Genomic DNA, 72,089 nt, shown 5'->3' with positions numbered 1-72,089 from the left:
AGCTGGCTCAACTCTCTTAGAAGTGGCCTCTTCCTCTGCCACATAGTCCTCATCTTTGGAATCTGAAGTCCTCTTCTTCCTCTGTCTCGTGGCAGCCTTTGGCAAATTGCTAGGAGTGCTCCTGCTGCCTTCATCAGAAGAGCTGGAGGGACTAGTGCCCTCACTCATCACCACTTGCTGTTCTGACACATTTTGGCTATCACTTTGATTAGACATGCTGCAAACTCTGACTGCTGACCCTGTGAACAGATTATAGATGAGGTAGAAAGGATGAGCATCACAAAATGCAGAGATTTTTGCAAAAGAATGATCCAAAAACTTAGTTTTAGTTTCCCACTGAAATCATCTCGGATCTAACGATTTTCAAACTCGGTGATACCGAAGCAGTTTTGGAACCTAAACTAGTGAACTCGGTAGGACCAAGTCACAGTTCGGTGGCACCGAGACTGCTAGGGTTTCACAAAGTTCCAAAATCGGTCACACCGATAAGTAATTCTCGGTCAGACCGAGTCTCACTTGTGCAATGGCATAAGCCAAATCGGTGGGACCGAGTTTTTCAACTCGGTGGGTCCGAGATGGTTTCGGCGGAAACCTAAACCTAGAATTTTCGAATCAAAGCTAATCTACGGGCGTTTTGACTGGATAGGAGTGTTTCAATTGTGGCAAGAATCATGAAGAACACAATGTGCTAGGAATTCGACGGGGAATAGCACTGTGATCAAGTCCATACCCTAGTTCGGCGGAGACTTGCTACGGCGGCAACGGTGGGGCAGAATTCCCGTTGACAGCGATGGAGACCAGCGACTGGAGGCGGCTGGCGGCGAGAAGACGATCCGGAGACCACGAGGGCAGAGCAGGCTATCGCGCGGGCGAGGGGTTCGGAGAAATTTCCAAAATTTTGCCCGTGACTATATATAGCCCGACCCTGTCGGTGTGACCGAGTGGAACAACTCGGTGGCACCGAGATTCATAACTGCAAGCAGTTACTGAAACTCGGTGTGACCGAAAGGTTCAAATCGGTTGCACCGAGATCGAAAACCTAGATCAACTTAATGATCTCGGTAGGACTGAAAGTGGAGTATCGGTCAGACCGAGAATCATAACGAGGTTTTGGAAGTTTAAGTCTATGACGAATCTGGGACTCCGAGCGCTCCTCACACAGAGTGGTTCGAATCTGACTTGATCAAATTTTGTGATGCAGCATGAATAGAGTTTGAGACGAGAACAACATAGATAGCTAGAGGAGGTTCTTAGGCATTCTTGTCCATCCACTTGGCAAAAGAAGATAAAACCGAAGAATCAAAACAACAAGTGGATGTCCTCGAATGAGTAAAATATGCAACCAGCATGCTCACACAATAAGATGGCAAATGAAATATGTGACAAGGCATGCACAACCAATTCTAGCATCTATCAAGCAATTTGCGATGACTAGGTCATCTATATATGAGTATATTGACTTAGGAGTCAAGTGAGAACACTTGATCATAGGTCATACTCATCGTTTAAGCTCAATTGGGGTTACCACTTTTACATAAAGCATTGTTTTGTTCACATCTTTAGAGTTGCTTTAGCTCAAGTCTTAGAGTAAAGCTCCCCCTAGATGTGATATCCCCCCTAATAGGGATGAACTAACCTTGGGTTTTGTCAATGATGACTTCATGTAGATATTGAAGATGTGGATGCTCAATGTTGATGTAGATCTCTTGGAGCTATCCATTTGAGTGAATTGCACTTTCAATACCTACATGGGTTAGTTCCACAAGGAACAAACAAGGATATCCATAGACATAGAGTGATGCACACAAAGATGATGTCCATGAAAACTTTTAGGTTACCTTGTCCCTTGTCTTACCAACAAGAGGGTTTGTGACTCCTTGAACTAGTGCAAGATGTGGAAGTTGATTGCACTTGTTCTGGCCAAAATGATAAGAGTGAAGTATGTTGGCGGAGTCACCCTCAAGAACTTTCTAGTTCTTCTTCTTTTGGATCCACATCATCTTGATGGGAATCCTTGGAGTTGTAGTCGTACTTGATGAAGTGGAACTTGAAGTAGTCTTGGGAATCCACTTGACTAAGGTCTTTGGAGCTTCTTCAAATGCATCAATTTCCTCTTGAAGCGTGTCCTTGCCTTTTTGCTTGTAGTCTTGTGGTGGAAGATCATCTTGAGCTTGTGTCCCCTTGAACTTCTCTTGTTGAGGGACAAACTTTTTCTTGGGGTATTGATCTTCTTCCCACTCAACTCCATTGGCATTGAACTTTCGTTCGAAACCAACACCTTGATTCTTCCGGTGCATTCCTTGCTTGCGCACAATTTCCTCGAATTGCTTACTCCCGGCAAGGCTTTTGTACACTCCTTTCTCTATAATTCCCTTCAATAAGCTATTTTCTTGCTCAAGTGTAACTTGGCTAAGAGAATCATTAGTGGAATCAAGAGAACTACTAGAAGCAACAATGTTGGATTTAGCATGATCATTGTTACTACTAGAGGAAGAATCTTTCTTGTTAGACTTGACTTGAGGCATGTAAGTGGATAAGAGTAAACGCTTGGCAATGTAAGAAGAACTTTTCTTGCGGAGATCATCATTGATTGCCTTTAAGAACTCATGCTCTTGCTCAAGGTTGAGCTTTTCAAAGCGTAATTTCTCATGAGCTCTTAAAAGTTCTCGATGATCTTCGAAGATGGTTTCATGAGCTAACTTAAGAGTGTTTAGTTCTTTAGTTAGGGCCTCGATCTTCTCCTTATCATTGTCATTCGTTTTATCTTGATTAGCATGTTTAATTGACATTTCATCATAGTATTCATCACTAGAGTTGTCAACAAGCAAATCATCACCTAACAAGTCATCTTCATCACTATTGAAATCAACATACTCGGGGTGTGTTACCTTAGGACCTTTGGCCATGAAGCATCTTCCAATTCCTTCATTTGGTGAGTCAAATATGTCGTAGGAGTTGGTTGACACAAGTGCTAGACCGGCAACACCTTCATCTTGAGTATCTTCGGAGTCGGAGTGATAACTTCTCTCGGAGTGGCTGCCGGAGTCGGAGCCGGATACCCATTCACCAACATGAGCTTGATGTCTTCGTCTTGTGTAGCTCCTTGATGATTTTTCCTTTCTTTCCGAATCCTTGCTTCTCCGTGGGTATCTTCGTTCATAACGATCATCTCTACTCCTTCTCTCTCTTGGTGGTGATCCTTTGCTTCTTCTTTTTGGAGAATCTTCTCTTCTCTTGTAGGGAGCCGTACACTCATTGGAATAGTGTCCGGGTCTTCCACAATTGTAGCAGTTTCGCTCTCGACTAGAAGATCTTTTGTCATTGTAGGACCTTGACTTGGAGCTTCTATCTTTGCTTCTACTCTTGTAGAACTTGTTGAAGCTCTTCACCATTAAACTCAATTCTTCATTGAAGTCTTGTTTCTCACTTGGTGATGTAGGGGCTTCACATGAGGCTTTATAGGCACCACTTGATTTGTTGTGAAGTTCCTCTTTATCCTTAAGTGACATCTCATGAGCAACAATTCTTCCAATCACCTCCGTTGGCTTGAGATCTTTGTAATTGGGCATCATTTGGATCAATGTGCACACGGTATCATATTTTCCATCCAAGGCTCTTAGAATCTTCTTGATGATGAATTTATCGGTCATCTCTTCACTTCCTAAGCCGGCAATCTCATTTGTGATGGGAGCAAGCCTAGAGTACATTTCAGCGACACCTTCACCATCCTTCATCTTGAACTTGTCAAGTTGGCTTTGAAGCACATCCAACTTGGATTCCTTGACGGAGTCGGTACCTTCGTGCATATCAATCAAAGTGTCCCAAATTTCCTTCGCATTCTCAAGGCGGCTGATTTTGTTGAATTCTTCGGGGCACAATCCTTTGAAGAGAATATCACAAGCTTGAGCATTGTATTGCAACATCTTCAACTCATCCGTGGTAGCTTCACGGTTTGGTTCTCTCCCATCAAAGAAGTCACCTTGCAAGCCAACACACACAATAGCCCAAACAGCGGGGTTATGTCCAAGAATATGCATTTTCATTTTATGCTTCCAACTAGCAAAATTAGTACCATCAAAGTAAGGACCTCTACGGTGATAATTTCCCTCGCTAGACGCCATACTCTCCTAGGTTGTGAAACCAAGGCTATGACCACCAAAAGCTATGGGGATCAAAGCAAATGGAGACCAAAGCTCTGATACCACTTGTAGGATCGAAAGTATGTCTAGAGGGGGTGATTAGACTACTTGACCAAATAAAAACTTAACCTTTTCCCAATTTTAGTTCTTGGCAGATTTTAGCTAATTTAGGACAAGTCAAGCAATCATCACATAATTCAAGCAAGCATGCAAAGAGTATATAGGCAGTGGAAAGTGAAGCATGCAACTTGCAAGAATGTAAAGGGAAGGGTTTGGAGAATTCAAACGCAATTGGAGACACGGATGTTTTTCCCGTGGTTCGGATAGGTGGTGCTATCCTACATCCACGTTGATGGAGACTTCAACCCATGAAGGGTAACGGTTGCGCGAGTCCACACAGGGCTAAGTGTGAATACATTAATGTGGAATTTGACTTCGGAGTGCCACGATAATTGTGCGCCGTGTCTGGGTCTAATACTTCCTATACGGCGGGTAACGCCACCACCAAACGTTCTATTTTGAAGTGTTTCACTCATGGCGTTACCTTGCAATGTCTTCACATTTGGTTTGGCTTCGATCTCAACATATTTTCATGATTATCTTCACTATGTTGATTATAGATATATATATATATATATACTAGTGTTCTGTCCTCTACAACATTCACTTATAGCTATGTCTTCGTGTTGAATCTTTTGAACTAAGTGAATGTGATCGGATCCTAACCTCTCTATGTTTTCTATCTCGAACTCTATCTCTCCATGTCATATGCATACTATTGAAACTGTCGAATGTCTTCTCTGCGTCCTTGTTAGCAGAAGATACAGAGGCAACCATTAAGTCCGTTTTCAATGCTCATTCCTCCACATGAAATCCGGAGAAGTAGGAACGACTACCCGACAATCCAGGCGTGCGTGGGATGTGGAACAAACCCCAAAATTCCGCATAATGGCCACGTGTTCCTCAGATGCGAATCTCCAGGGGCACCTGTGTAATAGCACAGTGCCGCCCCTGTACCTATAAATACACACTCACAGCGGTCATTATCTCTTCTTCCACCCTCGCACGAACCCTAGCGCCACCGCTAGCCCTCGACGACGCCGGCGACGAAGCACTTCGCTGCCGCAACCTCTCCGACGCCGTCTTCACGCCGACCGCGGACATCGTCCTCTCCGCCGTCGCCGTAGGTGTCCTCCGTCGCCAAGTTAGGGCACGGAAGATCGAACTGCTCGGCCTCATCTTACACTCCATCTAGTAGTTCTTAGTGTGGTAAATAAAACTTCCTCTTTTTATAGCACCATTGATCCTATGGACTTTTCACTTTCTACCACAAGCAATTTTTGTTCACACAAGCTAGATCTCTCTCATACTGCATCTCATAACATGCCTAGTATATTCACTTGTGCTTCACAAATTAGTTAGATTCCTCACTTGTACTGATCTGTGGATTCGTACAAATCTGGAACCAACTTCTTATCTATGAGTGAATGTCTTCGCACGATGAGGTCAATGTCTTCTAAACTGATTTATCTTCAAAATCTTCTGAGAATGCATATGACCTCTTCCCCTTCCCTCGCACCTTAATGCTGTCACAGGTACATGTCCGTGGGAGAATCCTTTGGTTCTCATAGTTTGCATTCATTTGCAGAATTCTTACAGCATCACATAAATTCTCCCGAAGCCAGTTCCTGTTGGTCCAGCAAGCGGAACCCTTTGAAGCCTTTGAACGTCTTGAAGCCTTTCAAGTTAAAGTTTATGGCTCCAGAGAAAGCAGCAAGGAAGGGTGACAGAAAGCGTCGTGGTGAGACCTCCAGAGATCTGCCAGATGAACTCTCAGAAATGTACAAGACAGATCCTGAAGAGGATTACAGTCAGCGCAAGACCCGAATCCAATGGATTTGAAGATATTGGGCAGAACAATGGTTCAAATATAGATTTGTGACCCAGGAGTATGCTGAGAAAAACGCCATCAAGAGACCGTGGGGAGACATCCTATTCAAGAATCTTCTACGCAGGTCCAGAGATGAAGCCATTGCTCAAGGCTTCTATCCATGCATGGTCCGTGGACCACAGCCTGCTGATGCACACTCGTCGTCACTACTATGGTGTCGTGATGACAATCTGTTCAAGCGCAACTTCCAGTTTGCTCAGAACTCAGCGAAGCAGAACAAGAAGACTTTTGGATTAGACTTCAACCCTGGTCCCTCAGCACCAAGGGCAGATGGCACACGAGATGCTGAACCCAATGTCATCGGTCCTTTCGCCAACCTTGAAGGCCTCATCACCTACATATTAGTTCAAGGGACTGCAGTGAATGAGCCTGCAGCTGACACTGAGTCTGATGACGCGCCTGCAGTGCCGAAGCCAAAGCAGTTGAAGAAGCCAAAAGCTTCAAAGCCGGCCCCTTCACCAAAAATCTCAAGGGCGAAGCCATTGGCAACTGCACCTCCTGAAGACAGTGTGCAGTCTGAAGACTTATCACGCGTCTCCAAGCCCCAGAAGACCAAGATGCCTCTGTCTCACACTGGCAAAGAGCTAACAGCTGCTGCCATTCTGTGCAATGACGACATTGATCTGTCAAGTGATGAAGATCTTGCAGATGACGCTCTTGAGCAACTCATCAAGAGCAAAGAAGAAGCAGAAATCTTCAATGATCTGCCTCTCTTTGATATCACCATCATCCACAACTTCATTGACGAGTGGTTTGACACGCCAAACATCAGCTTTGAAGATCTGCAGCTACCCATTGGCCTCAGTGTCACCTTCCAAGGCGCCATTGCTTCAGAACTTGCTATTGCCCAGCGCATTGTTGAACTGAAGCAGAAGATTGACTATGAAAAGGCTCAGTTCAAGAAGCATATGGCCAAGCTCAGCGTGCAAGAAGTGAAGAACTTCAAGACAATGATGCACGAGCTCAAGGAAGCCTTTGTGAAGAAGCGTGCAGAAGCTCAGGGTTCGTGTGAGCGCATGAAGACTCTGGCTGACAGATGTGTGCAAGCCTATAATGAGGCTGAGAAGCGCAAGGCACTTGGGCGTCCTGGCATCAACCCCAGGATGGCCGCGAAGAAGAAGAAGAAGCCTGCTACGGCTGAACCTGATGCACCAAGGCAAGAAGCAGTTCCGATTGTCTTCCCAACTAGACTGACTGGCTCGAAGCCAAAAAGCCGGTCAACAGCTTCAGAGCTCAAGAAGACAAGGACTGCTGAGGCTGAAGCCAGGAAGAGGAAACACTCTAAAGCCTCTCCTACTGCCCCCTCCAAGAAGAAGAGGAAGACCAAGAAAGCTCGGGCTGCTTCCACAGAGCCCTTGATAGTTGAACCCATTTCTATGGTCTATCCTGAAGCTGAACGACAACTGACAATTCATGAGCCTGCTTCCACAGAGGCTCATGAAGCTGAAGACATTCCAGCAGCTGATCCCATCGCTGCTGAAGACATTGGTCATCATGACAATGTAGTAGATGGTGCAGTCCTTCCTCAGTTTGAAAACAGCGAACTCATCAGCATTGGTCGTCCACTGACGCCAATTGCACATGATGCTTCATGGGCGGATCGCCCACAAGAGGAAGAAGACTATGAGGCCCAACCCACTCCAACTACACAGGCGTCGTCTGCATTCCACAGGCTTCGCAAAGGTCCAAGGCCTCAAGTCTCTGCTGAAGACATTCCGACTGCATCTGCCGCAGAAGAAGGAGTCCCACAAGATCCCACTCCCCTGTCCCACCAAGAAGCAGTTCTCCAGGAGAATGTGCTTGTGACCGACCCTCCAGCTAGTCAAGTGGAGGATGAAAATCGTGAGGCTGCCACAATCACCAATGAAGCTAATGTGGAGCCCTCCCCAACAAAGGCATCAGAAGACGGCGAAGCCACTGATCCCGCCACTTCTGTTCCTGAGTCTGCTGCCGGTCCTCAATTCGACTATCATGTTGAGCACAGGCCTCAGGTCCAGAAGCCAATCCCAAGACTGCCAAGGTTTCCAGGTCCTGCATCAGCACCTGGCTCCTTCAATATCAATGGCTTCAGGGCAGACAACACGTTCTTCAATAGCTCCAGGAACCCCTACTCAAGGGAAAGGATATCATCTGATCGGTTCTGGAGCTATCCTCAGCGAAGCTATTACTCTTGCATTCTTTACAACCAAGGTCGCATCTTCCCACACAAGCGCCTTGACGTTGAAGCTATAGCTGGTCTGCCCTGTCTGGAAGAAGCTTTAGATTGCTTCAAGGAAGTTGGACTGCTGCCGTTCATTACTGACGAAGAGCATTGGAATGAAGAGTTGCTGCTTCAATTCTATGCCACACTTCACATCAGAGGGTACAGCAGAGATCCGAAGACTTGGGTCCTGGAGTGGATGACTGGCAACGTTCATCACGAAGCCAATGCATTTGACATCATTGAGCTCACTAGCTTGCCCACTCCCGGCGATCTCTTCGAGCAAGGCTGTCAGCTGCATACTGAAGCTATTGAGAGCATCTTTCAGCGGCCAGAACCTGATATGAGTCAGATGCTCAGCATGATGAAGCCATTGCCCCAAGATGCTGCTTATCCCACAGAGTTCTTCGTTGAAGACCTTGAGTATCTGCCAAGAACCATCTATCACATCATCAGGCGAACTCTCTGGCCTATCAAAGGGCACTCTCCAAATGCCAAGCTTCAGGGTGCAATGAAGACTTTGGTCTTCTATATACTTCATGGAAAATGCTTCAATGCATAGGACTTCTTCATACGCCAACTTGCTGCATCAGGCATTGATCTGTTTGGTTTGAAGTTCTACGCCCCTTGGGTCATGCGGCTGATCAAGCTACACTCCGCCATCTCGTATCAGCCCTCAGCCCGCAACCATCGGATCTTCTTGACTGACGTGGACATGTGTTCTGAAGCTGATCTTCAAGAGGATGGCTTCACTGAGAGATTCAAGTTTGACTCCACACCTCCTCGAAGGGCTGTGCTGCTAGGAACTCCATCCCTTGAAGACTCTGAATTCTCTTCCTCTGCTGCCACAGTGACTGCCAGAATTATTGAGGAAGAAGACGATGCTACTTCACCGCCACCTCCTTCAGCACCTCCAAGATCTTCTGCACCGCCAAACAACACCAACAACCCTGCTACTTCACCTACTCCTCATGGGAACGAGTAGAGGCTCTATGTCTTCAAACCTTTTTGGTCATTACTGATAAAAGGGGGAGAAGCATATGAGATTGATAGTCTTCAAGCGGGTCCATATGGGCGGGTGCTTTATATTTTGCTTCGTGCTTACAACTCTCGTTTTTTCTACATTTGGTTCTTATGAGTTGTAACACTTAAACTAGATGGTCGTCTGCTACTTATTTGCCACCTTGTTTTGTGAAGATAAATTCCGCATGTGCGACGATAAATTCCGCACTTAGCTCATTCTGCAGACGTCCATTTTCCATTATGCATGTCATTATCTTCATATACTTTCACATGCATAGTGAATTGTCATCATAAGTTGAAGTGGATCTCCACAAGTACAACCTGCCATGTGCATTTGCATTCCAAAAAGCAAATTAACTTATATGCACATCTTCAGGGGAGCCCTTGCAACTTATGAAGACAATTCCTTATCCTTTACAATTTCACAGATTATATTCCCCGTTGAAAACTTCAACTAGTTTTTCATCAATCACCAAAAAGGGGGAGATTGTAAGTGCATCTAGTGCCACCCCTAGTTGGTTTTGGAGTATTGACTACAAACCTAGTTGAGGGACTAATGTGTTTGTGAGAATTGTAGGATAACACAGGTAGAAGTCCCTCATTGATTCGGTTTTACTACCAGAGATGACCCCTAACAATGTATGAAGACATTGAAGTCAAAGGTGGTATAAGAAGATATTCACATTGAAGACTATGACAAGATAAGACACTATATGAAGCTTATGGAGCTCGAAGACTTAGATCTTTCGTAGTTCTCTTTCTTTTGTGTTGAGTCATAGGAACCACCGTACTGTTAAGTGGGGTCCAAGAGAACCAGTCAGAATGACTGAAGTGATGCCTAAACCAAAAACCTATGTCTTCGAGTGAAGACTATGAGAGCGAATCTTGTCCAGAGTCGGACAAGTCAGCTTTGCTTGTAGCCCAAGTAAAGTTGCCGTGTGAGTTTGAAATCTGACCGTTGGAACACGTGTCAGTTCCTTAGTGACCCAGGGTCATTTCAGACAAATCAGGTCGGGTTGCCAAGTGGCTATAAATAGCCCACCCCCTACAACCATAAATGGTTGGCTGCTCAGATTGAAAGTATGGCTTTTGTCGTTTGAGAGCAACCCACCTCGAAGCCTTTGAGAGAGAATTCCTTGCGAGGATAAAGCCCTAACCACCAGAGCCAGAGAGAATCGGGCATCACTTAAGTCTTCTTGTTTGTGTGATCTGAAGACTTATTACACTTGAGGACTGTGCATCCTCCAGTCGGTTAGGCGTCGCGTTCTGAGCATCCAAGAGACATTGTGGATTGCCCGTGAACGAAGTCTGTGAAGGTTTGGGAGTCTACCTTGAAGACTTACCAGAGTGATTGGGCGAGGTCTATGTGACCTTAGCTCAAGGAGAATACGGTGAGGACTGGGTGTCCTGAGCTGCGTGTTCAGGACTGGGTGTCCGGGACTGTGTGTCCGGGACTGTGTGTCCTAAGGTTTAAATACCTAGCCGCTCCAACCAGACGTACAGTTGTCACAGCAAATGGAACTGGTCCAACAAATCATTGTCTTCAACGAGTCACTGGTTTCATCTTCACTTCCCTTTACTTACTGTTACTCCTTGTGAAGTAATTGTATGTTTGCACTATCATTTGTCTTCACTGAGTGACTGCGTGTTCTATTTGGCTTCACAATACCTTCCTACCTGATCCTTACTACCTAGCTGCTATTAGTCTTTGTGCTTTCACTTCATTGAATACTTGACTATGGTTTGCCTAGCGTAGTCTACCTTTCGCTGCATGGTAATAGGTTTAATTTTATCGTTTGTCTTTAAAACTTCTATGTTCTGAAGACTTTCATAAAAATCGCCTATTCACCCCCCCTCTAGTCGATATAACGCACTTTCAGATCCTACTACTATTGATGAGAAGAAATTTGCTTATGTGGAGAGTAATAAGTTTTCTATGCTTATGTATCATGAAAAGAATGCTTTATGTGATAGTTATATTGTTGAATTCATTCATGATGCCACTGAAAATTATTATGAGCGAGGAACATATGCTTGTAGGAATTACAATAATATCAAGTTTCCTCTCTTTATGTTGAAAGTTCTGAAGTTGCACTTGTTTTGCCTTCCTATGCCAGTTTATTCTTGCTCCCATAAATTATTTGCTCACAAAATCCTTATGCATAGGAAGTGGGTTAGACTTAAATGTGCTAGTCATATGCTTCATTATGCTCCCATTATGTTTCAATTCTTATCTTCTATATGAGCATAATTGAAATCATCATGCCTAGCTAAAAAGACATTAAAGAAAAGCGCTTGTTGGGAGACAACCTGTCGGGGAAACTGATCCACGAACACCTATGGGGACCGGGCCCCTTTCGATTCGGTGAGGGCGGAGGTCGAGCAAAGAGCAGATCGAGGCAGTACACGCGAGCAGTTTTACCCAGCTTCGGGCCGCACGGATGCGTAAAACCCTACTGCTGCTTGTTTGTGTGTATTGAATTCTTGCTCAGGAGCGATGGACGCTGCCAGACCGAGCGTGAGAGTGTTCCTGATGTTTCGAATGAGCCGAACCCCTTCTACGTTGCGCTTGGGCCTCCTTTTATACTTTCAAGGGGTCACCGACAGGTGGCAACGTAGACTAGAAGGGTAAAAATGGAAAAGGATGCGGTAGGTGCAGCTACCGCTACTGTGGACACAGTGCACCCTACCTAACTCTGACGGCAGGAGACAAGGTCATTGAATGCCCGTCTGAGTTGCCTAAACAGTGCAAAAAGTGACCGTTAGGAGCGCCACCGTTTGCCACGATGGCCTTCTCTTCATCTCCGCTTGCCACCACGTACCCCTGGCTGCACAGGCTCCCGCCACACGCCCCTGAGGAAGCCTCATGGCGACACGCGGGCGGGTGCGCTGTAGCGTGGGTATGGGGTGGCAGCTGGCCCCCGGCAAGTACCTTGCCGGGGTCGTCGTCTTGTCGCGTCCAGAAGCTTGTCGCTCGCCGGATCTCGCCGGGACGTGTGGTGCGTCGCGGTAAGTTTCTTGTGGCGCCTTGGTTGGCCTTCCCGGAAAGCTCCTCTTGTCGGGGTCTTGTCTCTTCATCTTAAATACTTTGTTCTTGAAGGGGCTCTAAGGGAACCCACGGAGGACCCTGGCGGTCGTTCGGCAAGCCTTGCCGCGGGGCGCTGCAACTGCCCGTGCACGAGTTCGGGATACTAGGGTACCCCTACTCTAGTACACCGACAGGAGCCCCCGGGCCTGGGCCATACACGGTGCCGAGCACTGTTGGGCTAGGCCCAAAACAGGGCACGGGCACGCGCGGGCCTGGGGTATGCCGAATCTAACTCCGTATCCACCGCACCCCCCGCAACGGCACGCGTCAATCACGGCGTCGTGGGGGAGATCATGGGTGGTTCTTTATTCGGAAAGAGCGCAACGTCCGCCCCCTCCTCCTTATAAGCAGGGGAAACAGGGGTATTTCTCCTATCTTCGTCATTCGCTGCTGCAATCTCAGAAACCTCCGCCGCCCTCCTCCGCTTCCAAAGTCGAAAGAGAGCAGCGCTCCGCTCCCGTCGCCGCCGCCACTACCAGCGTCGTCGATCTCCCCCACCGCCTCCGCCATGGCTCCGAAGCCCGGAAAGGGGAAGGCCGCGAAAGCTGTGAAGTCGACCGAAGCGCAGTGGCTTGAGGCGCTGCGGAAAGAGCAGGCCACCTTCCTCCCCGAGCTCTCTGCAAAGGATCTGAGGGAGTGGTACTATCTCTTCTGGTCGACGGAGACACGGGCGCATCCACGCACAAAGGTACTCTCCGCCATCACCTCGCAAGAAGCTCCAGTTGGCGGGTACCCTTTCTTTGCCGTGTTCTTCTACTGCGGGCTCTGCTCGCCATTCTCTGATTTCTTCTGTGATATCATGAACACCTACGGGCTCCACCTCCTTGATTTTACCCCCAACACCGTCTTGACCATGGCAGTTTTCGCCCATCTATGCGAAAACTTTGTCGGAGTCCACCCCAACGTAGCTCTCTTCCGCCATTTCTTTATGCCTCGTGTCGAGAGAGGGGAACCTCTTGCCGGCGGGATCGCCTGGATCTCGCGGGCCGGCAAGAAGGAGACCTATCTGGAGGGGGAGCTCCGCAGCAAGTGGGACGAGTGGAGAGCAGATTGGTGCTGGGTTGTAGAAGAGAGCCCGCAGCCGTTCACCGCCATGCGCCAAGCCCCAGCAGTGCGAGGCAATGATTGGAGCGCTCTGTCCACGGACGATGACAAGTTGAAGATCGCCACCACCCGGATCTTGCGCCTCAGGCTTGCCGGGTTGACTGTAGGAGCTGTCGGTGCAAATTTCCTCCGCCGCCGCATCGCCCCTCTGCAGGCGAAGGGGAGACCTGCCTAGGAATTTGGAGGCCCGGCAGACATCATGAGGTTGCGCCCAGGCCTCAACTTCAATTTCACCGTCATAGAATTGGACGGGATACTTAAGGAAATATTCAAGCACGACCCGCAGCATCCCGAGTGGTTCAGGTTGCCGGCAGGCGTCGTTCCTCTATGCAACAACTCCTCGCGCGACCGCATCTGCGCCATGATGCTGTTGTGTGACTCGCACAGGATCGCTCCAACTTGGCAAGAGCCTGCCGGCGACGTCGTGCAGCAGTTCTTCGACAGCCTAGTGGAGGTGGCGGTCAATGCTGACGAGAAGAAGCTCCTCACCCGCGACACCACTGATCAAGAGATGGAGCGCATCGCCACCAGGGCGGAAGAGGCGGCGGCAGCCGCAGCCGCGGGTGAATTTGGGTTCACGGTGGAGGAAGCGGACGCGGCATCGGTGATGAGTCTTGCTGAGCGGGAGTGGCCCGAAGACGAAGAAGAGCTTGCCGCGCCCGACGCAGAGTTGAGCGAGCCCGCCGAGGGTACGAGCGCCCGCCATCTTCGGGGAGCTTGCCGGGAACAGGGCCCGGAACGCAGCCCCTAGTGCAGCCAAGAAGGCGCCTCCGCAGGATCGGGGACGCAGCAGGGCGGCAAGCTGGCCAACAGCCGCAGCGCCGCGCGACGCGCTCCGCCGCGGCAAGTACGGTTGCCGCGGGTGCGCCTCCTGCCGCAGTGGCAACTGGGGCGGGGTCATCTCGGGCTGGCGCCGCAGTCCCCGCCAAGCGGCCAAGGGATCCCACCCCTCCACCTCATCGCGCCGGGGGTGGGCTGAACTTCGACCTCTCCGCGCTCAGCTCCGACGAGGAAGTGGAAGAAGAGTAAGATTCCCTTGTTGTTCTTGTAGTTCTTCAACTTGCCATTCCTGTCTTGCATCTGATCTAACCCACCCTGGACTCTCCCTTTTCAGGACTCTGGCCCAGAGGGCGGCGAAGAGGGCCAAGGCTCAGGTGGTGGTCATCGAGGACGATCCCACTGCGACGACAGGAGGCGCGCCCGAGACCACCTTGCCGGATCCGGCCATCACTTCGCAGAGCAGCCCCCAGCGTAAGCATATGGTTTACTTTCTGCTTCTGGGTGCGCGTGGTTGCTCTTTTCCTTTGTTGACATCTGACCACTGGTTTGTTTGTGCAGGAGCAGAACAGCTTCATCAGGAGGGCATGGTGATCTCCTCCGACTCGTCGTCTGCTTCGACTATGCCGCCAAGGGCGGACTCCCCGGCAAGGGAGCATTCTCCGGTAAGGGAGGAGCCTCCGGCAAGGGAGGAGTCTCCGGCAAGGGACAGCGCTAACGATCCGCCGGTGGTGGAGGTCATGATAGCAGATCCTAGCACAGGTAGTCCTTCTTGCCCGAAACTTTCCTTGTAGTCTTCTGCTGATTTCTCTTCTCGGATACTTGTTTGATTTCTCCTTCTTCTCCGGTCGTCAGACCCACCCTCCGCTGATCAGATGGAGACCGAAGCGGGCAGCGAGGAGGACGCGCGCGGCAATACTGATGATGCCACGGCCGCCGAAGACGGAGCTGGTGCCGATGAGCCTGCCGGTGAAGAGGCCGCCAAGGCTGCCGCCGAGGAAGCTGGCGGGGGATCTGGCGATCGCACTGACGGCCCTGAGGCCGCAGGAGCGTCAGGCGCTGCACTGATCGCCGATCCCTCCGCCGCTGCCGCAGCGTCAGGCTCCGAGGAGCCCCAGCCCGGCGCCTATCTGAAGGCTGGCGAGGGCATCTTCATCAAGCTCCCTTGGGCGTCAAGCTCCAGGGCGCCGGTGGAAGGAGAAGTTTTGGATGGGGAGGTGCTCGCCTCCGCCGGGTTATCGATCGTTGACACGCCGGGAAGCAACAGTGACGAGCCCGAGGAGGAGCGGCTGCTGCGGAGGCTGCTGGCGCTCTATCGCGCCCGCCAAGTCAAATTGGAGTCCCGGGAAGCGCTTGTCGCGAGGGCGAGCATGGACATAGAGAAGCGTGCGGAGGAGCTCCGGGGTCTTTGCCAAGAAACTCTCCGGGCCTTGGCGGAGGAGCGGGAGCAGCTTGCTGAGGAGCGGAAGGCCTTCCTCCTTGAGAAGGCTGAGGCTGAAGAGCAGCAGCGGCTCACCGGCGAGAAGCTGTACGCGCGAGAAGGCGAGCTGACTCAGCGGAAAGTGAACCTCGACAGCCACGAAGAGGAGCTTGCCGCGTGCGAACGGGCACTTGGCGGGACGCTCCAAGAGGCAAAGGATGCGGCTGCGGCTGCCGAGGCCGCCAAGAAAGAATTGGAGGCAAAGGTGGCGCAGCTAGAAGCTGATCTGAAGGTTGGTGGCGAAGAGCTTGCCGCGCTCAAGCTAGAGCGCGAGAAGGACGCCCTTGCCCACGGTGAGCTGCAGGGCCGACTCGCCGAGAGGGGCAAGGAACTGAGCGCCGCCAAGGATTCCAACGCAGATCTGACGCTGAAGCTGGCCACCTTGACGGAGACGTTGGACAGCGCCAGGAAACGGGAGGCAGACTTGAAGAAAGACATCAAGGCCAACGATGCGCTGCTGGCGAGGGCCGCCGAAACCCAGAATCTCCTCAGAGATACCGTGGCGCTCTGGACGGAGGGCCTCGTGAGCGTTGCTGCAGTCATTGAAGAGGAGCTGGTGCAGTTGGGGGTGGAAGGCTTCGGGTATTCCTCTGACGAGAATCTCCAACCCAGCGCCAAGCTCACTCTGTTCTTCAAGGGCGTGGCGACGGCTCTCCAGCAGCTCCGGGAACGGATCCCAAAGCAGCTGGCCGACGAGTCACGCACGATTTGCGCCGGAGTTCTGGAGAAGGTGCTGATGAAGGTGGCCTTCCACAATCCGGGCCTCCGCCTCACCAATATCCTCAGGACCTTGCCGCCAGAAGCTGATCTGGAGGAGCTCAAAGCCCTTGTCGCACCCATTGTGGACAAGGTGAGCGGAATCAAGAGGGTCGAAGGCGATCGCGTAGATTAGGCCACCCACTTCTTCTTTCCTTGTCGCTGCCAGCCATGTCACGGGAACACTTTATTAGAGGCACGACAAGTTATTTTTGTAATATAGCTTTGTTCTATGGAATGATTGCAATGTTATTCCCTTTACTTGATCCCTCCCTTTGTATGTCTTTTTACCCTACGCTTTTAGGGAACTTGCCGGTGCAGACACCTGGGCCGCGAGCGCTGAGTGCGGGACGTCAGCAGCCTGCTGGCGGTGCCGCTACCGGCAAGAAACCTTGTCGCAACTAGTTGCATCTTACTTAAGTTGCTGAGCAAACTCGAAACAAAGTAAGGGCGCTAGCGGCTCACTTAAGTTGCTGAGCGGACTCGAAGCAAAGTAAGGGCGCTAGCAGCTCACTTAAGTTGTTGAGCGGACTCGAAACAAAGTAAAGGCGCAACTAGCTACGAGTTGGTTCCTCCGCGCACAGGTTTTCCATACAAAGTGCGGTCGTTCAAGGGAGATAACTTAAAGAATTTAAAAAAAAATTGATTGCTTAAACTTTGGCAAGTTAGCTTTTTTGTCGTCTGCTTCCCGGCAAGGAGAAACTTTCTTGAACGGCCTGGTCCACACCATTATCTTCTCCTTCCCCCCCGGTAAACCTTGTGGGCGAGGGAACCTTCCTTCTTTTGAGAAAGAAACAGAGAAATAAAGTAATGATATGGAGCCTTGGGCTCGTTATCGCTTACCGGGATTTGGTGCTGCACAAAGTGTCAGATAACATATGCGAAAAAGGACTATAGCATAAAAAAAACTGACAAGATGTGCGGGGCACATGAACTTTACTGGTGCACGGGGTCTGCGCCCGGCTTTGTAGAAAGGATTACATGCAACAGCGGCAAGACTTGTACAAAAGGTGGTTGCCGGAAAAGCTTCCGGCAACCGCGCCCTACGGGTAAAACTTACGAAGATGTTCAATGTTCCAGGAGTTGCTCACCGGAATGCCATCTTCGGTCTCAAGGCGGACAGCGCCGGGCCTAGTGACTCGTTTCACCCGATAAGGGCCTTCCCACTTCGGCGTCAACTTGTTGGAATTCTTGGCGGACTAAACACACCGAAGAACAAGGTCGCCTTCCTTGAAGCTTCTGGCTTTAACTTTGCGGCTATGATAGCGGCGCAAAGCTTGCTGGTATCGAGCAGTTCGTACAGCAGCCTGAAGACGATCTTCCTCAAGGAGCAGCGCGTCGTCTTGCCGCAGCTGCTCTTGCTCAAGCTCATCATAAGCGAGCACTCGAGGTGACCCGTATACGAGTTCCATGGGGAGAACTGCCTCTGCTCCATAGACTAGAGCGAAAGGTGTTTGGCCAGTGGATCGATTTGGTTGTCGTTCTGATTGACCAAAGAACCACCGGCAGCTCCTCGATCCAGTTCTTTCCGCACTTGTGCAGCCTGTCGAAAGTTCTGGTCTTGAGCCCACGCAACACTTTAGCATTTGCCCTCTCTGCTTGACCGTTGCTTCTCGGATGAGCAACAGAAGCGAAGCAGACCTTGGCGCCAAGGTCTTGGACGTACTGCATGAAGGTGCGGCTCGTAAATTGCGTGCCGTTGTCAGTGATGATCCTGTTAGGAACCCCGAAACGGCAAACAATCGACCTGAAGAACTTGACTGCTGACTGTGCTGTCACCTTCCTCACTGGTTCCACTTCCGGCCACTTTGTGAACTTGTCGATTGCAACGTACAAGAACTCAAAGCCCCCGACAGCTCGGGGGAAGGGGCCGAGGACGTCGAGCCCCCAGACCGAAAATGGCCAGGATAAAGGAATCGTCTGGAGAGCTTGAGCTGGTTGGTGTATCTGCTTGGAATGGAACTGGCACGCTTCACACTTGGTTACTTGTGCAGTTGCATCCTGGAGGGCTGTCGGCCAGAAGAAGCCTTGTCGGAATGCTTTGCCGGCAAGTGCCCTTGCGCCTATGTGGTGGCCACATATGCCCCCATGTATCTCTGCCAACAGCTTTTGTCCCTCTTCCCGGCGAATACACTTCAATTTCACACCGTTGAGTCTTCTTCTGTACAGTATGCTATCGACAAACTGGTACATACTTGACTGCCGGGCTACTTTTTCCGCTTCTTCTTGCTCTTCGGGAAGCTCTCCTGTCTGAAGGAAACGGACAATCTGCTGCGCCCATGCTGGAGCTTGTGGCTCGACAACAAGGACTAAAGGCGTATCTGTTGCTGCGGGAACATCCGCTTCCACGGCAAGAACCTGCGGCTCTGCCGGAGCGTGATGCTCCCCGACAAGCTTGCCGGAGCAAGACTTGTCGGGAGCGTCTGCTACAACGAAACAAGCCATAAGGCTTGCCGGAGCAAACTGCTCCTCGGCACTCTTGGCGTCTATCTTGGGGACCTTCTTGGCGGCGGCTTCGGGAAGCTCTGCCGGAAAGTAGTCACCAGAAACCAACTTCCTCTTCTTATTCTGTCCAGTTGATGGTGTCACGGATGGTTGAGTCAGCTTGAGCACAAAGATCCCTGGTTCCACAGGCAACTTTAGTGCAACGCACTTTGATAGGCCGTCAGCAATATCGTTCTGAGCTCGTGGAACGTGTTCCATTTGCAGGCCGTCAAAGTGTTCTTCTAGCTTTCTCACTTCATCAACATAAGCTTCCATCAATGGACCCTGGTAGTTCTTGTTCACTTGGCGGACGACAAGCTGTGAGTCACCCCTTACAATGAGTTTCTTGATCCCAAGGTCGGCTGCGATTCTGAGGCTGGCAAGCAAACCTTCATACTCGGCAGTATTGTTCGTTGCTTGCTCCTTGGGAAAATGCATCTGAACTACGTACTTGAGGTGCTCTCCGGTGGGTGCGATAAGCAGCACGCCTGCACCAGCGCCTTGCAGCGAGAAGGCACCAGCAAAGTACATTAGCCACTCCTTGCTTGCCTCTTTGACGGGGATGCTTGTCTCTGGAATTTCTTCGTCTGGGGTTGGCGTCCACTCTGCTATGAACTCTGCCAATGCCCTGCTTTGGATCGTTGCAGTGCTCTCAAACTTGAGGCCAAAGCTTGACAGTTCCAATGCCCACTCGACAATCCTGCCTGTTGCTTCTGGATTCTGCAGTATCCTCTTCAACGGAAAGCGAGTGACAACTGTTATCTCATGTGCCTGGAAGTAATGGCGCAGCTTTCTCGAGGCCATGAGGAGGCCGAAAAGCAACTTCTGCACTCCAGAGTACCTTGATATGGCTCCCTGCAGAAGGGAACTGACAAAGTAAACTGGGCGCTGCACCATCTTCTTCTGCACCTCCTTGCACGTCTGCGCAGATTCATCTTTGTCGGGACCAGAGCTTGTCGGAGAAGCCCCCTGCTTGTCGCTGGATTCACTTGTCGCGGTCGCTGGCTCATCATCCGCCTCCCTCTCCACTACTAACGCAGCACTAACCACTTGATTGGTTGCTGCCAGATATAGCAGCAACTTCTCTTGTGGCTTAGGTGCGACAAGTATTGGAGTGGAGGAAAGGTACCTCTTCAAGTCCTGCAGCGCATCCTCCGCTTCCGGAGTCCATTTCATTGGACCTGCCTTTTTCAATATTTTGAAAAATGGCAGGGCGCGCTCAGCAGACTTAGAGATAAACCTGCTGAGAGCAGCCACGCAACCGGCAAGCCTTCGCACATCCTTGACGCGCTTCGGTGCTTCAATCTGCTCGATGGCCTTGATCTTGTCGGGATTGGCTTCAATTCCCCGCTGAGACACGAAGAACCTGAGAAGCTTGCCGGAAGGGACTCCAAACACGCACTTCGCGGGGTTAAGCTTGAGGTTGATCTTGCGCAGATTTGCAAATGTCTCGTATAAATCTTGAATCAGGGTCGCCCTGTTCTTGCTCTTGACCACTATGTCATCCATGTAGGCTTCCACATTTCTGTGCATTTGCGGCTCAAAAGCGTGGTGGACTACCCTTGCGAATGTTGAACCGGCATTCTTCAAACCGAAAGGCATCCGTACAAAGCAGTACGTGCCACACGGGGTGATGAATGCGGTTTTTTCTTCATCCTCTTCTGCCATGAAGATCTGATGGTATCCTGAGTATGCATCAAGAAATGAAAGCAAATCACATCCAGCTGTGGAGTCAACAATCTGGTCAATGCGCGGCAAGGGAAATGGATCTTTGGGACAAGCTTTATTAACATCAGTGAAGTCAATACAAAGCCTCCATTTCCCGTTAGCCTTGCGCACAACAACAGGATTGGCCAACCACGTGGGATGGAGCACTCCTCTGACAAGGCCTGCTGCTTCCAACTTCTTGATTTCTTCTGCTATGAATTCTTGGCGCTCCACTGCCTGCTTTCTGACTCTCTACTTGACGGGCCGAGCATGAGGACAAACGGATAGGTGGTGCTCAATTACTTTCCTGGGAACACCGGGGATATCAGACGGTTGCCATGCAAACACGTCGACATTCGCCCGCAGGAAAGCAATGAGCACGCTTTCCTATTTGGGGTCAAGAGTGGCGCTAATGGTGAAGGTACCACCAGTGCCATCCTCCTTGGCGGACACCTTCTTGGTCTCAGGTGGAGCTGCCATTGCCTTCTTACACTTGCCGGTGGAGCTCGATGGTGCGTCCTTGACGGTAGCGCAGCACTCCGAAGAGGTGCGCTTGCCAGAGTGGGCATTAGAGCTCTTGCCGGACTTTGTCTTCTTCTTCCCCCCGGGAGCTTCAGCGGCAAGTGTGTTGTGATCAGCTGCGGCTGCTGCTCCCTGGTAGATCTTGTCGGCGCAGATAAGGGCATCCTTCTTGTCTCCGGGGACAGAGATGACACTTATCGGGCCTGGCATCTTGAGCATGTTGTATGCATAGTGAGAGGCTGCCATAAACTTGGCGAGCGCTGGACGGCCAAGGATCCCATTGTAAGGCAATGGAAAATCGGCAACGTCAAATGTGACCCTCTCAGTTCTGAAATTCAGCTCGCTGCCAAATGTGACCGGCAGCGTGATCTTCCCCTTCGGCTTGCTCCTTCCCGGGTTGATTCCTTGGAATGTGCCGGTCTCTTCGAGCTCGCTGTCAGGGATCTGGAGTTTCTGAAGGACCACGGAGGAGATCAGATTCAAGCCGGCCCCACCGTCAACTAGCATCTTCGTGACCTTGAGGTTGCGGATAGTTGGTGAAACCAACATCGGCAAGCACCCGACCGCAGTTACGCGATCAGGATGATCCTCAATGTCGAAGATGATAGGTGTGCTGGACCATTTCAGAGGCTTGCGTGACTCTACGGATGGTTCCGCTGCATTAACCTCCCGCATCCACTGCTTGAGTTGGCGGTGCGAAGTATGCAGAGAAGCACCACCGTCAACGCACAGGACCTCTGTAGCTTTCTGAAATTCCTGCTCATCGGCCTCATCATCATCCACGTCTTCATCATCGTCGTCGTCTTCATCCTTGTCGCGGCCACGGGGAGGCCTATCTCCTTGCCGCTGCTTGGCCTTGCCGCGGCGTCCTCCCCGGCCGGGGCGTTTCTTGCCAGCTCCTCCAGCACTTTCCTGGGCCTTCTCCTTGTCGCGTCGCTCGTATTCAGCTTTCTGCAGCTCAACGAGCTGCTCAACCTTCTTGCAACTCTGGAGATCGTGGCCCTTGGTGCGGTGGATCTTGCAATACTGCTTGCCGGAGCCGTCCTGCTTGTCGGCGGCCGCCACAGGCTGGGCCTTCTTGCCGGAGCCACCATCCTTAGTTTCCTTGGCGCCACCTCCATTGCCGGTCTGCTCGACAGCTAGCACTTCCTTGCCCTTTTTCCTTCTGTTGTTCCGCCGCCGGCCTTTCCTTGTCGGGGCGGCATCCTCACTGTCGGATCCTCCTGCTCCTGTACTCTCTCCGGGGAGCCTCCTCCCCTCTTCAGCGCGTGCACACTTGTCGGCCAGGGCGTAAAGCTCACTGCCGTCTCTGATCTTACACATCGCCATCTCCTCCCTCATCCTTCGGTTTCGCACGTTCTAATGGAACGCGCTGATAATCGCGGCGGGGTGGACGTCTGGGATGTTGTGCTGTACACGGCTGAATCTCTGAATGTACTTGCGCAGTGGTTCTCCTTCCTTCTGGGCGAGCAGATGAAGATCGCTCTCTTGGCCATGTGGCTTGTGGCCGCCTGTAAAGGCGCCGACAAACTGATGGCATAAATCTACCCAAGAGGAGATGGAATTGTCCGGCAAGTGCATGAGCCAGGACCTGACGTTGGGCTTGAGTACCAGCGGGAAGTAGTTGGCAAGGATCTTGTCGTCCCGTCCCCCGGAAGCCTGCACCGCGATGGTGTAGATGCTAAGAAACTCCGACGGATGCGTCTTGCCGTCGTACTTCTCCGGTACGTCTGGCTTGAAGTTCTTTGTACTGGGCCACTGGACTTGCCGCAGCTCACGAGTGAACGCAGGGCAACCTATCGCGTACGGCAGATCGCCTGGTTCCCCTGGCGCATGCATGTCAACAGAGGAACCAGCGCGCTTGTCGGACTGACGTCGCGCTTCTCTTCGGCGCTCGATGCGAGTTCGAGCGTCCTCTTGTTGTCGATCATGAAGAACTTGGCATTGATCGCGACGAGCTCGTGGATCCGACGATGCGGTGGAGTCGCTGTCGAGGTAGATCCGGCGAGTCGGCGATCTTGGCCTTTGGGGCGGTGATTGCATGGTAGTTGAACCTCCGCCCGTTTCTTCGCCACCGGCTCGCGTCCGGTGGTCCTGCCGCGGCGGCGACGCGCTCGGCCGCCATGGAGTGTCGCTGTTGGCGTAGCCGATGAGACTCTGAATGGTGGCCCTCCATTCGTTGATCTTGTCCGACGTCGGAGGGTAATCTAGAAGAAGTTGAGCTCGCGCCAAAGCTTCTGCTAGAGTGGTGGGTGGCTGTGGCGGACGGCGCGAGGAGCGGGACGTGCTCGAACTTCTAACTATGTTAGAAGGAGCAGTATCCCGTCCAGGCGACCGTGCCTCGCTCGTGCCAGCACACTGGCGTGCATGCTGGTCTTGAGCGCCTCGAGATCCACCAGCTTGGCCTTGGGCTATCATGCGTATGGCACTGCTAGTGCCATGACGCTGTTGATCTTGCGCCTCCTGAGAGTGGCGCGGAACATCTACGATCGCCGAGGTTTGTGCAGCCTTGTTCTTGGACCTGGCACCATTATGAGCTTCCTCGTCGACGTCCATTCTTCCGCCGGCGTCCATTCCACCATCCGTTTGCTCCAACGGTGGCGGAAACGACGTGGACGGAGCGGCTGCCCGAAGTCTTCTTCTTCGGTGGCATGTTGATGAAGGGAATGAAGATCTAGCTCGTGTGAACACCGGATCAGGTTCACACAACCTCGACGCCCCCTACCTGGCGCGCCAAAGATGTCGGGGAAACTGATCCACGAACACCTATGGGGACCGGGCCCCTTTCGATTCGGTGAGGGCGGAGGTCGAGCAAAGAGCAGATCGAGGCAGTACACGCGAGCAGTTTTACCCAGCTTCGGGCCGCACGGATGCGTAAAACCCTACTGCTGCTTGTTTGTGTGTATTGAATTCTTGCTCAGGAGCGATGGACGCTGCCAGACCGAGCGTGAGAGTGTTCCTGATGTTTCGAATGAGCCGAACCCCTTCTACGTTGCGCTTGGGCCTCCTTTTATACTTTCAAGGGGTCACCGACAGGTGGCAACGTAGACTAGAAGGGTAAAAATGGAAAAGGATGCGGTAGGTGCAGCTACTGCTACTGTGGACGCAGTGCACCCTACCTAACTCTGACGGCAGGGGACAAGGTCATTGAATGCCCGTCTGAGTTGCCTAAACAGTGCAAAAAGTGACCGTTAGGAGCGCCACCGTTTGCCACGATGGCCTTCTCTTCATCTCCGCTTGCCACCGCGTACCCCTGGCTGCACAGGCTCCCGCCACGCACCCCTGAGGAAGCCTCATGGCGACACGCGGGCGGGTGCGCTGGAGCGCGGGTATGGGGTGGCAGCTGGCCCCCGGCAAGTACCTTGCCGGGGTCGTCGTCTTGTCGCGTCCAGAAGCTTGTCGCTCGCCGGATCTCGCCGGGACATGTGGTGCGTCGCGGTAAGTTTCTTGTGGCGCCTTGGTTGGCCTTCCCGGCAAGCTCCTCTTGCCGGGGTCTTGTCTCTTCATCTTAAATACTTTGTTCTTGAAGGGGCTCTAAGGGAACCCACGGAGGACCCTGGCGGTCATTCGGCAAGCCTTGCCGCGGGGCGCTGCAACTGCCCGTGCACGAGTTCGGGATACTAGGGTACCCCTACTCTAGTACACCGACACAACCCAACACTTTTACCTACTGTTTTTGTGTGCTCACATGATTAAGCTACTGTAGCAATCATGTTTTATTGCTTTCGTTTCAATAAAGTGCCAAGTAAGACCTTTGGGATGGCTTACGGTGATACTTGATTTGATCTTGTTGAAAAAAATAAACTTTTGCACTCAGGAAAACAATTCTCATTTTTAACAGAAGCGTGATAAAATGCGGATTCTTTTTGCAGAAGATTAATAGACAAATAACCCAGGTTTTCCTAATTTTTCAGAATTGTGGAGTAGCAGAAAGATGGTTGGAGTACAGATTACTATAAACTATTCTGTTTTCGACAAATTCTGTTTTCAATGCATAGTTTGCTTGTTTTCTAGTTCTATGGCTTATATTGTTCAATATAAATTGTAGAAATGATATGCTACAGTAGGCATTGTGTGGAAACAATTATGAATCTTTACTTTGACAGTACCAAAGTTAAATGGTTTGCTCTTTATCATACTAACCTATCTCACGAAGTTCCGTTAAGTTTTGTGTGATTGAAGTTTTAAAGTTTTGGGTGAGATGTCAATATGAGGAAAGAAGGAGTGACAAGACCGTAAGCTTGGGGATTCCCATGTCACCCCAAGGTAATATTCAAGGAAGATCCAAGCAACTAAGCTTGGGGATGCACCGGAAGGCATACCCTCTTTCGTCTCCAACATTATCGGTAACCTCAGTTGGTGCTATGTCTTCATTCGTTACATGATATGAGTTTTACTTGGAGCGTCATTTTATTTTGTTAGGATTTTCTTTCTGTTGGGGATATTACTGCTGGGCGTAAACCGGCCTATCTGGGCCGGGTCAACTTCATCAGTAGTTCCAGAAGTGATAAAGCCCAAGAAGGCAGATGAGGGCCTAAGGCCCGTAGCCGGTTCAAGACTGGTAGCTGTAAACCAGAATTTGTATATAAACTTGTATTGTAAGTTAGGAATAAGGAGAGACCAACCCGGATACGAATATCGACCGGTGTTGGGACTCTGTGAACCAACGGGTGTCACCCGTGTATATAAGGGGACGACCCAGCGGCGGTTCAAGGACAACAGACAACAACTCGAGACATAGGCGAAGCTTGTTTGCTCCCTAGTCATCGAAACCCCATCAATTGCATCACAACTAGACGTAGGCTTTTACCTTCATTGAAGGGGCCGAACTAGTATGAACTCTCTTGCGTCCCTGTGTCCACTTTAACCCCTTCAAGCTAACCCGTCGCGATGGCTCCACGACTAAGTCCTTTCTCTAGGACATCTGCCGTGACAAAACCACGACAGTTGGCGCCCATCGTGGGGCTATCGAACGATGGTTTCTGGTTCTTGGAGGGCCGCTTTGAAGGACTCGAGGGCTACGCTGTAGGCCGGATGACTAAGAGTCGTCGCGGCAAGCTCTACATCGACGACGCAGGCTGGGGCCCCGAGGCCGGCTCAATTGAGTACGGGTACCGGATCCCCTTTGGTAGCATTCACGTTTTCATTGGCAAGATCGGTGAACCGGGCCCTGAGTCGGACATCTGCACCGACCTCGTCGAGATGGCTCAGCGTGCGTGATCCGCTCGGGTTAAACCGGCCATGAAGCATGCCTTCGTGTGAGTCATCCATGGAGGAAGTTATGAGGATGGATCGGAATCTCACGGCGATGCCGTCGTTTGTTTCGATGACGAGTCATCGAACGGAGAAACCAAATCTCTTTATCAGCTACAAGACGGCCGAATTGGGGGCTGTTCCGATGGCGACAGTATTCCGGACCCCTCTGATCTGCCCAACCGGGTTGGAATATTCATGACTGGCACACAAGCAACGCTTCATTCTTCGACCGCTGCGGCAATGACCTCCGGTTCAGCAGCGGCAACGGCTGCCGGGGCAGGGGAACCTGTGTGCCCGCCGGCTTAGGTTCTATCAGAACTATTTGATGCGTTGGCTGTGCTTATGGCGGAGGTTAATCCGCCGGATCAGGACGTTCACAACACGGAGATTGCAAAGGTAAAGGAACAGATCACCCAGGCCAAGGCGGATCTGGCGGCTGAGGACACCAGGATGGCTGCAGAGCGGGCCGCTTTAGACACACAGGCCTACAGGCTTATGTTGGACCAGAGCGCGTCGCATGAAGTCATGAGGAGGAAGCACCAATCCCGCTTACCTCCGGTTTTCGAGGCCAGAGACCTTTTCAACACTCTAGGACCAAGAGCCGGCAATCTGCTGGAGGGAAACCGGGCAGAAGCCCCTGGGACCGGTGCACCGGTTCAGCCTTGTCAGATGGACCTGCCTCGTCAAAACACCGTTATACCTCAGGATGCTTTAACACCTCCGGGTCACTACTCCAACCCAATGGACAATCTTGTTGCCGCTGCTACACAGCTGGAGGCCATTCCAATTGAAGGTGACTCGCCGCAGGCAGTAGAGACGCGACGGGTCAAGGAACTTCTGAGGACAGCTTTGGCCCAACAAGAAGCGTACTCGTACAGCCGCGACCGGATCCACTCGACCCCCCGTCCAAGCCGGAGCTATAGCAGACATATGGATGAACCAGCAGTGTCGAGTAATGAACGACGTGGAGCACCCCGTGGAAACAACCCGACGGGTGGTGCTGATGACACTCAGGAAGTGGTGAACCGGGCCCGAGCGCGCAGGGAGGCCGAGTTAGCCGCACAGCATCAGGCTCGGCAGCTCACACCGGTTCGTCCAACCACCTTGACTGAACCTGGTGTTACTTCTAGTTCTTTGGGGGTGCCTTGCCTTATCCCCGCTTTACGCAACATGCGCCTGCCCAAGGATTTCAAAGGCCCGCGCAAGGTACCAAATTACACGGCGGATAAACTTCCAGAGACATGGGTGGAGAGCTATGAGATGGCCATGGAGATGCTTGATGTGGATGACGCAGCGTGTGCGAAATACTTCACCATGATGCTTGAAGGAACGGCCCGTACTTGGTTAAAAAGCTTGCCGGCTAATTCTATCAGTTCATGGGCCCAGTTACGAGCCCGGTTTATCAGCAATTTCAAGGATACATGTAAACAGCCTATGTCGATAGTGGACTTAGCTGCATGCGTCCAGGAGGAAGGAGAGTCAACAACTCATTGGGTGCGCTGGGTTTCACAAGTGTTGCACTCCTCAGACCGCATCAACGCTGACACCGCAGTATTAACCCTAGAAGGCAACTGCCGGTTTGGGCCCCTGAAGCTGAAGTTGGGACGGATGAAGCGTCATTGCACTGACATGGGGACCCTCATGGCCGCTTTGGTGAAATATGCTGATTCTGATAGTACCAAGGATCCCGAATCTGATGATGACAAGATAGGGAAGGGAAAGAAGAACAGCAGCTCCAAAGGTCAGCAGCATCACTGGGCAGGAAATGGTGGTGGAGGCAAGCGTAAAGCGGATGGTAACATGGACTTTGTGGCTAATACCAACGCACAGGACAATGACCAGCGACGCAAGGGTAGACCAAAAAATCGTAATGGAGCACCCAACCCTAACCCAAACCGCCTAAACTATCTACTAAGCCAGCCCTGTCCAAGACATGGGACGAAGGAGGCGCCAGCAAACCACCTTTGGAAGGATTGCTTTATTATGCAGGAGTTCAAGAATTCTAATAATTTCTGGTATGATCACGAATCTGGTGGTGGCTCAGGATCCGGGCTGGGTTACGGTGGAGGAAGTTCCGGTTCAGGATTCAATGGTAATCCGGGCGGACATAATGGTCAAAATAGTCAGAACAACCAGGGTGGTTACAACCAACAATAGCAACAGTCAGGTTACCAGAGCAACCCAAAGCAGTTGAGTAGTGGGCAGTACCATGTCTTCACCACTAGCTTGGACAAGCGAGACCGGAAGGTTCAGAGCTGGGCGGTCAACTCTGTTGAACCGGCCATACCCCGTTATCTATGTTGGTCTGAACAGCCAATCATATGGAGCAGAGAGGATCACCCACCCTAGGTCGATAATCCGGGGCAGTTGGCTTTGGTGGTGGCGCCTCAGGTGGGAGGTTATAAGTTCACCAAGGTGCTCATGGATGGAGGTAGCAGCATTAATATCTTGTACTATGAGACCTTCCGTCGTATGGGACTGACAGATAAAAATCTTAAACCGTCTAATACAGTGTTCCACGGTGTAGTACCTGGCAGATCAGCATATCCTATTGGCAAGATAGCTCTGGAAGTGGCCTTTGGGGATGACCACGATTACAGGTCAGAGACGTTGACGTTTGAAGTGGTGAAAATCCAGAGTCCATATCACGCCCTGTTTGGGCGACCGGCTTACGCCAAGTTTATGGCACGGCCTTGTTATGTGTATTTGCAGCTCAAGATGCCGGGTCACAGGGGGACAATAGCAGTTCACGGAAGCCGCAAAATCGCTTTGGAATGCGAGGAAGGAGATGCGGCTTATGCAGAGTAGGTTTGTGCCACCGAGGAGTTGAAGTACTATAAAGACAATGTTGATCCGGCGGACATGACTCCGTTGAAGAAGCCAACTATGGAACATGATCCGGTCCTGAAGTTCAAATTGGCAGCAGAAACTAAGCTTGTTGACTTCGTACCTGGCGATTCGTCCAAGCAGTTCAGCATCAGTGCCAACTTGGATCCGAAATAGGAAAGCGCGCTCATCGAGTTCATCCGTGGGAATCGGGACATTTTTGCATGGAAGCCCTCTGACATGCCAGGTGTACCGAGGCAACTCACTGAGGACACACTTAATGTGGATCCTAAATATAAACTGGTGAAACAGTTCCTCCGCCGGTTTAACGAAGAAAGACGCAAGGCGATTGGAGAAGAGGTAGCCAGGCTCTTAGCAGCTGGCTTTATTGTTGAAGTTTTCACCCTGAGTGGCTTGCCAATCGGTGCTGGTCCTCAAGAAAAACGGCACCTGGCGCATGTGTGTGGATTACACAGATCTTAATAAGGCTTGTCCAGCAGATCCTTTTGCCCTCCCCCGTATTGATCAAATTATTGATGTTACGGCGGGTTGTGAGCGTTTAAGTTTTTTGGATGCGTATTCTGGCTATCATCAGATCAAAATGGCAGTTAAGGACCAGGAGAAGACAACATTTATAACCCCCTTTGGAGCCTTCTGCTATGTGTCTATGCCCTTCGGGCTCAAGAGTGCCCAGGCAACTTACCAACGATGTGTACAAAATTGTCTTCACAAGCAGATTGGCCATAATGTACATGCTTACGTGGATGATATCGTGATTAAGTCCAGGGAGAAGGAGACTCTGATTGATGATTTGAAGGAAACCTTTGATAACCTGAGAACATACAAGATGATGCTTAATCCGGACAAGTGTGTCTTTGGTGTACCGGCGGGCAAGCTATTGGGTTTTCTGGTGTCCAACAGGGGAATTGAGGCTAATCCGGAGAAGATCACGGCTATCACCTCCCTGGCTAAACCGAAGTGTATCAACGATGTTCAACGCCTGCCAGGCCGGATTGCCGCACTAAGCCGGTTTATCAGTCGCCTTGGTGAGAAGGCAATCCCTTTGTATTAGATGTTGAAAAAGACGGATCAGTTTGTCTGGAGTTCTGCTGATGATGAAGCATTTGAGGACTTAAAGCGGCAATTGGCCAATCCGCCTGTGCTCGCCGCTCCCATTGACAAGGAGCCATTACTGCTATATGTTGCTGCTAATGCTCGGGCGGTCAGCGCGGCTATTGTGGTGGAGCGAAAGGAGGCAGGTAAGGAGCATCTGGTTCAACGTCCGGTCTATTATATCAGCGAGGTGCTCATTGAGTCCAAGCAAAGGTATCCGCATTGGCAGAAGCTGGTGTATGGAGTTTTTATGGCAAGCCGGAAGCTTAAACAATATTTCCAAGGGCACCCAATTACGGTGGTCAGTTCTGCTCCTTTGGGAGATATCATCCAGAACCGGGAAGCAACTGGCCAGATTGCAAAGTGGGCCATAGAGCTGGGGCCGTACGGTTTGAAGTATGTGCCTCGGACAGCAGTTAAGTCTCAAGCACTTGTTAATTTCCAATGATTGGACGGAAATGCAAGCACCTGAAGAAAAGCCGGATCACACGTATTGGACCATCCATTTTGACGGATCCAGGCAGTTGGAAGGCTCGGGGGCTGGAGTCGTATTAACTTCCCCACGAGGTGATAAGTTTTGTTATGTTCTCCGCTTAATGTTCCCTTGTACTAACAATGCAGCTGAGTATGAAGCCTTGCTCCATGGTCTCTGGATGGCTAAGGAGATGAATCTAAGTCAAGTTAAGTGTTTCGGTGACTCGGACCTTGTGGCTCAGCAAGTGTCTGGCACTTGGGACTCTAAGGACCCACTCATGGCAGCGTATCGTCGGGAGGTGGATACTGTTGCAGGTTATTTCAAAGGCTATCAGGTGGACCACGTGGACCGGCGGAAAAATGAAGCGGCGGACGCTTTAAGCCGGCTGGGCTCTCAGCGCAAACCGGTCCCGCCCAATGTTTTTCTGGATGTGCTGCACAACCCGTCGGTCAAGATCCCTGGTGAAGAGGATTTGGCTATTCCTGATCCAGAGGCTCAATTGGTGGCGGCTCTTCATATTATTCTGGATTGGACGCTTCCTTACCTGGCGTACAAGAACCGGGGCGAGTTGCCAGAGGATGAGATTCTGGCCCGGCAGATAATCTGGCGATCCAAGTCCATGGCTATCATCAACGGCGAGTTGCATCATTGCAGTGTATCAGGAGCTTTTAAACGCTGCGTGTCTCCTGAAGAAGGCCGTGAAATTTTGCGTGAGATCCACGAAGGAGATTGTGGTCACCACGCCGGTTCAAAGTCTCTGGTGGCTAAAGCGTTTCGCCATGGCTTCTATTGGTTAACTGCTCATGCTGATGCAGAGGATCTGGTCAGACGATGTGATGGTTGCCAAAGGTTTTCAAGACGTGCTCATGTACCGGCTCAAGAATTGAGAATGATTCCAATTACTTGGCCGTTTGCGACTTGGGGGCTGGATATGGTTGGGCCTTTCAAAAGGTCCAAAGATAAGAAGACCCACCTCCTGGTGGCGGTTGACAAGTTTACAAAGTGGGTGGAGGGAGAACCTGTTAGCAAGTGTGATGCGGCCACGGCGGTTCAATTCATCAAAAAGGTGATTTTCCGGTTTGGCTTTCTGCATAGTATTATCACAGATAATGGTACCAATTTGTCCAAAGGTGCTATGAAAGAGTTCTGCGAATGGGAGCACATCCGGCTCGACGTTTCATCAGTGGCACATCCACAGTCCAATGGTCAAGCAGAAAGAGCTAATCAAGAGATCTTGAGAGGCATCAAGCCCCGGCTCATGGTTCCTTTGCAGAGAACGCCGGGTTGTTGGGTAGAAGAATTACCATCTGTGTTATGGAGCATCAATACAACACCCAACAGATCAACAGGATACACACCGTTCTTCATGGTTTATGGAGCGGAGGCGGTTCTCCCCAGTGATATCCGTCATGATTTACCTCGTGTAACGGCTTATATTGAAGCGGACAACGAGACAACACGGCAAGATGCTTTGGACCGGTTGGATGAAGAGCGTGACATCGCAGCCACCCGATCGGCGATTTACCAGCAGGATCTTCGTCGTTATCACAGTCGCCGAGTCAGAACCAGAACCTTTCAGGAAGGAGATTTGGTGCTTCGGCTCATCCAAGATCAGACTGATATGCATAAGTTATCCCCACCTTGGGAGGGGCCTTTCGTGGTCAGCAAGAATCTGCACAATGGGTCATACTATCTGATCGATATTCGAGAACATAAGCACTCACGTACATCAGAGGAGGAGACCAACAGGCCGTGGAACATAGCTCATCTTCGGCCTTATTATACCCGAGCCATCGGTTCTACTTATGTATATATTACTACGATGTATATATTAACTATAATAAACCGGAACCTCAGCTAAAGCGGGGTATCTGTTCTTTTACATCATGTGTGGTTACACGGAGTTGTTCTAAAGCGGCTTCCGGTTTACCCCTTGAGTTCACTTTGCTAAAAGCATCATGTTATATCACTTGGAGGATTGGTCGTGTCCGAACCAATACCATGCCTCTTGATAGGCGAGAGCCACCAGATCACTTGGGGACTTGGTCATGTCTGAACCAGTCATGCCTCTTGGTCGGCTTAAGGCCACAGAATCACTTGGGGGCTTGGTCGAACCCGAACCATGACCATGCCACTTGATCGGCATAAATGCCACAGTTTCATTTGGGGACCTGGCTGACTAGAACCATAGTTACACCTAACGGGAGCTTGGTCGTGTTCGGCCATGGTAACACCATCTGATTAGCTCAAATAAACCTTTTTTTGCAATGTTTTGTCATTGCACTTGATTTACACTTTTCTTTGAACGTTTTTTTTGCTTTTTATTGCGTTTCTTAAACCGACAAAGTTTTTTAACAAATCAATTGACGGAACACAGTTCACGTCAATCCGGAGACTATTTGCCCGGTTTGATCCTTGTTGTTAACATCCTCTTATGGAGTAACATGGTGTTTATTATAACCCGGCACGGTTTACATGGTAAACCAGCGTCATATATATACAGGAGCTGTTATCTCCTCCAACAGTGTGGGTTTGCAAAACTCCGCTTCAAGATTGGCCAAGCCAACTTCACGCTCAACGATGGTAGGTATTATGTATCTCAAAAATTTGATCATATACTTAAAATTTTGTTTTGGATGTTTTGATTTCGTATATGCAGAAATCATACTCCGCCTGACGGTACAACCGCGGTGGCACTTGACGAATTTTTCATTTCAGAAAGTGTTTTGGAAAGTTCATTACCACAGGAAGAACAAATTATGCACGAAGGCATATCAACATCAAAGGTATCAGCTAGCCTATTACAAGGCAACATGGTGCCCATAATAATATAATTGTTTTTCGCAAAGGAGAGGCAGTTTTAAAACCGGCTTCCGGTTCAAGCTTGGTCACCAGCCTAGCCTGATGGTTGTTGGTCATCCTGCGCCGCTTCAGCCTCCGTTTCTCTACCCAGTGGCTGGAAATCCACAGTTGTCCAGTCGATTCCCATTAATGCTTGAAAAACAGCTTCATCATGGATCAGCAATGACGGGTCAATATCAGGAGCGTAAGTATGCTTACGGATTGGAGGGATCAGATTTTCCGATTCATGGATTGGTGCGGCTCTTCGCTTGTTCTGACTATATATTGGGCTTGATAATGAGACAAGTCTGCTTCCTCAGCCAATTGACAAGCTAGCGGACGTACCTCCCGGTTTATTGCTCGCAGATCCGCTTCACCAAATTCTGACCCGTCTTCCTTGAAGCTGGGATAGCCCTGAGCCGCTTCAATAGGATCAAAATCCGGCACCCAGGCTTTTGCCCGGATTAAGGCATTGATTGCACCGGCTCGAGCAGCAGATTTCTTCAGCTCTTCAACCCGGGCAGGAAGCACCGACAGTTTCATCAGAGTATCTTGAATCAAAGTGGGCGCCGGTTTGTTATGAGATGCGGTACAGATGATCTACTGGGCACCAGTATACAATTGTTCAACCAATGTATAGGCGGCTTTCAGTTTCTTGCGCACATCTGACCCCAAGTGACCAATGTGTGTCCCTGAAATACCATAAAGGGTTAATAAACCGGCGACTCTGTAAGGAGGCAGAGCCAATTCAGAAGGCAAAGTGGCTTACCAAAGATAGCAGTAGTCATGGCATGCACGTGCCGCTTTATGCTGGTCAGTTCATCCGCCACTGGTTTTAGTGCAGCCTCGACATCCTCTGCTCGTTTGATCAAAGTGGACTTTTCAGTGGCCCAATCCGCCCGCTTCTTCTTGAAGCTCTCCTTAAGCTGTTCCATGGCGCTTAAAGCGCTGGCCAATTCCTCTTTTGCTTTGGAGGTTTCAGCCTGTTGGGTTTTCAGGTTTTCTTGGAGATCGGTGACTTGGTTTTCTTTCGTCTTCAGCTCCGCCTGCATGCATACAGATATATGCTTCAACAAATCGGTATAAGGATTCAAGTACCAATCACATAACAAGTTATGCACTTAGCACTTGGGGGCTAATGCATATTCGATCTTCATCTTTCAATTGCTTACAAAGTCCCAAGATCAATACAAGTATTCAACTTGGCACTTGGGGGCTAATGGCTATTTGCTCGTATATATTCTGATGCGGCAATTTCAATTACTTAAAGTACCGGTTTAACTACGTTAAGTTGAATCGGCCCTTGGGGGCTATAGCAGCGAATTTCAAAGCATCAAGATTTATATTGGTAAGTCTCGGTTTGAAAGAATATTACAAACCGGCCCTTGGGGGCTAGGAGAGTCAGCAAGAATGGAAGCATACAAGCAGGAAGGAGCATATGGAAGTTACCTCATATTTCTCTTTCATCATATTAACCAGACCGGCTTCATAGTCGCGACTGGTATACAACCGGTTCAGATAGCCGGAATGGATATCTTGGGCGTTCAGAGCAGCATAAGTCGTCAGATCAGTGTTCCACTTGCCTTTGCCAAAGGCAGCAAATTCTTCCTTGGCAGAATGTTTGGATAAAGCGACAGGATTGCTTGGCTCAGTATGGCCAGTGCTAGTAATGACAACCTCAACATCCTGGGTACCGCCGGTTTGCACTGGGGCTGTTGGCTTGTTAGTAGGTTTTGCTGGACCGGTGGAGCTTTCAATCCGGATGGAACCTGTGGGCTGATTGGCAGGACCTGAGGCGTCAGTAGGTCTCTCTTCAGCAATAAGATCATCATCTTGCTGCGGTGGATCGTTGGGTATATCCTCAGGAATAGCCGCTTCAAGATTGGGTGTCTTGCCTGCCTCAAGAACGACATCTTCTTCGGCCGCTTTGTCCAGGCGGGCCTTCTTGCTTGGTCTAGGTTTGGCCCTGGAAAGAATAACAAAATCAAATACAGCATATGTTCTAAGGCAATGTACTGTAAGTATCATAATAAGTATAGCTTACCCAAGCACCGTTTTGAGCGGTGGCAGCTGAGTAGCCGATGACTCGCCAGAGGATGAGTGGGAAGTAACCTGGTAATCGGAGTCAGATGGATTAAGAGGTTGGCGAAAGCAACCCGCTTTAGGAAAATCACTAACAAGCAAATTAGAGACCTTTGAATGGCGTTTCCGAACCGGACTATTCGGTAAACCGGCAGAGGTAACTACCTGGCCGCTGTGCCGGGTTGTGCGACGAGCTTCGTGTTGTTGGGTCTTCATAAGAAATTTAGGATCCAAATAGGCAAGAGGATGTGAAAATTTAACTTTCCGGTTTGCCTGACAGATTTTTTGTGAAGGCAAAGTTTCTGAATCGGAAGAAAGAATAATTACCTCTGGAACATCCGCGTAACTGGCTTCGGCATCATCCGGACAAATATCATCATCAATAAGACGCGTGAAAAATAAACCAAGTGAGTCAAGCTCTACCTCAAAGTCCGGATTATCCACATCATCATCAGGGGCCGGATTAGAAGATGCAGTGGTTCTTTTCCTGTGGGCAGTCTTCTTCACAGCTTTAGTCTTTTGCCGAGTTGCTCTTTCCGGTTTGTCTGGTTTTTCTGGTTTCTCCCGCGGCAGTTTCTTGCTCCAAAACGGATCATTGCCCTGATTACACAGACACTGATATTAAACAAAGACCAGATATATCATTAACAGATTCAGCAAAAAGAAAAATCAAAGTCTTACAGCTGGCGATTTGTTGGTGGCACAGATGGGAAGCAGGCCGTTTCTAGCACAGGCGTGTTCCGGTTCATTCAGCATCTTATTCACAGCCTCTGTAATTTCTTCATCGGTGAGCTGGATTTTGGAATGTCGCAGTGGGTCATCAACACTGCCAGTATACTCGCACATCAAACCGGAGCGCTGACTAAGGGGCAGCATGCTCCATGATATCCAACAACGAGCGAGATCAACCCCTGTTAAACTGTTGGCCATAAAGGCTCTGAGCTTTGACAATTGAGGAGCATATTTACTTCTCTCCTGTGCAGTCAATCTTTGTGGAAAAGGGTGTGTATTGCTGAGCCGCTCCGGACGAAAGCCAGGCAAGGGATTCTCACTAGCAGGGGAGGTGTCTTTGCAGTAGAACCATGTCTGATTCCATTCTTTGGGGTGGCTATGTAGTTTGGCGTGAGGGTATGTGACCTCTTTCCTTTTCTGAATTGCCATGCCACCCAACTCCGTATTGGAGCCGTCAGTAAACTCAGTACGGCGGTTTAGATGGAAAAGGTCTCTGAACAATTCCACTGTGGGCTCCTCTTGAAAGAACGCTTCACAGAGCACATGGAAGTGACACATATTTGTAACAGAGTTGGGGCCAGTATCTTGTGGATGGAGCTGGAAATCGGTTAAAACATCCCGGTAAAATTTAGAACCGGGCGGCTTAAAGCCCCGGGCTAAGTGATCTACGAAAACAACAACCTCTCCTTCTCGAGGTGTGGGAGGGAATTCTTTGCCAGGAGCCCTCGAATGGATGGTATCTTTGCTGCCTAAAGCGCCAATCAGGACTAAATCATCCAGTTCAGCCTCTGTGACGCGAGAAGGAACCCAATTGCACTCATACACTTGCTTGGCCATGATGGAATCTACAAGGTAGAAGATCCCGGTTCAAAAATGCATTTGATCAAGATACATTGGTATGGGCACTGTTAAACCGGAGACAGAACTATCTGAACCGGAGTTTTATGAAGCAACAAGCATCTGGCAGTTCAATAAGGGGACTAATGGCATATACCGGTCTGGCAATTTTTTCTATAAGGTTAAACCGCCTGATCTAAGCATTGCGGATGGACAAGTACGCAGAAACAGGTTTCACAAGATTTCCTTATAGCATTGGATCTGAAGCAAGTTCAAAAAAAGAGATAAATACTTAGAGGTTCAAAGGAGCAGTACCGAACCAATGAGCAAAACGTTCATATAGATCTATGGTTTGAGATGCATAAGTGAAGGCGAAGGTCAAGCAACTATCATTGCACAAAGTAAAGATTTGCGGATTCATCTAAAGATCTATCGTATGAGCAAGAGGCAGACGATGAACACTGAAGAACTGCGAAACCCTAGGTCAGATCTGCGGGGAAAAGGATAGAAGATTTACCGGAGCTGAGGAAGATGCGGAAGGTTGCCGCGATGTTCTAGTGCACTCAGGTTGATGCAGCGGACAAGGATGAGGCAGAGGTCGACGGCGGTGGCGGAGCTCCGAGGCTGGCGACGCGAGGAAGATGAAGAAGGAACGAAAGGAGAAAAGAAATGACCCTTCGGTCCTATTTATAAGGCGAAAGAACATGAGTCAGGCGCGACAATCAAGGGGCCATGAAACGGAGCTGTCGCCTCGATTTTCGCCGATCTATTAAACAAAGAAGCATAATGGATAGCTTCATTATGACAGGTGACGTCACTCCGGTTTACAGTAATCAGAGAAGATGACATCATGGTGGTTTACCAATTTATGAGAAGACGTTGAGGATGAAGTTTTTGTTAAAGGATTGACATGAACCCGTTCAAATCAATCTGGGGCCTAATGTTGGGGATATTACTACTGGGCGTAAACCGGCCTATCTGGGCCGGGTCAACTTCATCAGTAGTTCCAGAAGTTATAAAGCCCAAGAAGGCAGATGAGGGCCTAAGGCCCGTAGCCGGTTCAAGACTGGTAGCTGTAAACCGGAATTTGTATATAAACTTGTATTGTAAGTTAGGAATAAGGAGAGACCAACCCGGATACGAATATCGACCGATGTTGGGACTCTGTGAACCGACGGGTGTCACCCATGTATATAAGGGGACGACCCGGCGGCGGTTCAAGGACAACAGACAACAACTCGAGACATAGGCGAAGCTTGTTTGCTCCCTAGTCATCGAAACCCCATCAATTCCATCACAACTAGACGTAGGCTTTTACCTTCATTGAAGGGGCCGAACTAGTATAAACTCTCTTGCGTCCCTGTGTCCGCTTTAACCCCTTCAAGCTAACCCATCGCGATGGCTCCACGACTAAGTCCTTTCTCTAGGACATCTGCCATGACAAAACCACGACACTTTCTGTTATTTAGAATAATGTTTTGCATCTTTTATTTCAATAGAAGTGGCAATGATAGCCTTTGCCATGCTTATATTGCAAGTATACATGTTGCTGTTTGAAAACAGAAAGTTTACCGCTGTTGCAAAAAATTCCCTAGAAAAGTCAGAATGTCATAAAATGTTGAATTTTTTTGAAAAATGCGCTCTGATAAATTTTCTACAGTGTGGCGAATTTTCATAGCTGTTGTAGTTAGGTAAGTATTGATACTCTTGCATTCTTTACAGACCGTACTATTTTGGCAGATTGCTGTTATGTTTGCGTATGTTTGCTTGTTTAATGATTCTATTTGAGGATAGGAGTATTAAATATGCAGAGGCATTTACTATGCAATGTTGAATAATAATTTTAGTTATTTGCCACAGTAGAGAATGATAAAGTTTTTGCATTGGTTTATACTAACTTATCTCACGAGTTCTTGTTGAGTTTTGTGTGGATGAAGTTTTTAAGATTTAGGGAAACCGTGATATAAAAGGAATGAAGGAGACACAAAAGCTCAACATTGGGGATGCCCAAGGCATCTCAAGATAATATTTCAAGAAGTCTCAAGCACCTAAGCTTGGGGATGCCCTGGTAGGCATCCCACCTTTCTTCATCAACAATTATCGGTTAGTATCAGTTGAGCCTAAGTTTTTGCTTCTTCACATGATGTGTGCTATTCTTGGAATGCATTTTATTTTGTTTTTTTGCTTGATGTTTTAATAAAATACTTAGATATGAAACTTTTAAATAAGAGAGAGTCCTCAAATAGCTAACCATTTACATAACTACTTGCTTGATCTTCACTTATATCTTTTTGAGTAGCTTGTCATTTGCTCTAGTGCTTCACTTATATCTCTTTGAGCACGGTGTGCTTTAGTATTTTTGAAGAAATTATCTCTTGCTTCACTTAAATTAATTTGAGAGAAACAAATATTATGCTCATGATCTTCACTTATATTTGTTTGAGCTTATCAAAAGCAACACATGAAAATTAGTTCCAAAGTGATAGATATCCAACAAGGATATAACAAAAACTTTCATGAAGATCATTGGACAAAATAAACTTGATTCCTCGTAATAGTTTTGAGATATGATGATGTGATATGTGAGTCATGTTGATGAGTAATTATGCTTTAGTAAGAATAATGTCGTTAAGGTTTGTCATTCCGTATGCAAGCACGAAGTCAATAGTTGTGCAATGAAATTACATCCTACTTGTGGTGCATTATTCGGTGTTAATTATGCTCAATGCTCGCTTATGAGATTATTCGTTTCTTGGTTGGTCGTTTCTCAATCTTTTGCTAGCCTTCATTTTGCACTAAGTATGATCACTACTTGTGCATCCAAAATCCTTTAAACCAGTTTTGCCACATGAGTCCACCATACCTACCTATATGCGGTATTCTTTTGCCATTCTATGCAAATTTGTATGTGCCATCTCTAATTTTCAAGATAAATTTCTCTTTTTTGTGCTCGTACCACTCGCGAGGCGGTGAGGGGTGGCCAATATTTTCCATGCTAGATGTGTTATTCTCACAATGAGTGTTTATTCACTTGTCATTGCACGAGAGTAAGGCAAAGGTATTAGGGATTCCCAGTCCCGAAATGAAAAATGAATTTACTTTATGTTGTCAAATAATAAATTCCTTGGAAAGTGTTGGTATGGAAGGCACCCGTGGATACGGTTAGCCATGGAAAGTGAAAGTATGGTTGAAAAAGGAATAAACTTTATTTTCTGTTTGGGAACAGCCTATGATATATCTAGCATGGAATGTGTTGGGAGTTCTAAGTCGTTTTCGTTGGTGGGAAAAGTATGCCTCTCAAAATGTTTTTATCTCTCAATTTTCGCTCTGAGCTCTCGCACCTCTACAAATCCCTACTTACCTTCACGAAGGGCCTTTCTTTTACTTTATGCAATTTTTATTTTTAATTTGAGTTGCCATATTCTCTTATAAAGCACTAACTAGGGGGCAATATGATCATACTTGAGCATTGGGTGTAGTTAATATGCGAGTGTGGTTCATGAATGGATCAATGATTGAGCATGATGGGCTAGGGATAACTTATTTTAGCGTTGATATTTCGAAAGACATGGTCGCTTGTTGGTATGCTTGAGTATTAAAGTCCTCATGTCAAAATTAGACTATTGTTTTGAACCATGTAAAAGTCCAAATGTCCATGCTACAAAGGAAGAAATATGATATGACATGTTAGGCAGCATTCCACATCAAAAATTATGTTTTTATCATTTACCTACTCGAGGACGAGCAGGAATTAAGCTTGGGGATGTTGATATGTCTCCAACGTATTTATACTTTTTGATTGTTCCATGCTGTTATATTATCATTCTTGGATGTTTTACAATCACTTTATAGCAACTTTATATCATTTTGGGACTAACCTATTGACCTAGTGCCCAGCGCCAGTTGCTGTTTTTTGCTTGTTTTTTTACATCGCACGAAATCAACATCAAACGGAGTCCAAACACTGCGAAACTTTTTGTGGATTTTTATGGACCAGAAGACCACCGGTGGGCCAGAGAAGCACCTGGGAGGGGTGCCCCGTGGGGGGCACAACCCACCAGGGCACGCCTGGGGGCCCAGGGGTGCCCAGGTGGGTTGTGCCCACCACGGTAGCCTCCCGCACCCCCTCTTTACCCTATAAATTCCCAAATATACCAAAAACCCTCAGGGTTAACCTAGATTAGAAGTTCCGCCGCCGCAAGGCTCTGTAGCCACCGAAAACCAATCTAGACCCCGTTCCGGCACTATGCCGGAGGGGGAAATCATCACCGGTGGCCATCTTCATCATCCCAGCGGCCACACAATGAGGAGAGAGTAGTCCACCCTCGGCGTTGAGGGTTTGTACTAGTAGCTATGTGTTTAATCTCTTTCTCCCGTGTTCTTGAGATGTCACGATCTTGATGTATCACGGGCTTTGTTAGTATAGTCGGATCATATGGTGTTTTCCCCTCTCTATCTTGTTGTGATGAATTGAGTTTTTCCCTTTGATATTTCGTTGTTATCGGATTGAATACTTTTATTGATTTGAGAGCACTTGACATATGTCTTGCATATGAATACTCGTGGTGACAATGGGGTATCATATTGACTCACTTGATGTATGTTTTGGCACTCAACTCATGGATTCCCGTGATGACACTGGGGTAATCTATGCATAGGGGTTGATGCATGTTCTCGTCTTTCGTTTCTCTGGTAGAAATCTTGGGGCACTCTCTGAAGTTCTTTGTGTTGGATTGTGTATTATGAATCTGAAATTATTTGGTGTTATTTTAGTACGAACTCTTGGATAGCGGAAAGAATAGCTTCGAGGTGGTTTCGTACCCTACAAACTATTTCTTCTTATCTTCTCTGCTAGATAGGAACTTTTGAGTGATTATTCATTGCACTTTGAGGGGTGGTTATATGATCCAATTATATTAGCACTGTTGAGAGATTGCACTAGCGAAAGTACGGACCCTAGGTCTCATTTTCAAGCATTGCAATACCATTTTTGTGCCCGTTTACTATTTGCTACCTTGCCATTTTTATTTATTAAGATTATAAAAATATATTTCTACCATCAATATTACTCTTTTATCACCATCTCTTCCCCGAACTGGTGCACCTATACAAATTACCATTGTATTTGGTGTGTTGGGGACACAAGAGACTTTTTATTATTTGGTTGCAGGGTTGTTTGAGAGAGACCATCTTCATCCTACACCTTCCACGGATTGATAAACCTTAGGTCATCCACTTGAGAGAAAATTGCTACTGTCCTACAGAACTCTGCACTTGGAGGCCCAACACGTGTCTACAAGAATAAAGTAAACATCACAGCAACTGGTACCGCGGAGGGCGAACAACCGACGAGCCTGTGCCCGCTGCGGCCATGGAGGCGACGGAGAGAATGGCCGGCGCGGGTTGGCACAACCCTATCATGAGGAAGGTGTGTGTCGTCGTTGCCTGTGTGGCCTTGGCGAGGATGGCCTCTTTATCCTCGACAGTGGCCATGTGTTGCACGGCCGCGGCCTCAAGGATGAACTCAGCAATGGCCTTCTTCTCCGCCTGAACGGACCTCCAGGCCCTTCTCTTGGCTGATTATATGTCGAGCCATGCGATCTCGACCGGTGTGAGCTCCAACTGTGGCTTCTTCGTCGTCGTCGTCGCGGGACGAGCAGTGGCGGCGGTCGGTTCGCCCGTTGCGGCTACTGAATTTTGGTCATGGCAAAAAATTGGAGAAAGATTCCTATCGACCGACCGTCTAGGAATTGCACCGACCGATTTGTTGGCACATAGCTGGCACACTTTTGGGCCACTTCACATGAGCCACATGTGCATATCCTCTTCAATGCTCCACTTCGCACCAGACCTCATTAACGATGACTGTTGCACCCCTGCAACAATCTCTCCCACACGAGGGAGCATGCTACATGCGGTGGTTGTGCTCACCCGTGGACCGCTGCACCACTCCGAGCTCCTCGACTCCCAGCATGACAAGATCCATGAGGGAAAACAAGGGGGAATCAAATTTCTTTGGTGGACTGGTAGATCTAGGTCTTCTCTCCAAAATCCTAGGAGATCAAGGAGTTTGGGTGGCTAGGGAAAGAAATCTAGGAGATTTAATCTTTGGGAAACAATGAAGGAGAGAGAGAGGCAAAAGGTGAGTCAATTTGGGGAAGAATACCCTCATCTTATATCCCCTCTTTCAATCCAATCATTACCTTAGATTTCACCTGAATAGTACTACCACCGCAAACAGCGGTGCCACCATGGCCCATCTCAGGCTACACTACAAGTGCCCAAGCGATACTACAACAAGGGACACCAGTAGTACCAGCTAAGACAAATAGTTGGGACATCCATAGCACTGCCGCCCTAGTACCGCGACAAAACGACAAGTTTGAGGACCTGCTACGGTAGTGGTTCAACACTTTGTCCGGTAGTTCTGCTCCAACAAGGGGAGTAATACGTCCCCGTCGTATCTACTTTTGCAAACACTTTTGCTCTTGTGTTGGACTCTATTTTACATGATTTGAATGAAACTAGACGGACTGATGCTGTGATGCAGAGCATCCTACGGTCATACCCATGGACCTATCGTCGTCTCACCAAGTGCCAAGAGGACCTATGACATGAGCTAGAGCTAGAGCTCTCGAGACCGAGGTGACTTCCTTCCTTAGTGATATCACATATGATCCACTCGATACATGGCTACTACCTAAGTCCAGAATGTTGTGCATGATTAGGTACCAAGAGGACGCTCCCGAAGATGCACGTGAAGACGGACAAGTCCCCAAGTTCATAGATGAAGGGAACCAGTGGAAGGAGTCAACAGTGGCTTCCACGACCCGGACATCAGGCCATGACCCTCGACATCCGCCCCCTAGGGCGTCCACCATGACAGCCACCAAGTACCTACAGGCCCCGGACATCCGGCCTCAGCCCGGACATCCGACCAAGCCCAGAAATCCGGACCCAACCTAGAAATTAGGCCTCCTCTACCCTGAATGCATCAAGGCCGCCCCCGACAGCCCGGAGATCCGGCACCTCGTGAAATCCTGGACATCCGGCCCGACGCCCAGACATCCGGCCTCCCTTCTCTGTGCATAGTGTAGGGCCGAGGCCCATGTACCCCTTCTCCCCCTAGACTATATATACTCCTCCTCCTCCTTCCTCTTTCTAGGGTTAGCATTGTGTTAGCTCGAATGTGAGATAGAGCATCGCTCATCCATCTAGATCTACTCCATCATGAGGGACCGTTACCTCTTCGGAGAAGATCCACCTTGGATTCAAGACCCCTTCATGGGAAGACCCCTCAAGACCTCCTCAAAGAGAAGAACCGGTTACCTTTGTATCGTCCTTTATTGATCGTGGATCTTGTATCTCCTTTTGTGTTTCGAGGATCTAGCATATGTGTGACCTAATCTCGTTGGTTTGAGTGTTTCTCTCGTATTTTCCCTCGTGTTTCCCCTCGTGTTCTTCGTGTCCCTCGTGGGATCCGCTCCTTTCATGAAAGATCTGCCGTATAGGGTTCCGCCCTACATCATCTTGGTATCTTGAGCCAGGTTGATCATGATTTCAGAGCCTCCCCTCTTTGTTTTCTAGCATAGTTTTGTTGATTTCGTCCTAAATTCAAAAATTCCCCACGAAAATAACCCCCCAATTTTTTTTATGATTTGTTGGTCTGATGAAGTTTTGTTGGATTTGATCCGCGAATTTCATGTGTTGTAGGTAGAGCTAGCTTTCCCCCATCTTTTCCCCAATTTCCATCCACAAAATCTCCTGAATTTTGCCCCGAATTTGCCTTTTCCATGCGGAGTTCCTCGAGTTCGTCCATAGATCCAGAGCCCAGACATCCGGCCCGCCCCCCGGACATCCGGCCACCCTGGACATCCGGCCCCTAACAGCATCACTTCCATCCACCGCCCTGTTTCCCGCCTAACTTTTGCCCAATTTTGCTCCGATGCCCACATTCACTTCCGCATGCCACATTTCACTTCTGCATAGCACCACCATTTCCCGCAAACACCATCATCGCTTAACCACTACCATTTTTGACAATTTTGTCACATTTTACTTTGAGAATTTGAGTTGTGGTTCCGTGTCCTATTGTGTTTCGGCTATTTAGGTACAGTTCAACATCCACATCACCGCAGCTCATCTTCGCCACGGACGCGTCATCAACAATGACCACTCCACCATTTTGACACCATACCGTAAGCAAGAACGGTAACCTAATCTTGGTATCGTGATATCCCATCATTATACATTCTTGCCATTACATTGATAACCACCATAGCCCAATTTTGCGTAACTTACCCATCGAGACTAGCCTTCGAGTATTGCCGGCAACGTCACTTGTGCACATTAGTGGTTATAATTCACATTGCATACTCACCATATCATCTTGGTATATATCTTGGTATCATCTTTTGTGTCACAAAGTTGTCATCGCATACACAATTGCTATCTTGGTTCGTGAAGTTTTGCATGAGAAAAGAGCTCAAAAGAGAAAGAGCCAAGCAAGCTTTTAAGCAAAAGGGAAAGATAAGCAAAGAGCTTTTAAGCAAGAACCATAGCATCTAACTACATTAAGATTGTCACACCCGATCATTTTGGATCATATCATCGGAATACCATACATATAGAATACTTGGTATAGAAGTCGTTGCATCTTTGCTTAGTAGGTTGTGCACAAGTCTTCGTATCCGCCTATTGTGCAATCGTGCTAGCGTCTCTCTAGTGTTGTGCAACAAGAACGTTTTCCGTGGATTCCACATTTTGGCTCATTCCTTGGTTGCACGACCCCACTTATCTATTTGCGTGTGTGTTTCCGTGTACCACATTTTGCTATTTGTCTACTTGTTGCATTTGCACATTTGCGAGTCTTTTCCAACATTATTGAAGCTCAGTAACAATTGCATCAAATTTTGTGCCACCATCCTAACTGAGCTCCACTATAAACTTTTACTTGTGTAGGTGTGAGAAACCGACGATAGTTGGTACCAATTGTGCTATTTCCTTGTTCCACATTTGTGTGATCATTGGTCCATCTTCAACATCGGTCAAGGTACATTTGGTATAAGTTCTTCTCTTTCTCCGACTCACATATTTTGCTTGGAATGATGGATAGGCCAAGTACTTCTACCAACCCACTCTTCATCGAGCAAGATGACGACATGTCCTCCTACATCACAAAGAGCCACCTCTTTGGTGCACAACGAGCTTTGCATGAAGAGCAACAAGCAATGACCGAACGCATCGACAACCTCGTCACCGACTTACGACTCACCGAGCAACGTACAAGAGACTACTTTGACACATCCATGGCATCTCTCAAGGAGGATATTTGAACAATGATGGCCAACTGCTCTTCTACCTCGTCGTCCTACTCAAGAAGGAGCCGCTCGAGTTGACACTCCAACGGCACCATCTCCGGCTCAAGTACACCGACATCGAATACTCTTCGACGTGCCGCATGCCAAAACCGTCAGGCAAACCACAATCCTCTACACGACAATGACTCTCAAGAGCAATGACACCGTCAAAACCAAGCCACTTTTGCGCAAGCATGAGAATGACAACGCCAACGCCAACAAGAAGAGGAAGAGCGAGCGCGCCTACACCACGATGCACAAGATGCCGAGGCACAATGTCAAGAACAACAATTCCGAGAAGATCAAGCACTTGAGGCACAACATGCCCTCCGAGATTCAAGTCGAGCCGTAGCCACGTGCAACCAGAAAAATCTTGAGCACCAAGAAGCGCTTCACGAAGAAATTCTAGAGAGGAACTATCAAGCTCGAGTGCATCGTCAGGTTCCACAACCTCCTCGCCAAGAACCCCAAGTTCACCAAGAGCAAGAAGACAATGGAGATCCTCCAAGACAAGAGCAAGCTGAGGGAGACAATCCTCCTTGAGGGAGTCCTGGATTAGGGGGTATACGGACGACCGGACTATATCCTTTGGCCGGACTATCGGACTATGAAGATACAAGATTGAAGACTTCTTCCCATGTCCAGATGGGACTCTCCTTGGCGTGGAAGGCAAGGCAATTCAGATATGTAGATCTCCTTCCTTGTAACCGACTCTATGTAACCCTAGCACCCTCCGGTGTCTATATAAACCGGAGGGTTTAGTCCGTAGAGAGGATATACAATCATACCATAGGCTAGCTTCTAGGGTTTAGCCTCTTCGATCTCGTGGTAGATCAACTCTTGTACTAGTCATATTATCAAGAACAATCAAGCATGACGTAGGGTATTACCTCCATCAAGAGGGCCCGAACCTGGGTAAACATGTCCCCCGCCTCCTGTTACCATCCGCCTAGACGCACAGTTCGGGACCCCCTACCCAAGATCCGCCGGTTTTGACACCGACATTGGTGCTTTCATTGAGAGTTCCACTGTGTCGTCACCATAAGGAAGGATGCCTTGCCTCGTTATTAAAAACTACATTACCACTGGGGGAGCCTTGGCTGTCGGCCAAACTCTCTGGCCTGGCAGTTTCATCATGACCGCCCGTTCGGCTGCTGCACCGACGATGACTTCTCGGGTCTTCGAAAACAGCCTCCACGTCGGCTCGGAATTTGCCGAGCAGATGGATCTAATGGAGCTCTCATCTCTAAACGAGCTCTTGGATCGCATCGCCGCCTTGGGAGTCGCTACGAACTATGATCGGATTGGGCTTAAACCCGATCAAAGGGAGATTAACTCTCAACCGGTCACCCATCATATTGCGGTGGTGGAGGAACAATGCGGCGATTCTTCCTCTATCTTGAAGACTAACTATGTCCGGATTCCTGAGCTCTCCGAGTCGGATACCCGTTTACGGGAGGACATCACCCAAGCCCTGAACCTAGAGTCAGGCGGCGGGCCAGACTTCTCGGACAACATCCCGGAACCCGAACTTCCAAGATTGGAAACTCCTCGGCCCTGGGTCTCAGATCAGGTAAGGGTTCGGACTCAAATCCACCCACCCACCCCAAACATAAACGATCTTTCCCACATCAGGCAAGCGCCCCAGGAAACAGTACATCATTATTGGGCCAGATTCCTCCTTGTGATGAACAAGGTTAAGGACTATTGCGAGGAAGACACAGTCTCATTTTTTCTGCAATAATTGCACGGACAAGGGAATCCTTAACACCATAAGTCGTTGTGACATATCGCGCTTCGCTGACTTGGCGTCCATAGTACGAAAGTACTGTGCGATGGAAAGCGCCTGGAAAACCGAAACGAAATTTTGGGATAATCCGGCTCCAAATATACACCCAGTCCGAAGTAAAAGGGTCCACTATCATAAGACACCCGAGTTAATTACAAAGAAGCAAAAACCCTCTACAGGGTGTGGAACCGTATTGGAGGGATGGCTCAACGGACCCTGCAAAATTCATAGTACAGCGGATACCATACCAACACACAGCCTTAGAGCATGTTGGGTACTCCGGCAGGTGGCCACAAGTGGTGAGGATCTTCTCATCCCAGATGCCACAGAGCACCATCCCGGGGATAACAATCCGGTATTAACAGTCTTTGAAACCCTCGCATCAAATAATAGGCGCAAGCGAACACTCCGCAGCCTTGCCGAAATCTACCACGTAGCAGCAATAAATCCATGGAGTGACACGGCTATTACTTTCAATGCTAGTGACGAACCTAAATTCCGAACAGCCCGAGCACCAGCTACACTGGTCCTCAGTTCAATTGTGGACGACTTTCGACTTACCAAAGTACTCATGGACGGCGGCAGTGGATTAAACCTCATCAATGAGGAAACTCTTCAAAAAATGGAAATAGACTGGAACCGCATTGAGAAAAGCAGCATAACCTTCAGAGGAATCATCCCCAGTCGGGAAGCATGCTGTGCTGGGAAAATCACACTAGATGTGGTATTCGGCACGAGGAGAACTATAGGTCCGAAGAAATTACATTCCAAGTGGCCCCGTTCAGTAGCGGATAGCACACCCTTTTAGGGCGGGAGGCGTTCACGATCTTCCAAGCCATACCCCATTACGGGTACATGAAACTCAAAATGCCCGGCCCAACGGAATCATCACACTTAGTAGTGATCCGGACACAACACTCCGCGCCGAAAACAAAACAGCCGCATTGGCCCTCGAGGCATTGTCCGAAGCCCTTTCGGTCGACGAATTAACTGCGCTACGCTCCACAGTGGACAGGGACGGCGTGATACTTGACAAGAGATCCAAGTCCACCTCTTTTAAACCAGCGGATGAAATAGTCAAATTCGAAGTCCACCCAACAGACCCTACAAAAACAGCCTCCATCAGGGCACAGTTAAACCCTGCCGTGGACGCCGCACTACGAGAGTTCCTACGTGAGAATTGGGACATATTCTCCTGGCACCCCTTAGACATGCCAGGAATCCCACGCAGGCTAGCCGAGCACAACCTTAATATTCTAAAGGGATTCAAGCCAGTCAAGCAGACTCTTCGGCGTTTCTCTGAACCTAAGAGACAAGCTATGGGAGAGGAACTAGCCAAGTTATTGGAGGCCGGATTCATTAGAGAAATAAAACACCTGGACTGGCTAGCAAACCTGGTGATGGTACCAAAGAAGGACAAATCCTGGCACCTATGTGTCGATTTCAAGGACCTCAACAAGGCTTGCCCAAAGGATCCCTTCCCCCTCCCCCGCATCGATCAAATTATCGATGCTACCGTAGGACACGATTCATTGTGTTTCCTTGACGCATACTCCGGCTACCACCAAATCAAGATGGCGGAGTCCGACCAAGCCGCAACGACATTTATCACACCATAGAATTAGCCCGACACGACGAATCCTGCCCTCCTGTCTTTCTTTCTCATTGAATGAACCACTGCCTGGGACGCCCCTATGTCGTTTTACCCCGGAAGTCGTTATTCGTCTTTCGATATGAGAGGATGGCAAGTGTCCGCAATGACTTAGCGACTTAGCCAATTAGTTACAGATTCTAGACTGATCGATCAGATCAGATCCCCTTCTATTTCAACACAATGCATTTTGGGCTCAAAAACGCCGGCGCAACATATCAGCGCATGATTCAGACATGTCTAGAGAAACAGATCGGCAAAACAGTAGAGGCATATGTAGATGATGTGGTCGTCAAAACCAAACATGTCGACTCTCTAATAGATGACTTGAGGCTCACATTCGACAACCTCTGAACATACGATATCAAGCTTAATCCGGAAAAAATGCGTTTTCGGTGTACCAGCCGGAAAGCTCCTAGGTTTCATTGTCGCCAGTAGAGGAATTGAAGCAAATCCGGCCAAAATCTGAGCTCTGTCACAGTTGGCTATCCCAACAGACCTCAAACAAATCCAGAAATTAACCGGATGTGTGGCGGCTCTAAGCCGCTTTATCTCCCGCTTAGGAGAAAGGGCATTACCCCTTTATCGCCTCCTTCGGTGCACCGAACACTTCGAGTGGACGGACGCTGCCACAGCTGGATTGGAAGAAATAAAAGCCATACTCGCAACCAACCCAATCTTGGCCATGCCAAACATTGGCGAACCAATGCTGTTGTACATTGCGGCAACTCATCAGGTTGTAAGCACAGTGCTCGTCGTCGAACGAGAAACGGACGGACATAAATTCCCCCTTCAAAAGCTGGTATATTATGTATTCACTGTCCTCACTCCATGCAAATCACGGTACCCACATTATCAAAAGATAGCCTATGCGGTATTCATGGCATCCCGGAAGCTGCGACACTACTTTCAAGAGTGTTCAATTATAGTAGCCTCGGAAGTACCACTTAATGATATTATAAACAACTGCGACGCCACGGGCCAGATTGACAAATGGGCCATCGAGCTCCTCCCGTTCGACATAACATACAAACCCCGGGCGAGCCATTAAATCGCAAGTATTGGCCGACTTTGTCGCTGAATGGACGGAAGCCGAACTCCCTAAAGAGTACGGTGCATACTCCAATTGGATCATGCACTTCGATGGCTCCAAAATGCTGGCTGGTCTAGGGCTGGCGTCGTCCTGACGTCCCCAACCAGAGATACAGTTCAATACGTACTACAGATACTGTATACAGACTCCAACAATGCAGCCGAATACGAAGCCCTATTACATGGTCTTCGGATGGCAGTTTCCATGGGCATTCAATGCCTGGAGGTGCGTGGGGATTTGAACCTCAAAATATCCCAAATAAATGGAGACTTCGATGCCAAGGATCCGAAGATGGCGGCCTATCGCAATGTCGTCCTAAAGATGTCAGCTCGGTTCGAGGGGCTCGAATTTCACCATGTGGCTCGGGAAAACAATCAGGCGGCGGATATCCTCGCCCGCATCGGTGCAAAACGCGATGCGGTCCCCCCAACATCTTTTTGGAGAGGTTTTTTAAGCCATCAGTGGTATGGGAAGGGGACACCGGTAACAATAGTCCGGACCCGGCCAAAATGCCTGATACCAAACACTCTGACATAATCGGAGGCTCTGCCACCGAAATACACCTTTAGCCCACGTAATAATGGCCATCATCGCCCCGTGGATAGAACCATTCCTAGCCTACCTAACTAGGCAGGAGCTACCCAGGACCAAAATGAGGCACGCTGCATAGTGCGGCGATCTAAAGCCTACAGGGTCCACGAGGGAGAGCTATATAAAAAAAGCACTACCAGAGTCCTTCAAAGGTGCATCTCCGAAGAGGAAGGGCGGAAGCTTTTGGCAGAAATTCACGCCGGACTCGGCGGCCACCATGCCGCAGCCCGGGCCCTTGTAAGCAAGGCCTTCCGTATAGGTTTTTATTGACCGACGGCCCAGGTAGACGCACAGGACTTGGTCCAACGCTGTGTCGGTTGCCAGCTTTTTGCAAACCAAAGCCACATGCCACCCACCGCCCTCCAAACAATCTCCATTACCTGGCCCTTCGCGTTCTGGGGGCTTGACATGGTTGGACCCCTTAAAGGGGAACCCATAAGAAAAAATACTTACTGGTCATGGTGGATAAATTCACCAAATGGATAGAAGCCAAACTTGTTAAAATAGCCGAATCCGGACCGGTGATAGACTTCATATCCGGGGTTGTACACCGTTATGGCGTCCCCCACAGCATCATCACTGACAACGGCACGAACTTCACGGCCGACGAGGTAAAACTCTGGTGTAGCAATATGGGCATTAAGCTCGATTATGCCTCTGTCTATCACCCACAAACTAACGGCCAAGTTGAGCGAGCAAATGGTATTATCATGAGCGGCATCAAACCCAGATTAGTGCGGTCCTTAAAGGAGTCTAACACGCACTGGGTAGAGGAGCTCGACTTCGTACTCTGGGGGTTGCGGACCACGCCGAATCGTACTACCGGATACACACCCTTCTTTATGGTGTACGACGCAGAGGCGGTTCTGCCCTGCGACATAATTCATGACTCACCTCGAGTGCGCATGTACGAAGAAAGAGAAGCCGAGCTCGATCGGCAGGACAGTCTGGACACCCTGGAGGAGGAGCGCGATGTGGCAAAAGCCCGTTCCGCATTCTATCAGCAACAGGCTCGCAGATACCAAAGCAGAGAAGTACGGGCCAAAACTTATAACATTGACGAGCTAGTTCTACGCCTGCCGGAGAAGAAAAAGACCAAGCTCGAGCCCAAATGGGAAGGTCCCTTCATTATTGACCAAGTTCTGACCGGTGGAGCGTACCGTCTGCGGGATGCATCGAATAATCGACTTGAGCCGAACCCATGGAACGCAGCCAGGCTCCGAAGATTCTACGCCTAGTGCCGGACTCTATGTTCGTCCCCTTCCTCTATCCATTTTTTGCATATACATTATTTGTCTTTTTTCTCTTTCTTTCTTTTATTCTTTCTCAAGGCATTCAAGGCCCAACTTGTGCCTTGCTTGCACACTATTGACGCGCTAACCGCGCTCATTATACCTGGGGGCTTCTTACACAGAAGCTTAATTATTTATCTGGGCTTCATGCCCCGCACATTTGTTATTCTTCCGCATGTACCTTTTCTTCGCCATTATATGCATCGATATGACTTAAGTTTTGGCCAACCTGGGTTGCCTGGCTCTTGTATTTATGCCCTACGTTCCCGTTAATTCGGCTAGGGCATAAGGGGAGCACCTCTGCGATTGTTACTGCCGGGTCAGCCGGATGTGTACCTCGGACTGGGTGAAGCCGAAAGCTAGCGTTCTTAAGGGAATATTCGGTCGGTGAACAAAAGATGATTTTTATTTATTTTCCATATGTGCCCCCAGATGTTTTTGCCTGCGTCTCGTCTCACAGTCCGGACATGCACTTTAGGGCATGCGTACCCAGGGAAAGGAACCCTTAACGGAACTATTCTCCCTGGAAGATGTTTGTTACTACCCATGTAATATAACATAACTAGTTGGGTACTTGTCTGGTCAAGCATAATGACCCCTACGCCTGGTTTCCACGCATACCCCGGTTCTTATATAACTGACCGGCTATTCGGATACACTCCGGACTATCGGGTCCCGAGGTTGAAGCAAAAAGGTCCGCCATGACAAATGATTTACAATTCGGCTAGAAGGCATTATACATGTCAGTTTAATTACATAGTCATGTAGACTGACTAAATTCCTCTTCTATATCATCCAACAGGCTGTCTAGCCTACAATCCTGTTGGGAATACTTTGCGGCTAATTCTACTTGCCCATACACTAAGCTAACGAGGATCTCTTTCCCATCGGGCCCCACAGGTCCGACCTCGGCCATGTGGTTTGGGTCAGCCTTGGTATACCGCGTCTTCACCATGGCCCAAGCTTCCCTGACACCTTGACGGTAGGCCGATATCTTCCATAATCAAAAGCGCCAACATGCTCCCTTGGGCTTCTCCGCAAGCTCTCCAATGTCCTGTTGGCAGGGAGACGGATGGCCACAAGGCCTGGGCAATACCTTGCATCACCTGCCGAACTTGTTCGTGCAGTTGTGAGAGCTCGGGTAGAAGATCACCCGCAGACCTGGGCATCTCCTTCGCGGGATGACCCGTCAGCATACCTGCAGACATAACTCTGTTAGCCGGCTTATCTGTCGCACTCTTTTAAGGGTTCGTTCAAGCACTTACTGAAAATGCCGCGTCGAAGCCGCTTATTCTCCTTCACGGAGTCCGCAAGCTGGCTCGAACATCTTTCAGTTCCACGCTCAGCTTGGTATTGGCATCTTGGAGATTGTTTTTCTCCCGCATGACCTTAGTCAGCACGCATTTGCCAGCCTTTAGCTGTCGTACGACATGCCGGTCCTCCGGATTCTCTCCGGAATCATCTGCAATATCTATTGTTAGATCTGCAGCCATGCCGCACACTATATGGTACCTATCATTCTTTGAAACAAATGTTACCAACTGGGGACTCTTCAGGTTCCTTGAATGCGGCAACGGCGGCCCAAAGTTGGGTCTTGCATTGCTCCAGCTCCTGTGACAGTCGAGCATTCTTCTCTGTAAGAACCTGCACAATAAATGATCCTTAAATCCGTTGTGCCAACTGTTTCAAGTCTCAGGGGCTACTGATATATATACTCATCAAATTTTCTTACTCGTACATCCTTTACATACTGGTCCGCGGCTCTGGCTAGACCATTTTGAGTAGCTCGGATATACGCATCTCCCGAGTCGAATGCATCAAACGCCTCTCGGGAGAAACAAGCATCACGGAGTACGGCTCGGCGACGCCTATGATTCACGGCGCTCTCCACTTCGGAATTTGTAGCGGGTATCTTATCCGCATCCTCTGTAGAAGGAGCATCCGGCGTGTACCTCGTGTTAGCTTTCACCTCTGTGTCCGGCCCTGGAGCCCGACTGGTAGAGGCGTGATCGGTGACCTCTCCGGATATTATCGGGTGAGCGTTCTTCCTTCTAGGAAACACGGGTGTTATTATGTTTTTAAAGACGACAACCACAGAGTGAGGTGTTGCATCATACCTCTGCGCCGACGTCTCTGTCCGGACCGCCTTCCTTTTTAGCCTGTCCGGCTTTGAAGCCCCATGTTGGCGAGTCGCCGTGGGCTCGGCATGGCGTCCCGAGGGCCTTCCCTATAAAACACCATTTGTATACGGTAGGAGAAGTGCATAAAAGGAAATCATTTTCAAAGGTTGGGACTCCGGTCTCATTTACCTGCGAGGCTGGGAGTAGCCCAGGGTAGTCAGCTATAATGGCTACCATGGCGTCATCACAGCTTAGCTGATAGAAAATCCTATCAATCAGCTCCACGAATATGTTCGGATCCTCTTTCAAGCCGGGGTCGAGGACCCGCTCAGGATCATCCGGTTGTGGAGGTGGGCTATTGATCTCCCCTACCGCCTTACGCAGTTCCTGCGATGAAATGGCAAGGTAAATATTTATCACGAAAACAAGGGTAGGATGGAAGTAAAAAGAGCAGAAGCTCACCCAGCTTCGAGGGTTGTTCATGGAGAATCCATCCTGTGGCTTGATGCGGAGGAACTCCTCTTCTTCCCCCTTATACAGTTCGGATAGAATTTTTTGCTAGAGAAGCAACTGAGTCCGGTCCCTTGCGCCCGCAGCGAGTGGCATCATCTTCCCCGTTGAAGTGCCACATGGGGTGGCCTCGATATTAAAGTGGCTGCACCCCCCACATAATGCATATTGCCATAACCTCGGTTATGGTCAGTCCTGATTTGGCCAGCAACTTTATCCGGCCCATCAGATAAAATACGTCTCTATCATCTTCCTCTTGTGGGCTCCGTGGGCGCCAGCTTAGGCGTTTCTTCAAAGGGGCGTTGTCGAACTCAGGAAGACCAATCCGGATAGGATCCGAGAGAGGAACATCCTCCATATAAAACCACTCCGAAGGCCAGTCCTCGGACGTCTTCTTCGGGGTACCGGATAGGTATCCGGTCCCGGCGATGCGCCATACTTCGGCTCCGCCCACTTGATATATTGATCCCCTCTGTGTACAGGGCACAAGGCAGAACAACTTCTTCCACAACGCTAAATGAGGTTCGCAACCCAGAAACAACTCACAAAGGGCTACGTAACCAGCGATGTGCAGTATGGAGGCAGGGGTGAGGTTGTGCAACTGGAGGCCGTAGAACTCCAGGAGCCCTCGGAGAAATGGATGGATTGGAAATCTGAATCCCCTTAACAAATAAGGGACAAGGCATACCCGCTCTCCCATAGAGGGGTTGGGAAAGCTCTCCGCTTGCTCCCCGCCATTATAGGTGGCGAGCCCGGCTTGAACCGAGACCATATACGCTGGAGGGAGAAATCCTTGGGTCTGTAGCTTCACTAATTGGCTGTGCAGGACGGAACACTTCTCCCAGTCTCTGGGCTTGGGGCTGCGGGAGCGAGAGGAGGAGCTGCGCTGGCCGGCCATGTTGGGATGGATTTTTTCGGGCGCGCTCCGATGAATGCTCGCTTAGGGAGGATGGTGTGGTTTGGATCTGAGGATCCTCGTCTCTTTAATAGATAGTTCATTCACATAGATGGGGTGGTAAATGTAAAAACACCCTGGCTCCTCACATTCGCTTGACACGTGGAAGATGGCCATTATTGGACGCAGAAGCCAAGAAGCGCAACATTTACGAGAAGCCGAGCACTATTTAACAGGTACTCAGAGTTTGAAGAAGAACCCGCCTTGCAATGCCGAAGACAATCTGCGCGCCGTACTCGTTGTCATTGAAGCCTGGTTCAGGGGCTACTGAGGGAGTCCTGGATTAGGGGGTACCCAGACGGCCGGACTGTCGGACTATGAAGATACAAGATTGAAGAATTCGTCCTGTGTCCGGATGGGACTCTCCTTGGCGTGGAAGGCAAGCTTAGCAATTCGGATATGTAGATCTCCTTCCTTGTAATCGACTTTGTGTAACCCCAGCCCCCTCTGGTGTCTATATAAACCGGAGGGTTTAGTCCGTAGAGAGGATATACAATCATACCATAGGCTAGCTTCTAGGGTTTAGCCTCTTCGATCTCGTGATAGATCAACTCTTGTACTACTCATATTATCAAGAACAATCAAGCAGGACGTAGGGTATTACCTCCATCAAGAGGGCCCGAACCTGGGTAAACATCGCGTCCCCCGCCTCCTGTTACCATCCGCCTAGATCCGCCTGTTTTGACACCGACACTCCTCGTTAAGGACGTCATCACCCCCGACCCCAACACAATGAAGAGCAACAATACGGCAAGCTAAAGTTCACCATGCCCAAGTTCAATGGAAGCAATGATCCTGAAGAGTACCTTTCATGGGCATTGAAGGTTGACAAAATCTTTCGCTTGCACAACTATGAGGAAGAGAAAGAAGATCGTGATGGCATCCCTTGGGTTCCAAGATTATGTCCTCATTTGGTGGGAACAAGTCATTGAGCGCCGAGAGGCAAGAGGTGAACCACCCATCACTACTTGGGCACAAATGAAGGATGTCATGACAGCACGCTTCGTGCCAACATACTACAACCGCGACCTCTTCAAGAAACTCCAACTCCTCAAGCAAGGAACCAATGGCATTGAAGAATACTACAAGGAAATGGAGATTGCCATGATACGAGCTAATGTCATAGAAGATGATGAGCAAACTATGTCATGTTTCTTGAACAGAGTCAATCATCCTATCAAGAAGATTGCCGACTTCCAACCATACTCGACCCTCATCGAGCTAGTGCATCAAGGTACCAAGGTGGAACATCAAGTGTAAGATGACTTCAAGTATGCCACGTTCTCATCCAAGTCCTATGGCTTCTCCAACAACCAAGCTTCAATGACTCCAATACCTTCAACCTCAACCAAGCCATCTATAAGCAACAGCGACAAGTCAAGTTACAAGAAAACTTCCACAACTTCAAGTCGTCCTCCTACAACAAGCAACTTCAAGCCAAGAGCTTCATCATCATCTACCCCAATCGATGAGACCATCAAGACAATTTCCTTCAAATTCTTCACATGCAGAGGCCAAGGCCACAAGTCCTTTGAGTGTACCAACAAGCGCACCATGATCTTCAAAGACGATGGTACATATGATTCCATGAGTGAAGGAGAAATAGAAGCACTTGAGCAAGTGGCCATGCACCAACAAGTGAAGGAAGATGAAGAGGATCAAGTCTTTTGTGACGAAGATTCAAGCCCCGCTCTCGTTGTCTCCAAGGTCTTGACTCTTCAACATCAACAAGAAGAAGAACAAAGATGCCATATCTTTCATACCAAGGCCGGCATCAATGGAAGGTCCGTCAAGGTCATCATCGATGGAGGGAGTTTTCATAACTTGGCAAGCGAAGAACTATGCTCCAAGATCCAATTGGCCAAGATGAAGCACCCACATCCCTACAAAGTTCAATGGCTAAGCGACCCCGACACTATCCAAGTCGAGCATAGAGTACAAGTTTCCTTCAAGATCGGAGCTGACGAAGACACTTTGGAGTGTGATGTTGTTCCAATGTCCATTTGCCACCTTCTTCTTGGGCGACCATGGCAATTTGATCGAGGTGTCATCCATAACGGCCGAACAAATCACTATATCTTCAAGATGAAAGGAAATGAGTACGTACTTCGACCTATGTCTCCAAGCCAAGTGATCGCCGACAAGCAAACCACCCATCATGGAGAGAATAGTGAGAGAGCTAACCACCAAAGAGAGAGTGAGCGCCACAAGACCAAATTGAGTGCCTCCACGATGAGCGACAAGAAGAACTTAGTTCTATTCGCCACAAAACATGAGATGGAAGACGTGTGTGCAAACCCATCAAGTGTCATGCACTATGTCCTTTTGTGCAAGGATGAGGCACCAAAAGCTAAGACCTCTCACAATCTTCCTTTAGTTCTATCTTCTCTATTGCAGGAATTGAAAGTCGTTTTCCCTGACGAACTACCTCTGGGTCTACCTCCACTACGAGGCATTGAGCACCGAATCGACCTCATCCCCAGAGCACCCCTTCCTAACAAGCCTCCCTACCGCGTCAACCCCGAGGAAACTAAGGAGATCCAACGGCAAGTACAAAAACTCATGAACAACGGCCATGTACGAGAAATTTTGAGCCCTTGTGTCGTCCCAGTAATCCTTGTTCCCAATAAATATGGTACATATCACATGAGTTCCGATTGTCGTCTTATCAATGCTATTATCGTGCGTTATCGTTACCCCATTCCACGCCTAGATGTTATGCTTGATGAGCTTAGCGGAGCCACAATTTTCTCTAAAATTTATCCAAGAAGGTGATGAATGGAAAACCGCATTAAAGACCAAATTTGGCTTATATGAATGGCTTGTTATGCCAATGGTTTATCCGAAGCACCTAGTACTTTCATGCGACTCATGCATTTTGTTTTTCGACCCTATATTGGTGTATTTGTTGTAGTCTACTTTGACGATATTCTTGTCTTTAGCAAACTCTAAAAGACCATGTCAGCCACCTTCGAACCGTGCTAGAAACTCTTAGAAAAGAGCACCTTTATGCTAATATGGACAAATGCCTTTTTGGTGTTGATAAGCTTGTTTTCTTGGGTTTCTTTGTGTCTTCTAAGGGTGTTCATGTTGATGAATCTAGGATCAATGCTATTAAAACTTGGCCCCAACCAAGCAACTTGCAACAAGTGCGTAGCTTCCTTTGTTTAGCCGGTTTCTACCATAGATTTGTGAAGAATTTTAGCACCATTGCTTCTCCTTTACATGCTTTGAGTAAGAAGAATGCACCCTTTGTTTGGGGACCATCTAAAGATAGCGCATTTAATGAGCTTAAGAATTTTCTTACTCACGCTCCTGTGCTTGCATTACCAAACTTTGACAAACCCTTTGAAATTCATTGCCATGCTAGTGGTAATGGCATAGGAGGTGTCTTAACGCAAGAGAAGTGCCCCATAGCTTACTTTAGTGAGAATCTTTTCGGAGCGCAACTCAACTAACCCATCTATGACAAAGAGCTATATGCTTTAGTGCGAGTTTGGAATGAATGGGAACATTATCTTCGACTGCATGAATTTGTCATACATACCAACCATGAAACACTTAAATACCTTAAGGGTCAAACTAAGTTGAACAAGCGTCACGCTAAATGGAGTGAATTCATTGAGTCATTTCCTTATGTCATCAAGTACATTAAAGGTAAGGAGAATGTTGTGGCGGACGCTCTTTCCCGCATATGCATGCTTGTCACCAAAATTGAATTAAATGTCATTGGCTTTGGGCACATAAAAGACTTGTATGAACATGATCCTACTTTTGCTATTCCATATGCCAAATGTTTGACGCATACATGTTGGGAACGCTAATACATCAAAGGTGATTATCTAATGAGAGCTAACAAACTATGTATCCCCGGGTCTTCTCTTCGTTTGTTGCTTTTGCAAGAATCTCATGGAGGAGGACTAATGGGACACTTTGGACGCGACAAGACATTTGTTATGCTCTCCAAGAACTATTTTCGGCCCAAGATGTTCCACAACATCTCACGCTTCACCACACGATGTTCTACATATCGCAAAGCTAAGTCCAAAGCTCAATCTCATGGCCTTTATATGCCCCTTCCAATTCCATATCACACATGGGAAGATATTGGCATGGATTTTGTGATTGGTTTTTCCTAGAACTAGAAATGGAAAAGATTCCGTATTTGTTGTTGTGGCCCTATTCTCTAAGATGGCTCATTTCATTGCTTGCAACAAGATAGATGATGCTTCACATGTTGCCAACCTTTTTTGTAGGGAAATATTGCGCCTACATGGAGTACCAAAGACGATTGTCTCGGACCGCGACGTCAAGCTTGGAATCAAGGTACTCTTCTCCACGACATACCATCAACAAACCGACGGCCAAACGGAGGTGACCAACCACACACTCTCCACTCTACTTCGCGTGTTGATCAAGAAGAACATCAAGGAGTGGGAGGAGTGTCTACCATTGCCGAGTAAGCCTACAACCGAGCAAGACATTTGACTACCAGCAGGTCCCCCTTTGAGGTCGTCTATAGTTTCAACCCGTTGTCCCCATTGGACATTCTTCCCCTACCACTACAAGAGCGCACAAACATGGACACGAGTGCCCAAGTCAACTATCTCAAGAAGTTTCATGAAGATACAAGGCACACCATTGAGCGCCAATTACAACAACTCGTGACCAAGCTCAACCTCAACAAGTACCCCATGGTATTCAACATTGGAGATCTTGTGTCGCTACACCTTCGCAAGGACCGCTTCCCCAACAAACGCAAGTCCAAACTTCTACCACGGGCAGATGAACCCTTCAAGGTGCTTGAACACTACAACAAGAACGCTCACAAGATCGACATTCCATGAGACAAGTACTCCGTGAGTGACATCTTCAACGTCAAAGATCTCTCTCCCTACCATGGTGATGAAGATTTCGATCCGAGGTCGGATATTTCCCAAGGGAGGGGAGATGATGCGGAGCATCCTAAGGTCATCCCCATGGACCTATCATCGTCTCACCAAGTGCCAAGAGGACCTATGCCAGGAGCTAGAGGGGGAAATCATCACCGATGGCCATCTTCATCATCCCAACGACCACCATGATGAGGAGGGAGTAGTCCACCCTCGGGGCTAAGGTTTTGTACCAGTAGCTATGTGTTTAATCTCTCTCTCTCTCTCTCTCTCTCTCTCGTGTTCTTGAGATGTCATGATCTTGATGTATCACGAGCTTTGTTAATATAGTCGGATCATATGGTGTTTTCACCTCTCTATCTTGTTGTGATGAATTAAGTTTTTCCCTTTGAGATTTCTTTGTTATCGGATTGAATACTTTTAAGGATTTGAGAGCACTTGATATATGCCTTGCATATGAATACTCGTGGTGATAATGGGGTATCATATTGATTCACTTGATGTATGTTTTGGCACTCAACTCGTGGATTCCCGTGGTGACATTGGGATAATCTATGCATAGGGGTTGATGCACGTTCTCGTCTTTTGTTTCTCCGGTAGAAATCTTGGGGCACTCTTTGAAGTTATTTGTGTTGGATTGATTATTATGAATCTGAAATTATTTGGTGTTATTTTAGTACAAACTCTTGGATAGATCAATCGGAAAGAATAGCTTCGAGGTGGTTTCGTACCCTACAAACGATTTCTTCTTATGTTCTCCACTAGATAGGAACTTTGGAGTGATTCTTCATCGCACTTTGAGGGGTGGTTATATGATCCAATTATATTAGCACTGTTGAGAGATTGCACTAGCGAAAGTATGGACCCTAGGCCTCATTTTCAAGCATTGCAATACCGTTTTTGTGCCCGTTTACTATCTACTACCTTGTTGTTTTTATTTATTCAGATTATAAAAGTATATTTCTACCATCAATATTACACTTTTATCACCATCTATTCGCCGAACTAGTGTACCTATACAAATTACCATTGTATTTGGTGTGTTGGGGACACAAGAGACTTTTTATTATTTGGTTGCAGGGTTTTTTGAGAGACACCATCTTCATCCTACACCTCCCACGGATTGATAAACCTTAGGTCATCCACTTGAGGGAAAATTGCTACTGTACTACAAAACTCTTCGCTTGGAGGCCCAACACGTGTCTACAATAATAAAGTTGCATAGTGGACATCAAGCTCTTTTCTGGCATCGTTGCCGGGGAGGTTAGGTAAGCAACACTCACACCCCATCAACGAAGCTCTTTTCTAGCACCTTTGCCGGCGAGGTGAATGCTTGAAGGTATATCTTTAGATCTTGCAATGGAATTTTTCAGTTTCTTGTTTTATCACTAGTTTGGTTTATAAAAGAAAACAACAAAAAATGGAATTGAGGTTGCATCATATTATTCATCTCTATAAAGTCTTTCATGAAAATGATGTAAAGGGAAATTTTCCTCAATTGATAGAAGAAAAATTCAATAGAATGTTTGGTATAAATGATGAGCATGATTGTAATGTTGTTAGTATGAATTCTTTGAATATGCATGATGCTAACGATATGCAAAGCCATAAGCTTGGGGATGCTATGTTTGATGAAGATGATATTTTTAGTCCCCCAAGATTTTATGTGCAAATTTGTTATAATGATTGCATGCCTCCTATTTATGATGATTATAATGATGAAAGTGGATTTGGAGAGGTCATGACTTTATTTAGTGATGAATCCACCATTTTGGACGAGGCTTCAGTTGACTATGATAACAAAGTTGCTATCTATGATGATTATGGTGATGACATGTATGCCATAAATAATAATGATAACCATGAAGGTTGTCATCATGATTTTAATTTTCACTCTCATGATAGTTATTTTGTTGAGTTTGATCCTACTACTATTGATGAGAAGAAATTTGCTTATGTGGAGAGTAATAAGTTTTCTATGCTTATGTATCATGAAAAGAATGCTTTATGTGATGGTTATATTGTTGAATTCATTCATGATGCCACTGAAAATTATTATGAGCGAGGAACATATGCTTATAGGAATTGCAATAATATCAAGTTTCCTCTCTTTATGTTGAAAGTTCTGAAGTTGCACTTGTTTTGCCTTCCTATGCCAGTTTATTCTTGCTCCCATAAATTATTTGCTCACAAAATCCCTATGCATAGGAAGTGGGTTAGACTTAAATGTGCTAGTCATATGCTTCATGATGCTCCCGTTATGTTTCAATTCTTATCTTCTATATGAGCATAATTGAAATCATCATGCCTAGCTAAAAAGGCATTAAAGAAAAGCGCTTGTTGGGAGACAACCCAACACTTTTACCTACTGTTTTTGTGTGTTCACATGATTAAGATACTGTAGTAATCATGTTTTATTGCTTTCGTTTCAATAAAGTGCCAAGTAAGACCTTTGGGATGGCTTATGGTGATAGTTGATTTGATCTTGTTGAAAAAAATAAACTTTTGCACTCAGGAAAACAATTCTCATTTTGAACAGAAGCGTGATAAAATGCTGATTATTTTTAAAGAAGATTAATAGACAAATAACCCAGGTTTTCCTAATTTTTTAGAATTGTGGAGTAGCAGAAAGATGGTTGGAGTACAGATGACTACAGACTATTCTGTTTTGGACAGATTCTGTTTTCAATGCATAATTTGCTTGTTTTCTAGTTTCTAAGAAATGATATGCTATAGTAGGCATTGTGTGGAAACAATTATGAATCTTGTCTTTGACAGTACCAAAGTGAAATGGTTTGCTCTTTATCATACTAACCTATCTCACGAAGTTCCGTTAAGTTTTGTGTGATTGAAGTTTTAAAGTTTTGGGTGAGATGCCAATATGAGGAGAATAAGGAGTGACAAGATCGTAAGCTTGGTGATTCCCAAGCCACCCCAAGGTAATATTCAAGGAATATCCAAGCAACTAAGCTTGGGGATGCCCCGGAAAGCATCCCCTCTTTCGTCTCCAACATTATCGGTAACCTCACTTGGTGCTATGTCTTCATTCGTCACATGATATGAGTTTTACTTGGAGCGTCATTTTATTTTGTTAGGATTTGCTTTCTGTTATTTAGAATAATGTTTTGCATATTTTATTTCAATAAAAGTGGCAATGATAGCCTTTGCCATGCTTATTTTGCAAGTATACATGTTGCTGTTTGAAAACAGAAAATTTACCGTTGTTGCAAAAAATTCCCTAGAAAAGTCAGAATGTGATAAAATGTTGAAACTTTTTGAAAAATGTGCTCTGATAAATTTTCTACAGTGTGGTAAATTTTCATAACTGTTGGAGTTAGGGAAGTATTGATACTCTTGCATTCTTTACAGACTGTACTATTTTGGCAGATTGTTGTTATGTGTGCATATGTTTGCTTGTTTAATGATTCTATTTGAGGATAGGAGTATTAAATATGCAGAGGCATTTACTATGCAATGTTGAATAATAATTTTAGTTATTTGCCACAGTAGAGAATGATAAAGTTTTTGCATTGGTTTATACTAACTTATCTCATGAGTTCTTGTTGAGTTTTGTGTGGATGAAGTTTTTAAGATTTAGGGAAACCGTGATATGAATGGAATTAAGGAGACACAAAAGCTCAAGCTTGGGGATGCCCAAGGCATCGCAAGATAATATTTCAAGAAGTCTCAAGCATCTAAGCTTGGGGATGCCCTGGTAGGCATCCCACCTTTCTTCATCAACAATTATCTGTTAGTATTAGTTGAGCCTAAGTTTTTGCTTCTTCACATGATGTGTGCTATTCTTGGAATGCATTTTATTTTGTTTTTTGCTTGCTGTTTTAATAAAATACTTAGATATGAAACTTTTAAATAAGAGAGAGCCCTCAAATAGCTACCCATTTACATAACTACTCGCTTGATCTTCACTTATATCTTTTTGAGTAGCTTGTCATTTGCTCTAGTGCTTCACTTATATCTTTTTGAGCACGGTGTGCTTTAGTATTTTTGAATAAAATTATCTCTTGCTTCACTTAAATTAATTTGAGAGAAACAAATATTATGCTCATGATCTTCACTTATATTTGTTTGAGCTTATCAAAAGCAACACATGAAAATTAGTTCCAAAGTGATAGATATCCAAGAAGGATATAATAAAAACTTTCATGAAGATCATTGGACAAAATAAACTTGATTCCTTGTAATAGTTTTGAGATATGATGATGTGATATGTGAGTCATGTTGATGAGTAATTATGCTTTAGTAAGAATAATGGCGTTAAGGTTTGTCATTCCCTATGCAAGCACGAAAGTCAATAGTTGTGCAATGAAATTACATCCTACTTGTGGTGCATTATTCAGTGTTAATTATGCTCAATGCTTGCTTATGAGATTATTCGTTTCTTGGTTGGTCGTTTGTCAATCTTTTGCTAGCCTTCATTTTGCACTAAGTATGATCACTACTTCTGCATCCAAAATCCTTTAAACCAGTTTTGCCACATGAGTCCACCATACCTACCTATATGCGGTATTCTTTTGTCGTTCTAAGCAAATTTGTATGTGCCATCTCTAATTTTCAAAATAAATTTCTCTTTTGTGTGCTCGTACCACTCGTGAGGCGGTGAGGGGTGGCCAATATTTTCCATGCTAGATGTGTTATTCTCACGATGAGTGTTTATTCACTTGTCATTGCACGAGAGTAGGGCAAATGTATTAGGGATTCCCAGTCCCGAAATGAAAAATGAATTTACTTTATGTTGTAAAATAATAAATTCCTTGGAAAGTGGTTGTATGGAAGGCACCCGTGGATACGGTTAGCCATGGAAAGTGAAATTATGGTTGAAAAAGGAATAAACTTTATTTTCTGTTTGGGAACCGCCTATGATATATCTAGCATGGAAAGTGTTGGGAGTTCTAAGTCGTTTTCGTTGGTGGGAAAAGTATGCCTCTCAAAATGTTTTTATCTCTCAATTTTTGCTTTGAGCTCTGGCACCTCTACAAATCCCTACTTACCTTCACGAAGGGCCTTTCTTTTACTTTATGCAATTTTTATTTTTAATTTGAGTCTCCATATTCTCTTATAAAGCACTAACTAGGGGGCACTATGATCGTACTTGAGCATTGGGTGTAGTTAATATGTGAGTGTGTTTCATGAATGGATCAATGATTGATCATGATGGGCTAGGGATAACTTATTTTAGCATTGATATTTCGAAAGACATGGTTGCTTGTTGGTATGCTTGAGTATTAAAGTCCTCATGTCAAAACTAGACTATTGCTTTGAACCATATAAAAGTCCAAATGTCCATGCTACAAAGAAAGAAATATGAGATGACATGTTAGGCAGCATTCCACATCAAAAATGTTGTTTTTATCATTTACCTACTCGAGGATGAGCATGAATTAAGCTTGGGGATGCTGATATGTCTCCAATGAATTTATAAATTTTGATTGTTCCATGCTGTTATATTATCATTCTTGGATGTTTTACAATCACTTTATAGCAACTTTATATCATTTTTGGGACTAACCTATTGACCTAGTGCCCAGTGCCAGTTGCTGTTTTTTGCTTGTTTTTTACATCACACGAAATCAATATCAAACGGAGTCCAAACACTGTGAAACTTTTTGTGGATTTTTATGGACCAGAAGACCACCAGTGGGCCAGAGAAGCACCTGGGGGGTGCCCCGAGGGGGGCACAACCCACCAGGGTGCGCCTGGGGGGCCAGGGGTGCCCGGGTGGGTTGTGCCCACCACGGTAGCCTCCCGCACCCCCTCTTTACCTATAAATTCCCCAATATACCAAAAACCCTCGGGGTTAACCTAGATCAGAAGTTCCGCCTCCGCAAGGCTATGTAGCCACCGAAAACCAATCTAGACCCCGTTCCGGAACTACGCCGGAGGGGGAAATCATCACCGGTGGCCATCTTCATCATCCCGGCGGCCACACGATGAGGAGAGAGTATTCCACACTCGGTGTTGAGGGTTTGTACCAGTAGCTATGTGTTTAATCTCTCTCTCTCCCATGTTCTTGAGATGTCACGATCTTGATGCATCACAGGCTTTGTTAGTATAGTCGGATCATATGGTGTTTTCCCCTCTCTATCTTGTTGTGATGAATTGAGTTTTTCCCTTTGAGATTTCGTTGTTATCGGATTGAATACTTTTATGGATTTGAGAGCACTTTACATATGTCTTGCATATGAATACTCGTGGTGACAATGGGGTATCATATTGACTCACTTGATGTATGTTTTGGCACTCAACTCGTGGATTCCCGCGATGACACTAGGGTAATCTATGCATAGGGGTTGATGCATGTTCTCATCTTTTGTTTCTCTGGTAGAAATATTGGGGCACTCTCTGAAGTTCTTTGTGTTGGATTGTGTATTATGAATATGAAATTATTTGGTGTTATTTTAGTACGAACTCTTGGATAGCGGAAAGAATAGCTTCGAGGTGGTTTTGTACCCTACAAACGATTTCTTCTTATCTTCTCCGCTAGATAGGAACTTTGGAGTGATTATTTATGGCACTTTGAGGGGTGGTTATATGATCCAATTATATTAGCACCATTGAGAGATTGCACTAGCGAAAGTACGGACCCTAGATCTCATTTTCAAGCATTGCAATGCCATTTTTGTGCCCGTTTACTATTTGCTACCTTGCCATTTTTATTTATTCAGATTATAAAAATATATTTCTACCATGAATATTAGACTTTTATCACCATCTCTTCGCCGAACTAGTGCACCTATACAAATTACCATTGTATTTGGTGTGTTGGGGACACAAGAGACTTTTTATTATTTGGTTGCAGGGTTATTTGAGAGAGACCATCTTCATCCTACACCTTCCATGGATTGATAAACCTTAGGTCATCCACTTGAGAGAAAATTGCTACTGTCCTACCGAACTCTGCACTTGGAGGCCCAACACGTGTCTACAAGAATAAAGTAAACATCACAGCGACTCGTACCGCGGAGGGCGAACAACCGACGAGCCTGTGCCCGCTGCGGCCATGGAGGCGACGGAGAGAATGGCCGGCGCGGGTTGGCACAACCCTATCATGAGGAAGGTGTGTGTCGTCGTTGCCTGTGTGGCCTTGGCTAGGATGGCCTCTTTATCCTCGACAGTGGCCATTTGTCGCACGGCCGCGGCCTCAAGGATGAACTCAGCAATGGCCTTCTTCTCCGCCTGAACGGACCTCCAGGCCCTTCTCTTGGCTGATTATATGTCGAGCCATGCGATCTCCGCCGGTGTGAGCTCCAACCATGGCTTCTTCGTCGTCGTCGTCGTGGGATGAGCAGTGGCGGCAGTCGGTTCGCCCGCTGCGGCTACTGAATTTTGGTCATGGCAAAAAATTGGAGAAAGATTCCTATCGACCGACCGTCTAGGAATTGCACCAACCGATTTGTTGGCACATAGCTAGCACACTTCTGCGCCACTTCACACGAGCCACATGTGCATATCCTCTTCAATGCTCCACTTCACACCAGACGTCATCGACGATGACTGTCGCACCCCTGCAACAATCTCTCCCACACGAGGGAGCATGCTGCATGAGGTGGTTGTGCTCGCCCGTGGACCACTGCCCCACTCCGAGTTCCTCGACTCCCAGCATGACAAGATCCACGAGGGAAAACAAGGGGGAATCAAATTTCTTTGGTGGACTGGTAGATCTAGGTCTTCTCTCCAAAATCCTAGGAGATCAAGAAGTTTGGGTGGCTAGGGAAAGAAATCTAGGAGATTTAATCTTTGGGAAACAATGAAGGAGAGAGAGAGAGAGAGGCAAAAGGTGAGTCAATTTGGGGAAGAATACCCTCATCTTATATCCCATCTTTCAATCCAATCGTTACCTTAGATTTCACCTGAATAGTACTACCACCGCAAACAGCGGTGCCACCATGGCCCATCTCAGGCTACACTACAAGTGCCCAAGAGATACTACAACAAGGGACACCAGTAGTACCAGCTAAGACAAATAGTTGGGACATCCATAGCACTGCCGCCCTAGTACCGCGACAAAACGACAAGTTTGAGGACCTGCTACGGTAGTGGTTCAACACCTTGTCTGGTAGTTCTGCTCCAACAAGGGGAGTAATACGTCCCCGTCGTATCAACTTTTGCAAACACTTTTGCTCTTGTTTTGGACTCTATTTTACATGATTTGAATGAAACTAAACGGACTGACGCTGTGATGCAGAGCATCCTACGGTCATACCCATGGACCTATCGTCGTCTCACCAAGTGCCAAGAGGACCTATGATACGAGCTAGAGCTAGAGCTCTCGAGACCGAGGTGACTTCCTTCCTTAGTGATATCACATATGATCCACTCGAGACATGGCAACTACCTAAGTCCAGAATGTTGTGCATGACTAGGTACCAAGAGGACCCTCCTGAAGATGCACGTGAAGATGGACAAGTCCCCAAGTTCACAGATGAAGGGAACCAGTGGAAGGAGTCAATAGCAGCTTCCACGACCCGGACATCCGGCCCCTGGGGCGTCCACCATGACAGCCGCCAAGTAGCTACAGGCCCCGGACATCCAGCCTCAGCCCGGACATCCGGCCAAGCCCGAAAATCCGGACCCAACCTAGAAATACGACGTCCTCCACCCTGAATGCATCAAGGCCGCCCCCGCCAGCCGGAAATCCGGCACCTCGTGAAAGCCTGGACATCCGGCCCAACGCCCGGACATCCGGCCTCCCTTGTCTGCGCATAGTGTAGGGCCGAGGCCCATGTACCCCTTCTCCCCCTAGACTATATATACTCCTCCTCCTCCTTCCTCTTTCTAGGGTTAGCGTTGTGTTAGCTCAAATGTGAGATAGAGCTTCGCTCATCCATCCAGATCTACTCCATCGTGAGGGACCGTTACCTCTTCGGAGAAGATCCACCTTGGATTCAAGACCCCTTCATGGGAAGACCCCTCAAGACCTCCTCACAGAGAAGAACCGGTTACCTTTGTATCATCATTTATTGATCGTGGATCTTGTATCTCCTTTTGTGTTTCGAGGATCTAGAATATGTGTGACCTAATCTCGTTGGTTTGAGTGTTTCTCTCGTGTTTTCCCTCGTGTTTCCCCTCGTGTTCTTCGTGTCCCTCGTGGGATCCGCTCCTTTCGTGAAAGATCGACCATATAGGGTTCCGCCCTGCATCATCTTGGTATCATGAGCCAGGTTGATCACGATTTTGGAGCCTCCCCTCTTTGTTTCTAGCATAGTTTTGTTGATTTCGTCCTAAATTCGAAAATTCCCCATGAAAATAACCCCCCAATTTTTTTATGATTTGTTGGTGTGATGAAGTTTGTTGGATTTGATCCACGAATTTCATGTGTTGCAGGTAGATCTAGCTTTCCCCCATCTTTTCCCCAATTTCCATCCACAAAATCTCCCAAATTTTGCCCCGAATTTGCCTTTTCCATGCGGAGTTCCTCGAGTTCGTCCACAGATCCAGAGCCCGGACATCCGGCCCGACCCCCCGGACATCCGGCCACCCTGGACATCCGGCCCCTAATAGCATCACTTCCATCCACCGCCCCGTTTCCCGCCTAACTTTTGCCCAATTTTGCTCCGGTGCCCACATTCACTTCCGCATACCACATTTCACTTCCGCATAGCACCACCATTTCCTACAAGCACCACCATCGCTTAACCGCTACCATTTTCGACAATTTTGTCAGGTTTTACTTTGAGAATTTGAGTTGTGGTTCCGTGTCCTATTGTGTTTCGGCTATTTAGGTACGGTTCAACATCCGAATCACCGCAGCTCATCTTCACCACGGACGCGTCATCAACAATGACCACTTCACCATTTTGACACCATGCTGTAAGCAAGAACGGTAACCTCATCTTGGTATCATGATATCCCATCATTATACATTCTTGCCATTACATTTATAACCACCATAGCCCAATTTTGCGTAACTTACCCATCGAGACTAGCCTTTGAGTATTGCCGGCAACGTCATTTGTGCACATTAGTGGTTATAATTCACATTGCATACTCACCATATCATCTTGGTATACATCTTGGTATCATCTTTTGTGTCACAAAGTTGTCATCGCATACACAATTGCTATCTTGGTTCGTGAAGTTTTGCATGAGAAAAGAGCTCAAAAGAGAAAGAGCCAAGCAAGCTTTTAAGCAAAAGGGAAAGATAAGCAAAGAGCTTTTAAGCAAGAACCATAGAATCTTACTACATTAATATTGTCACACCCGATCATTTTGGATCATATCATCGGAATACCATACATATAGCATACTTGGGATAGAAGTCGTTGCATCTTTGCTTAGTAGGTTGTGCACAAGTCTTCGTATCTGCCTATTATGCAATCATGCTAGCGTCTCTCTAGTGTTGTGCAACAAGAGCGTTTTCCGTGGATTCCACATTTTGGCTCATTCCTTGGTTGCACGACCCCACTTATCTATTTGCGTGTGTGTT

Source organism: Triticum dicoccoides, chromosome 6A (assembly GCF_002162155.2).
Source record: "Triticum dicoccoides isolate Atlit2015 ecotype Zavitan chromosome 6A, WEW_v2.0, whole genome shotgun sequence".
Taxonomy (NCBI): domain Eukaryota; kingdom Viridiplantae; phylum Streptophyta; class Magnoliopsida; order Poales; family Poaceae; genus Triticum; species Triticum dicoccoides.
This window is presented reverse-complemented; position numbering follows the sequence as displayed.